Here is a 60,980-nt window from a genome sequence, read left to right as displayed (position 1 = left end):
TGCATGGAGAATTCTCACCTGCCCTAGACTTTAGTATGAGCTAGGACATTGAAGTGTTTCAGATGCAATATTAAGCAGTGTACATTTAATAAAGTTATTAAGTGCTGGTTGGATTAAAAGCCTGAACTATTGGATGTCACCAAGGAGCAAAAAAGAGAGTCCCTGTAATAAGCAATGACCTGACACACTCCTGGAAATTCTTACTTTTTGAGGCTGTAAATCTCACTATTAAGGACAACTGACCCTTGGTATCTCTGTGGGCACCTGTAGTGGGGTGGCTACCCCATTCCCTGAGATTATGGGCTGCGGAAGGCCAGTGGGCCTGCGCAGACACACAGCCAATGAGAGAAGGGCTTACTGGGAGCCAATCAGGGCCCAGGTTGGAGACAGCCAATCAGGGCCAGGCTCAGCCCTATAAAAAGCTTCCCTGGGAGACAGCAGGCAGTCTGTTCCAGGCCTTTGAGTGGGGAAGGTCTATCTCCAAATTGGGAGACTAGCACTGTGGACAGCGCAGTGCTGGCCAGGCTCAGGGAGCAGAGGAGAGCTCTAGCCTGAGGCCTGCCAGGCTGCAGGCCCTGAGTGGAAGGGCCTAGCGGTGCAAGGGGCCGTAGGGGAAGCGGCTCAGGGAAGCGGACAGATGAGGGGAGAGTAGGAGGACAGCGAGGCTGCTGCCAGAGGGTCCCTGGGTCCCCCCCCCACCCCTTCGCAGTACATCTAGCCATTGGCCGTAGGGAGAGGCCAGTACAGACCATGCCAGATCCCTGATGGGAGGGATTAGACTTTGGGGGGTGTGGTTGACTACGGTGGCTGGATGAGGAGACTGCTGATTGACCTCCCCCTGGAAGGGGGTGTGGAAAGACAAAGGGGCACTGCCAGGGGGCAGTGGTCCCAAAGAGGAGGCTGCGAGTTGGTGAGTGACGTGAGCTCAGACATGCCAACCAAGAGCGAGATGACGGTCGGGACACTACTAGGAGGGGGTGCTCCACTGGACTGAGCTAATTCACAGAACAACCAGTAGGAGGCGCCATGGTGGTGAGTCCCAACCCCGTTACAGCACCACTGCCTAGATTAAGGCAAACACCAGATAGGGTTGCCAAATTTCTAATTCCAGAAAACTGAGCACCCTTGCGCTGCCCTGCCTCTTCCCTGAGGCGAGGCCCGGCCCTGCCCCATTCACTCCATCCCCCCTCCCTCTGTCACTTGCTCTCCCCCACCCTCTCTCACGTGGTCATTTTCACTGCAAGGCTCAAACAGGCATATTTATTGTTTTGACAGATGTGTTATGCTATGTTCAGGTTTTTTGTTACAGGATGCTAAAGCTGGCAGCAAAATAATCAAAAAAGGTAATTTAAAAAAAATGAAATTTCACAAAGGTTTTCATGATTCTTTCCCTCCCCTCTTCCCATTTTTCATAACCAGCTCCATGTTTTTTGTTCCCTAGAGTTATTGTAATTTTATCTGTGGAATTAGGACCACACATTATCACAGCTGCAATGGGTCCATTAAAGGCCCACTCCTGAAGCCCAAATACAAATCCATAGAGCACAACCACAGAAATGCACATCTGTCCAGACACCTAGATAAATAAATCTATAGAAACTGATGCCCACCCCTATCTGCAGATAAACCCGTGTATTCATGTGTACACATCTAGCATGCACTAACACATATGCTTCCACATTATTGAATGTTACAATTGTTGTTTAGTGCCTAGAGACCCCAACTAAGATCAGGGTTCTGGGGTGGTAGGTGCTGGACATACACTTAAAAAGAGAGAGTCTGCAACAAAGAGTTTATAATGTAGCTAGACAAAAGTGGGGAGAAATGTGATACATTGGCCCTTCTGCAATTCCTAGTCAACAACCTTCACTTTTTAAGAAATAATACATTTTTTCTAGAGCTCCTCTCTCTTTTAAAAACTTATGAAATGAATACACACATTTTGTCATCAATTTTGTTGTGTGCAAGCCAGCAAAAGGAATAAAAATCAAAGAGGCTGCAAATTTTATACACACATGCGGCAATACACACACCTCCCTACACAAAGACACATAGTCTCTTACACACATCTTGCATGCATACACACACTTGCCTACACAGACACACTTTTTTGTACACTTTTCCAGGGGTTGCCTAAATCACCCAGCTGGGAAGGGAGGAGGGTGGGCTGGAGGGGAAAAAGTGGGGGTAGAGGAGAGAGGATGGGGAGGGAAAGAGGCCAAGGATGAAAGCAGGATGGGAGTGAGAGGGGGCAGTGAAGGAGAGAGGACGGGGGTGTGTGGGGGGTATGTGGGATGGATGGGGATGCAGGGGGAAGCAGAAGGCTACCAGTGTATGAGGATGTGGGGGGACACAGGGATGTATAGGGACATAATAGGAGTGCAGCACTGGTGAGGAACATGGGGGTGGCAGCTCTGGGAGGTGGAGAGGATGGATGGGAGAGCACTGAAAGGGGTACAGGCCTGGGATAGGTAGGTTTGGGGGATAGGATGGGACGGGGGAGGGATGCAGTGAGGGGGGAGGGGATGGGGAAGGATGCAGTGAGGGGGATGGGAGTGCAAGGGGGTTGGGTCACGGAGGGATGCAGTGATGGGGGTGTGGGGATGGGACCAGGAGGGATGCAGTGAGCGGGATGGGGGTGTAGCCCCATTCCCAGCACTTGGAGATGGTGATACACATACCTCGAACTCCTGGATGCCGGCGATGGGGTGACAGACAGACCGTGGTTCGCCACAGGGCACGCAGCGCAACTTGAGCCTAGCCACACAAAGAGGAGAAGAGGGCTGGGCAACAGTGAGAGAGGCATGTGCCACATGACCCCTCAACAGCCACCTGCTGAGCGCTTGCGAGTTGTGCTAGTTCCTCCATTGCCCTGACCCAGCCAATGGGAGCTGCGCCTGCGGGGGGGGGGGGGGGGGCAGCATGTGGACCCCCCTGGCTGCCCCTAAGACTAGGAGCTGGATATGCTGGCTGCTTCCTGACTCAGGAGCCGCACAGCGTGGCAGCTAGCAGGGAGCATGTCAGCCCTGCTATGCGGCACGGTGGCGCTGCCAACTGAACAGCCAACGGCTCGGTCAGTGGTGCTGACCGGAGCCGCCAGGATCCCTTTTTGACTGGGTGTTCCAGTCCAAATCCAGACATCTGGTCACCCTAACCCCACATGAGGCCCATTGCCCTTCCCCCATGCTGGACCTCTGGCCTCATGCCATAGGATGGGCACCCCCAAAAGAGCTGTTTGTTGGGCCCACTGCCAGCCCTCTGCCCGGAGCACTGCTCCTGCTGTGTGCTCAGGCTGGGGCCTGTCCCAGAAGAGGGATGACTTAATCCCCACCCAGTGCTCTGCGGGTGTGGGTAGGGGTGGGTGGAGCCTTAGGGCAGCACTCCAGCAGAACGAAGCCATGACAAGCAGCAGGTTGGGGATCCTATTGGGCAGGTGTTGGCCTTGTTTCCATAGAATTTAACCCCTTCTCTACAATGGGGTTAAGGCTGGGGGTGAGTGGGTCCTTTGATTGATAGGTTTGTATCAATTTCAGTGTCAGAGCCAGCCTCCACCTGACCGTCCAATCAGGACCCTCTGCCAGTGCAACCCCGCACATCCATGCTACAGAAATGCCCTGATTCTCTTCCCACGGCCCAGCTTCCCCCCACCCCAGCCTCCCCATCCCATGGAAAAGCAGAGAGTGACAGCTGAGGAGCGGCTGCTGCCTCACACCAGTGCTGAGAACCTGAGGCTGGAGTCTGTCCCCATAGGGCTGTTTCAGGAAACAAGGAATGGGGGGGGGTGTGTGTGTCAGCCACAGTCGTCGGAGGGGGGGGCATGGGTGACCCCAGGGGATGATTTGGCAACTGAGAAAAACCTTCCCCACCCACAGCCTAAATCCCCTGTGCTGGGCTCCTAGTGGATGCTACTCACCCCACACCCCAGGGGCTGCCCTTGGGGATCCCCTCCCCTCTCATTAGATTTGACAATGATCACCCCAAAGGGAAATCTCCCTCCCAAGGGCTTTCCCCCCCAATCCCCATCCTTGCTGGTCAGTGCCAGCCTTCAGAAGGGGTCCCCGCAGCACAGCGAGAGAGGAGCTCCTGGAGAGATGCCATCCTGCTGCTGCCTTTGGGAAGGTCGAAGGGAGGCCTCCCCATGGCAGATGGAGCTGTTCTGCAGCTGATGAAGCAAACCTCCTTAGGAAGAAAACCTTCCTCCTCCCCTGCTCTGCAGCCAGTACTGTTCTTGGTGCCCACATGACGTAGAAAACCAGGAAGTGCTACTGCACCAGCATCTCTGCCTGGAAGGAGACAGACCAGATCCACTGGCAAGGGCTACAAAGGGATCAGCTGGCATTGCAGAGGAGACACAAAGCAGATGGAGACACCCCCTGCTCCAGCCTGGGAAGGATTCTCTCCAGGGGAGGGGATTGGATCAGGGTGGTGGGGAGCGAGCCCTTAATGTTGTTCTGTGATGGCTCACCTCGGATTAGCAATGATTTCTGATCTAAGGCTTAAGAATTGCCCTTGGCCTGGTATCGAAAAGCTATGGTGTTGCTATTTGGCATTTGACTGTCAAGTGTTTTGTCTTTATTTATGGTGTTGATTAGGGTTACCATTCGTCCGGATTTACCCGGACATGTCCTCCTTTTTGTGCTAAAAATAGCGTCCGGGGGGAATTTGTAAAGCACTCACAATGTCCGGGATTAGCAGAGCGAGCAGCTGGGAGGGCTGCAGGGAAGTCCCAGGCTGGACTTAGGAGCAGCTGTAGAGGAGCCGGATCCGCCCTGCATTCTGAGCCGGCAGCTCCCTTGCAGCCCAGTCCGGCAGCACTGTGCAGGGCCAGACCGGGTTTTGTTGTGCTGGGGAGCTCAGCCACGTGTCCGGCTTGGCTGCACAGAGCTCAACACTCTGTTCTGAGCAGCAGGGTAAGGAGGTCAGGGGGCAGGAAGGTTCTGGAGGTGGCAGTCAAGAAACGGGGGGGGCTTTTTGGGGGGGTGGAGAAGGTTTTGGGCACTCAGGGTGCAGGTAGGGGGTAGGGTCCTGGGGGGCAGTTGGGGGGGGTCTTAGGAGGGGGCAGTTAGGGGACAAGGAACAGGGAGTCTTAGGTAGGGGGTGGGGTTCTGGAGGGCAGTTAGGAGCAGGGGTCCCAGGAGGGGGCAGTCAGGGGACAAGGAGCAGGGGGGGAGTGTTTGGGAGTTCTGGGGGGGCTGTCAGGTGGCAGGGGTGGGGAGATGGATTGGAGCAGTCAGGGGACAGGGAGCAGAGGGGTTTAGATGGGTTGGGAGTTCTGGGGGGGGGGCTGTCAGGGGGTGGGGAGTGGTTGGATGGGGCGTGGGAGTCCCAGGGGTCTGTCTGGGGGTGGGGGTGTGGATAAGGGTTGGGGCAGTCAGGGGACAAGAGGCAGGGAGGCTTAGATAGGGAGTGGAGTCCTGGGGGGCAGTTAGGGGCAGGGGTCCCAGGAGGGGGCAGTCAGGGGACAAGGAACGGGGGGAGGGTTGGGGGTTCTGGGGGGGCGGGAAGTGGGAGGGGCAGGGGCGGGGCTAGGGCGGGGCTCCTCCCGTCCTCTTTTTTTCTTGCTGAAATATGGTAACCCTAGTGTTGATGGGGCTTTGAAATCACCCAGAAGCCCTGTTGGCTAGCTACAAAAGCTGTGTTTGAGTGTAGAAAGCAAGCAAGCAAGGACTATATTCTGTTACCCCTCTGGCCTGCAAAGGCCCCCTGAAGGAGCCATCGCGTGACTGGATTTCTCAGATTCAGAGTCGCTTGTAAAAACTTGATTCTTTTTTATGCAGCATCTTGAAGCATTCTTGGTATCTTTTTTTCCCCTGCTCCTAAACAGCTTGGGTGTGCAGGAATTTTTACATTAACCTGCAGGTAAGAATGGCACCCACTTGCAAGATTCAAAGAATCAAGCAGGACTGTATGGCCGTGCTTTGAGCTAATTGGATATTGATGTTCATGGGGAGTGAGCTAATCATTTGTTCAGACTGAGGCACTAGGAACAGAATGCTGCCCTGGGGACTCCCACCAGCCAGCTTACCAGCAGAGTGTGCAGGGGGAAGGGGTGGAGAGATTATTGAAAGGCTTAGGAGGTAAACTGGACCATGTTCAGCCAGTCTGGATATCAAGCTCTTCCACTGGGGGACTTTGACCGTTTCCAGCAGTCCAGCATTGGAGTCTATGGATCTCAGAAGAGCTTATTTTCCTTTGGGCATGTGCAAGACCCATGGGACCATGTCCCGCAAATGAAAGGTGAGTACAGGACAGGGGAGCAAGGTTTCCTTCTCTGCTGGCCCAAGCATCATTAGTCACCTTGTTGGTTATAACCCCTGCAAACACTGGCCTCTTCCTTATGCAGGGTGCAGCTCCATGACTGCGCTAGCGTTACTCCTGACTTGCACTGGGCTGAGCAGAATAAGGCCCTATGGGTGTTTCATTTGGGGATTCAAGGGTTGGAAGAGTCCAAGATGGAGGCAGGCTGGAGGATTCCAGTCTGGGGATTGTTTCCTGTGGCCCTCAGTGAATGCTATTAGGCGTATGGATGTTCACTGATCATGAGCAAGAGACCCCAGGCCAGATGCTGCTCTGTGTTGTGCTGGTGTCAATCTGGAGTCGCTGCACTGACTTCAGTGGATTGAGGCTGATGTAACAGAGCAGACTGAAGCTGAGGCAGCCCCTTCTGTCTCTGGGGCGGTTTCCAGCTTATGGCATTCCCCTCAAGGACAATGCTGCTGAAGGACACCGGGGCAGAGCTCTGTGACCATGGTCATTGGGTGGATCCATGAGTTGCCTACGAGATCCCAGCATTGGTTTCTGTGGTTTGCTGCAGGTGTGTCTTGAAACAAGGGAAAGGCCAGGGGCCTGAGAACAAGCTGTGGGCGATGCTGAGGGACTGGGGAGCTGCTGCTCTCTCCAAATTCATTCCCTGCCCCTCTCTTTCTCTCCTACAGGTTCCTCCCAGGGCTGGCTGTCATGGATTTGCCATGGGATTGTCACTTCTTTGGCCTTCCTGCTGATGGTCATCACCTTCCCCATCTCTGGATGGTTTGTCTTGAAAGTAAGTGGGAAATAATGCCTGGTCCTTCCCCCTAAATCCAGGTGGTGGTGGGAGGGGGAGAGTCTGAGGAAAGGCAAAGATGCCCTTTTCACTGCTTGGAGTGTCCTTAAGCAGCTACATGCTCACTGCATTGTGTACTGCTGCAGCCTCTCCAGTGGGCACATATGGCATAAAAGCCAACTGATGGGAGCGGCAGCATTCTCTCCACCTCAGGCCAACCCCTTTGTGCTGCCGATAAGACCCAGCTCTCCAGACTAGAGCCAACCCACCAGCTAGTCCATAGCGAGTCTAACATCAGGAGTTCCTGTAGCGCAAAGGCTGCCACTGGTGCACACAGTGCTCTCTCTGCATTTCTAGGGCACCTTTCCCCTGAGGAACAGAAAGGGCTTTGTAATCATCATGAATGAAGCCTGGCAATGCTCCAGGTGTGAATGCAAGAGGCTCTCCTGGGGGACTGGAAGGGTGGAGAGTCTTTATTTTCTACTATTAAAATTTGTGTAAATGTATATTCAAGGTAAATGCAGCTGCAGACTACTGGCAAGTTGTCAGTGCATCCTGTGGCATCTCAAAGTTGGGGATCCCCTGGTCTTGAGAGGTGCTGCATACCCTTGACTCCTGTTGACTCCAGTGGGAGTTGGAGGAGCTCAGCTTGCCTGTAGTGTGTATCATCTGGCCATGGGATTCTGCTCAGCTTACCGAGTACTGAGTTTACATCTGGGATCAAGCAAACATCTGGGGTCACCTGTCAGAGAAGGGTATACCTCGCAGGTGGGGCCAAATGACTTTTAGAGATCTCAGTAGTTTTTCATTTTCTCCCAGTTGATTCGAATGTAATGAATCATGGCCAGATGCAGCAGAGCCCATGGTTGTCCTTGGGGATTGAACCCACGAGCTCCACACCAGAAGCACAAACCCTTACTGTTGGTGCAAAAGGATGAGCTCCATTAGCTATGTCGTGGGGCTCTTATGTTTGCCAGAGCCAACCACTAGAGGGAGCACCGTGCATTAAACCCGGGCATTGTAGGGACAGAGAAATGACTTCTTAAACTGCCCAATGTGTATTTTTCCTCCTGCCTATTTGGTTTAAATGTTTCTTTTCCAGATAGTCCCTGCCTACGAGTCCCTGCCTATTCCGCTTGGGCCGGATCCGAGCCCCCCAGGAGCCAGGCATGGTCCTGCTGTTGCCGTTCATAGATCACTGGCAACTAGTAGACTTGAGGACAAGAGCCTTTAATGTGCCACCGCGTAAGGTGAGCTACATCCATTTCTAAGGTGGAGGATTTGCTATGTGATGGGGCAGCTTCTCCAATGAGCCTGGTCATCCATTGCAACCCTCTTGAAGAGATCAGGGTATAGACCTTTGCAAACTTTCCTAGTGAAAGCCACATGTTGAATCTTGCCTGCTTTGGGCTTTCATTCCAGTTGTAAAATTGTAGTACAGATTCACAAACCTTTTAGATGAACTGAGGCCAAATATCATGAGATCGCAGGCCAGGTTTTCCTTCCGCACAGCCTTCCAGGGGGCATGCTGAGCCAAGATTTTCAAAAGCAACCAGTGGTTCTGGGTGCCTGAATTTGTGGGTGTCCAAGGTAAGTGACACCTGCTTTTCCAAAAGTGCTGACCATCCACCTGTGAAAATCAGGTCCTTTTCAGGTATCTCCAGGTAGGCACCCACAATCACTACTCTTGTAGAACTTGGCTGTGATTTAGACCAGCCCAACCTTGGTGGTTTGGGCCAGGTTGGTGTTTATTCCAACCCAAAATGAAATGGGGGCAGGGGGGCTGAGCCATGGACAAAAGACAAATGTAGACGAATGTCTCATCGACAAAAAAATATTAGTTGCAAATCCGTGTGATCTGAAACTGAGATGATGTTGTTAATGTGCCCTTCTGCCACGTGGAGCCAGCAGCAACCAGGGCTGGGTTCAATATCTAGGAGTTCCTTTCCATCGATGCAACACAGAACTGACTTGAGCCCCCACCCCATAACCTGGGAAAATTACGCACCTGAGAGGCAATAGTTCCGCACTCGCAAGCACAGAGTTTGAGTGTTAATGAAAGGAGGGAAGTCACCCAATATTAATTAATTAATGTCACAGGGCTCTGGCATTCGAGCCCCTGGCTTAACAAGGTCCTTTCAGCTGTGGGTGACCCCCCTCATTTGGGACAGGTTAAGCAAAGTTCTGTTCCCTTTTATTCATACAATAATGACAACATTGGTAACAGCATTTCACTGCCCCTGCATTCAGTACTAAAATGATTTGTAACCCAACACCAGCCAAAGTTGATTACTTTGAGCAACACACCACTCTATGTGCTTGATATCTAAGCAGAGCAGGCGAAAACTTTATTTACATGAACACACCTAAAGTCTCTCCCCCTCCCAGCTAGCTGTCAGGGAAGAATTCATTGAGACCCTGCTTACATCGATGATAATAATAATCATGTTCTTTATGACAGTGTCTAAGAGCCAGCCAAGAATGGGGCCCCATTGTGCAAGAAGTGGACAACCACAGAGTACCAGATGGCCCCTGCATCTGTGATCTTACAATCTAGATAGACAAGACAGAGACAGGGTGAGGGAGGAGGTAGAACTTGTCCCTGCCCCCCCCCCCCATTGGGGCTGGGTGACCCTGTGAGGGCATAGCGTTTGGGTCTGGACAAGTACCTTAAAGTTGATTCAGATACTGACCCAAGGCAGCAAAATTCAGCCAGAAGGCTCACGCTGACAGGTTGCCTGGTGAAATCTTGAGTACTTCTGGTGTCTGCTTGGGGTGGAAACTACACAAGAGGAGCCCTTAGCACAGTCTCTTGGTTACATTGGCATCTGGTTCCAGAAGGACCAAGAAGTGCCATCAGTAAGGCCCTACCAAATTCACAGTCTATTCTGGTCAATTTCATGGCCATAGGATTTAAAAAATCATAAATTTCATGATTTCAGCTATTTAAATCTGAAATTTCTCGGTGTTGTAATTGTAGGGGTCCTGACCCAAAAAAGGAGTTTGTGGGGGTGGGGTGGTGGTGTCACAAGGTTATTGTAGGGGGGGTTGCAGTACTACTACCCTTATTTCTATGCTACTTCTGGCAGTGGTGCTGCCTTCAGAGCTGGGCAGCTGTAGAGCGGTGGCTTCTGGCCAGAAGCCCAGCTCTGAAGGCAGAGCCATCACAGCAGCAGCACAGAAGTAAGAATGGCACAGTATGGTATTGCCACCTTTACTTCTGCGCTGCTGCCTTCAGAGCTGGGTACTTGGCCAACAGCTGCAGCTCTCCAGCCACCCAGCTCTGAAGGCAGCACAGAAGTAAGAGTGGTAATACTGTGACCCCCGTAAAATAACCTTGTAACCTCCCTGCAACTCCCTTTTGTGTCAGGACTCCTCAATTTGAGAAACACAGGTCTCCCCCATGAAATCTGTATAGAATAGGATAAAAGCACACAAAAGACCAGATTTCACGGGGGGAGACCAGATTTTATGGTCTGTGACGCATTTTTCATGGCCGTGAACTTGGTAGGGCCCTAGCCATGATGCATGAAATGAAGAAGGAGTTAACTCATTTGGGTTTTTGTAACTCTATAAATAAGGTTTGGTTTGACATTTGTGGAGGTTTGTTTGTGAGGTTTTCCTACATTTTGTTTTGCCTGTTTAAATGAATTGAGGAAGCCCCACTGGTCAGGAATCAGAGTTTGGGGGATAGCAGTCCAGATCTTCCAAGGTATGTGGGCACCTAACTTCTATTGAATCAGGCCCTCTTTGTTAATGCTGCTGTTCACAGCTGACCTCCAAGGATGGAGCCGTGATCAGCCGTGGGGGCTGATATCCAGTTTCGGGTGTGGGATCCAGTGCTGTCTGTCATGATGGTGAAGGATCTGAATGCAGCCACCTGAATGATGGCCCAAAACGCCATGACCAAGACCCTGCTGAAGAAGAACCTGAGGGAGATCCAGATGGAAAAGCTGCGGATTGGGGACCAGCTCCTGGTGAGGGGTTTGCTTATGACCTTGGGCTCTGCTCCTGTGCTGTGACATGGGAAGTGAAGCACCCCATTGCAGTCTGTGTCTCACCAGCTGCAGGACCTGAATCCCTAATTCTCTAGGTATGTAACACATGGAAATAATGACCAAGGAGGGAAACTATAGCTGCTGCACTCTGAGTCTACCCCCAAGGGACTATGTGGATTCTCAAGGTTTCACTGTGTCTCAGAGCCAGAGGTGTGCTGGGGTGTGCAGGATGCAGGATAGGGTGGAGATGCAGTCTGGGGTCATTACACGTGCACAGGAGAGAGGCAGGCAGAATGCCTCAGGGGGAATCAAGCGAAGGGCTACCAGGTGTAAAGGGGATAAGGCAGATACACAGAGGACACCTCAGGACTACAAGGAGGGAATGGAGCATGCTCTGGGGGCCTCTCTTGTTCCATGCAGCCTGCTCAGCCAGAGCTCAGAGTGGAAGGGATTCTTTCCATGCTCCATTATAGTCTGTTGCTTTGCGCTTACCCAGATCTGACTGGGATGTTTTTGCTTCTTGCTTTGCTGCTTGTCTTTTAGCTTGAAATCAATGACATGACCAAGTCTTGGGGCCTGGAAGTGGATCGGGTTGAGCTGATTTTGGAGGCAGTGCTGCAACCCTCCCAAGAGAGTCTGTCCGGACATCTGACCATGACACCCCTGATCCCTGGGTTTGAAGGACTAGATAGCACCATTCATCAGCTGGCTGCTCACTTCTTTAGCAACAGCATGGCGGTGGCAGCAGCAGCTAGTCATGAGACAGGTAACCAGCCTGGCTGCACCTCCCTCTCCCACGCCTGCTATGTGCTCTGCTTTCTTCCTCAGGAAGACAAAACAAGAAGTCCTTGCTTGGCTTTTAAACAGCCAGGATGTCTATAGGCATCAATGGATGAATCTGGCTCTCAGACCCCAGTGGGACAGACCATGTCTGTTGTGGCAAAGTTTTGCCAAAAGTGACCGTAGAGCAGCAGCTGAGAGTCATGGCAAACTCCCATTGTGAGAGGAGGAATTTAACTGGTATCTCTGATGCTGCTATGCAGTGAGTGTTGCCAAATGTCTCTTCCATGGTCAACAGGACAGGAAGAAGAGATTAAATGAAGACTGTCTATTTCAGTACTTCTCAAACCCTTGCCATAGTATATGGGCACCTCACAATCTATTGTATTTAGCTGCACAGCCCCCATCAGAGGTTGGGCAGTGCTATTATCCCCAGTATACAGAGGCACAGACAGGTTAAGAGACTTGCCCAAGCTCAAACAGGAAACTTGTGGCAGAGCAGGGGATTGAAGCTGGGTCTCCTAAGTCCCAGACTAGTACCCTAACCACTGGATCATCCTAAGTCTTAGAACAGGACTCACAATACCACTCTTCTCTGTTTTTATATTGTAGCAGGTTAATATAATACCCCGATACGATGGGGGTTCGCGTGCTATACATGTGGCTGATAGAGGATGAATGGACAGGAAGGACTAGGGGACTCCTTTCTGACCACTCATCAGAGCTTTACTGGACAGTGGCTTGTGGATCCCTGCCACTCTTGGGCTGACAGTTAACTTCATCCCAATCAGTCTGGTGCCCCCGATCCCATCTTTACACCTTTGTCCCCAGCAGACAGCGTGGTGACAGTGAATGAGGCAGAACCACCAGCTCCTACCATCACCACCACCACCACCAGTAGCAGCAGCAGGAGGAAACCTAGCCCTGAGGAGTTGCTGTCAGCTGTGGAGCTGTTCCTGTCTGTGTCCTTGGTTGGTGCAGTTGGAGCTTCCTACCAGTTCAACATCATACTTCTGAGTGGTGCCTGGAGCACCTACTTCATAGATCTCACTGCAGGTCACTGCCATTTATTCTCCCTGTGTTTGGGAGGCACTTTGGTGGGTGAGGACTTTGAGCTGTGTTGTGTGTGGGTGCAAGCGTGTGCATGCTCTTTATTTTCCACACACAGAGCTGAAGTCATTAGTAGAGGTGGTTGGAAAATGCGGACTTGGGGGAATTCCTTGGAAAAATTCAACTTTTCAGTGAATAATTTAAATATTTTTGGTTCTGAAATGGTGCCACTTGGGAGCTGTAGTTTGGCGGCGAGGGGGAGAGGCACCCCAGTTTCTTCTCTAACACAAGCTCTTGGTAGTATTCGTTCTCTGCGAAGGTGTGTAGCACCCCATTGGTCAGCCAGAACTCGCAACCAGGACAGCCTGGGTATAATCAAGGAGGCTCCCTGCTCTGCTGTGTAAACAGAAACAGGACTCTGAGCAGGAGATGGGACTAGAAACAATCCAGGTTGCAAGGGGTGGTGATATCTCTCTCTCCTAGGCTCCAGAAGCTGAACCTGACCAGGCTCAGAGACTTTGTGTCAGGGGTTTGGGCGCTGGCAGCCCAGTTCAGTGGTTAGAACTGGGCTGAGGGGGCAAAGGGTCAGAGCCCGAGTCAGGAACCAGGAAGAGGACATGGGCTGGAGCACAATCCATCACAGCTGGGGGCCCAGCATTGAGCAGCCAGCGACCTGCTGCTGAGCTTAAAAACAGGCCTACTGACTCTTTTCAGGCAGCCCTAGCAGAACCCATCAATCAGCCTGGAGAGTACTCAGGCCCAGTGGGAGGTACCTGGTTCTGACACCTTGCTGGGAGATCTTTGAGCTGAGGAGTTGTGAGCCAGGGTCTGAGGTGAGATCTTATTAAAGGAGACAAATTTACTCTGCTTAGCTTGTTTTTTGGCTTGCACTTGTCCAGATCCTTTATGAGGAATGTTTTGATACCAACTGGGGAATATAAGATAGAGCTAACCTGCAGTGTCACATCCAGCCACAAAAGGGTGCACAGGGATGGCACATAGCTTTACATTTCCCATGATCCCACACTGTTCCATGACCATGCCTTGCATGGCAATGATGCATCATGGGAGATGAAATCCAGCCTGGCTGGCACAGGAAGAATAGGAGCATGAAGCACCTGAACTACATACAACTCCTATCAGGCACCGCAGCAGCATTTCCAAATAAAAGTATTTTGGTTTTGCAGCTGAAAATATTCCAGTTTTTGGGCACTTGGTGGTTCAACAAAAAATCAGTTCTCTGTGGAGAGCAAAAACCCAATATTCCTTCAAAAAAAAATTTAGATGGAAAATTTTACATACAGAAATATGTCTCCTGCCCATCTCCATAACGAGCAGTGACGGTGGTGTGGGATTGCTAGTTGTTGTCCACCTCTAGTCCAAGGTGGCAGGAAGACGCTCCCCTCCAATGGCTGCTTAGCCTAAAGCACATTGTCTGGGTGATCTCCACTTCCTAGCTGATGGGCAGCCATGTTGCTCAGTAACCCACCAGCATCCTAGACATTAACTGGCACCTTTGTTGGTGCCCTCAGCAGAGAGGGTGTGGAGGAGGACATCCCTTCCCATCTGGGATGCTACTGGAGCAGTGTAGGGAGAAGCTTGCCCTACTGCTGGAGGGAGGGGACTGTCCCCTTTCACCAGCGTTAAATTCACTTCATTAAACAAACCAAACACAAAGGGCTCTTGGAACATTACTGGAACATTACTGCAAGGCATGCCGAGGTGTGACTCTACAGCACACTAGCTTGCCACAGTGCAGCATCCCTATGTGGACATTGCTACGGCGCATTAAAAATCCCAGAATGTGCGTAGATTCACACCCTGGCTTGCCATGCAGTAACTTCCACATAGACAAGCCCTGTTCTCTAACTGCTGATTTTTGCACCCGTGATTTGCAAGTGAAAAATGGTGCCTTTGAAAACAAAAGCATTTCTAAAACTTTGGGCCACAGAATCTATACAGGAGGGGCAGAGAAGGAGATTTTGGGAATGTCCTAGACTAAGGATCCCTAGAAGTTCTTGAACTTCCCTGTACATGTTGTTAGAATTCAGTGGTTGGTCTAATTTGTGCTTCAAAGTGATTTGCATGCTTTTGATTAGCTATATATGTGGGTGTGTATATGTGTATATGTACATATATTTATTTTGTAAGTTCCTCTAAATTAATTCTTGATCTACAATAAACATGTTACATATACCTAGCTATCTGAGTGTGGTGGTCCGATCTTTTGTATACATTAAGAGGATAAAGCACTGGGCTGGGACTCAGGAGATCTGGGTTTTACTTCTGGCTCTGCCACTGATTTGCAGGTGTCCTTGGGCAAGTCACTTTGCCTCTCTGCCTCAGTTTCCCCATCTGTAGAATAGGGATAGTGATACTGCCCTCCTTTGTGAAGTGCTTTGAGATCTACGTGTAAAAAGCCCTACATGAGAGCTTGGGATTACTAATGAACACTTTTTGTGGTATCTGTAGCTATGTAACTTTGGTGTACTGTGGCTTTAAATTTCTCTAGCTCTGCTGTCTGCCAAGATGTGTTGCAGAGCTCATGCAGCATGCTGGAAGCGGGAGATCCCCACTCTCTCTCTGCACACTTTCTCAGGAGAACAATCATTTGTTTTTTGTTGTTTCCTGTGATCTAAAATAAATGTTCAGCCTGAAAATATGGAGATTACAAAGAGCTCTGGAGGCCAGGGGCCAGATCCTCGGGTGCTGTGAATCAGCATAACTTCAGGGAAGTAAACAGAGGGGACCTTCAAGCTCCATCTTGTGAGGTGCTGATCCCTGTCTCTGCATGTGCTTTGAGATTGTAGGGTCTAGGACAGGGGTCTCAAACTCAAATGACCACGAGGGCCACATGAGGACTAGTACATTGTCACAAGGGCCGCATTACTGACACCTCCCCCCGCTGCCCTCAGCCCTGCCCCCACTCCACCCCTTCCATGAGGCTCTGCCTCTTCCCATCCCTTCCCTGCCCCCATTCCAACCCCTTCCCTGAAATCCCCACCCCAACTCTGCCCCCTCCCTGCCCCCAGGGGGAGCAGGAGGGATGTGGCAGGGGCTCAGGGCAGGGGGTTGGGGTTCAGGGTGTGCAGGGGGCTCAGGGCAGGGGGTTGGGGTGCAGGAGGGTTGGGGGTGCAACAGGGGCTCAGGGCAGGGGGCAGAGTGCAGGGGGTGCAGGGGGTTCAGGGCAGGGGGTCGTTGTGCGGGGTGCGGCGGGGGCTCTGGGCAGTGGGTTGGGATGCAAGAGAGGTGTGGCAGGGGGTTCAGGGCAGGGGATCAGGGTGAAGGAGGGGTGTGGGGTATGGCAGGGGGTCGGGGTGCAGGAGGGGTGCAGCAGGGGGCTCAGGGCAGTGGGTTGGGATGCAGGAGGGGTGCAGGGTGCGGCAGGGGGTTCAGGGCAAGGGGTCAGGGTGTGTCGGGGGTCAGGGTGCAGAAGGATTGGGGGTGCAGCAGGGGGCTCAGGGCAAGGGATCAGGGTGCAGGAGGGGTGTGGGGTATGGCAGGGGGTTGGGGTGCAGGAGGGGTGCAGCAGGGGGCTCAGGGCAGTGGGTTTGGGTGCAGGACGGGTGCGGGGTGCGGCAGGGGGCTCAGGGCAGGGGGTTGGGGTGCAGGGTATGTCAGGGGGTTGGGGTGTGGCAGGGGGCTCAGGGCAGTGGGTTGGGGTGCAGGAGGAGTTTAGGGGGCAAGCTCTGGCCTGGCGCACACTGGGGGCAGGGCAAGCTCCCTGCCTGCCCTGCCCTGCCCCTGCGCAGCTCTGGGAAGTGAACGTGGGGAAGGGAGGGGCGCAGGGTCTGTGTATTGCTGTTGCTTCAGACACTGCCCCCAGCAGCTCCCATTGGCTGGGAACGGGGAACTGCGGCCAATGGGAGCTGCGGGGGGCAGTGCCTGAAGCAACAGCAATACACAGACCCTGTGCCCCTCCCTTCCCCACATTCCAGTCTCTTGTGAGGGCAGGGCAGGCAGGGGGCCTGCCCTTCCCCTGGTCCGCGTCGGGCTGGAGCCCCTCTATGTAAACGCTGGGGGACCGCGAGGAGCTCGCGGGCTGCAGAAAATCACCCCGCGGGCCGCATGTGGCACGCATGCCGTGTGTTTGAGACCCCTGGTCTAGGACGATGGGGCCCAGCGTGGTTGACCTCTGGGCACTTATACAGTAGAAATGTTTATTAATAATTAATGTGCTGTACACCAAGGATAGATGACTCCATTCTCCTGGCACCAAATCCTTTTAAAAGCTACAGGAAGATGAGGACTTGTCTACCATCCAACGCTGAGACAATCTCAAGGGCAAGCTAGGCCTGCTGCAGACCACTCAGCTGGCAGCTGACACAGCTATAAGCCTCTTGGTTCCATACTAGTGTCATGGCCAGGGGTGAGGCAAAAGCGACAAAGGAAACACACCCACCGTTCCTATAGAGCATGTCTTGCTCTAATCTATGATGTGAGTATATCCTGGGCAGGGCTGGCAGGTTCCCTAGCCAGGAACCTGATTGTTGCCTTAAGCACCGATCTTTGAGCAGCACAAAACCACCAGAGGCAAACTCTATAATCCTTAGTCAAGCAAAGAGCCCAGTGCCTTGATCAGGAGTTTTGCTATATAAGGAAAGTGCACTTTGGCCCATAACAATTCATTACAAAGCTGCAATAAACAAGGAGGTGCCCTTTTACTGGTGCTTTCAGGCCTGATCTCCTACAATCCCTTCTGCTGGCCCCGCTCTCTGTAAATAACCATCCTGTCCTAAAACAAGCTTTAGATTTCTTTTAAATAGCAGGCTAAAGCCCTACTGTGGCTGAAAGCAAAACTGCAATAGAGTAAGAGATTTATTCCCCTCCCCACCCACCCCTTGGGCCAAGATAGGCTAGTGTTAATCAGGAGTACCCACAAATGTTGATGGAGCTGGTCTGATGACACTGACGTAACAGATCAGGAATCTGGCCCAGTGAGATAAAAGACCTAGCTCTGCTCCTGAGCCATGTGCTAAGGGGAGGTGAGGATTTCATTGGCACGCATAGCAGCATTAGGCACCCAGCACAGCTGTTATTGTGTGGCGAATTCCATGCATGTTACACTACGATTGAATCCCAGTCAGTGGGTGGGCCTCAGCGCCTGCCCCTTGTCATAAATCTCCAGTGACCCTGGTAGCAGCCATGAAATGATGACGTATGTTTGCATCTTAGGTCATCTCTTGTATGGTGCTTATGAATCACAAAAGATGAAGCAGAAAAGATGCCACAGAAATAAACAGTGCCATGGAAAACACATCAGCCCCTTTGTATCATTCCAACCGCACACAGGAGCTTAGGTTGTTCTATCCCACCCCCTTCAAGTCCCTCCCTCCCGCCCCGCCCGCAGAGAAGACATGTTGGGGTGTGACTGGAACACTACTGCCATCCTCATCTGGTACACTGGCCCCTTGGGGGCTGCTGCAGTGGGGTGCTGCAATCAGGTGTAGTGGAATCAGTAGGGTTACCATATTTGAACACTGAAAAAAGAGGACACTCCACAGCCCCCACCCCTTCCCCACCCCCATTCCCAGGGGCGGCTCTATGTTTTTTGCCGCCCCAAGCAATGTAGTCAGGTGACCTTTGGCAGCATGCCTGTGGGCGGTCTGCGGTCACGCGGATTAGGCGGCGTTTCTGCGGGTGATCTGCCGGTCCTGCGGCTTCGGCGTACCCGCCGCCGAATTGCTGCCGAAACCGCGGGACCGGTGGATCTCACAGCGACCGGCAGGCCGTCCCCCGTGGCTTGCCACCCCAGGCACGCACTTGCTGCGCTGGTGCCTGGAGCCACCCCTGCCCATTCCAACCTCTTCCCCAAAGTCCCCGCTCCAACTCCGCCCCTTCCCTGCTCCCATTCCAACCTCTTCCCCAAAGTCCCCACCCCAACTCCGCCACCTCCCTGCCCCCATTCCAACACCTTCCCCAAAGTCCCCGCCCCAAGTCCGCCCCCTCCCTTCCCCAAATCCCCGCCCCGGCTCTGCCTCCTCCCCTGAGCACGTCACATTCCCCCTCCTACCCCCTGCCTCCCAGCCACCCCAAACAGCCGCCTCCTCCCCAAGTTTCCCGGCTCCTGCTGCTCTCCAGCCCGTGTGCCCCCGGCTGGGTGCTTCCCCCGTGCAGCAGCAGCCAGAGCTGGGGGGCAGGAAGTTGCTTCGGGCCCTGGGCCTGGCCCCGAGCCTGAGCTGGGCATCCCAGCCCAAACGTGCTCCCACCTGCGAGGCTGCATCCCAGCCGCGGGCTCCCTCTCTGGCCGGGCTGGAGCAGAGAAGTACTGCGTGCATGGCCTGAGCCTTGCCCCCAGGCTCAGGGGGGCCTCCACCCCGCTCCCATCCAGACCAGGCGAGGCTGCGGGAGGCGCTGCAGCGCGGGCCCTTCCCGGGGGGAGGGAGCTCGGGCTCCCGAGAGCCGCTGCTGCACGTCGAGAAACTTTCCCCTGCGCTCCACGCAGAGACTGAGGCTCTGCCAGAGCCATGGGGGATGCTTGGAGGAGGGAGAAGCGGCCGCGGGTTCCGTCCCCCCCGCACTCCCAGTTGGCTGCTGAGACGCCACCGCTCTGCAGCAGCACTGGGGGGAGGAGGAGTTGCAATTCGCAGGCTGCAGTGAGCTGACACCCCAAGAGAAGAGAGGGGCAGTGGGTAGGGTTATCATATGTCCGTATTTTCCGGACGTTTTTATATATTTAAAAAATCCTCCAGGAAGACGATTAACGATTAAAAAGCCGGACATGTCCCGGAAAATACGGATATATGGTAACCCTAGAATCGGTCCACATTAGCAGCTGTCCGCCCACTCGCAACCATGCATGGAGTGAGTGCTGCAGGCAGCTTGCCCAGCGGCACCTCCCCTCTCTGCCAATGGGGACCTGGAGCAGAAATGGGGCAGTGAATTAGGCCTCTTAACTGTAAATTAAAGTCTTTTCTGAGAGGCTCAACCCCCAAATGCTGACCTATGCAGCCTGGAGCTTTGGAAAGCTCAGGCCTGGATCCAGACCCAACATGCGTGGCCTCAGGCTCATTATCTCTCTGAGAAGCTCTGTCTCTGGGAGGGCTGGGTGTTCTCAGAATGATCACCAGAGGGCAGGGCAGGAGGCGCCTGCACAGGGAAAGGGACTCACTACAGGCCAGAAACAGGAAGAGGGGTTATTTTCCCTTCTCAGAAATCGAAACTTACCAGCCAGAACCTGCTGAAGCAATTACTCAGCAAAGGAGTGCCCAGATCTCGCAGGTACAGTTCTGATAGAGGCAGGGCCTCGTGGACTATGGCTCTCTTGTCCCAGGGGAGACCAGGCAGCCTGCAGACCCAGGTGAGCTTATTGCGATGGTTGGATCTTCCTGAGGGACTGGCTGGGATGTTTAGTGACATCTGCTACATGCAAAAGGAAAACGAGGAGCAGCAAGATGTGTAGGAGGCGGGGAGATGCCTGAGGACCCCACCTCCCCACTACAGGTAGTACTGTGTCCAGGACACATGGGAGGTTAGCATGACAATAGTGACCATGCAGCAGGGGAAGTGGCTGCGCAAAGGGGGAATAGGGCATCAAAGGGGGCAGGGGAAGTGAGAGACAACCTGGAAGTGGGGAGGGTCTCATAGCTCTGTGGAGTCTCTTGCTTGCAGCTGGGGGTGCCTGCCAGATACCCAGCTCCGACCGGGACTTTTGTGGGCTGCTTCTTCAGCATGCCCTTGTGGAGCAGAAGGGTGGCCCAGTGGTTTGAGTGCTAGCCTATGTATCAGGAGACTTGGGTTCTATTCCTGGTGCCCACCACAGGTTCCCCATGGGACCTTGGCAAGTTGCTTGACTAAGCCCTGGCTGGGATGATTTAGTTGGGGATTGGTTAGGGTGACCAGATGACAAAGATGAAATATCGGGACGTGGGGGCGGAGCAAAAGGAAAAAAAAACCAAAAAACCTGCCGGAGTGCCCCGCCCCCGCCGCCGCCAATGGCACAGCCCCATCTCGCTCCCCCATCCCCTTGCTCCTGGGCTCCGAGCTGCCCGGCAGGGCGCTGCTCTGCACTGGGGGATGCGGGAGCAGGGTCAGACGTGCCCCCAGTCACCTGGGCCTGCGCTCCGTGGTTCAGCCCCTCTTCCTCCATCCTGGGCTCGGGCTCTGCACGCCACGCCCCGGGCAGGCTGGAGCCGGCTCCTAGGGCGGGCCCGGCAGAGACAAGGAGCTGGTCGCTCGCGGCAGCTCCTCTCCCGCAGCGCTGCAGCCCGCCCCTGTGGGAGTCAAGGCCTTTGCTGGGGCCGTGTGCGCCCTGCGGTGCCAGCTGTGTCCCAGCCCGACCCTGTGTGCCTTGGCCGGGCTCCTGCCCCTGCCCTTTGGGAGCCCAACTTGAGTGCAAAGCAGCCAGCGCCTCCACACAGGTCCTGAGCTGAGCCCCCCCAACTTCCTCCTGGGGGAGCAACCCCCTTGCACCCCTTGCCCGCCTGGGGCCAGAGCTCACACTCACCATCTCCACGAAGGCCACTCCCTCCCTCCAGGCTTGTGCTGCCATACAGCTGATCAGCAAGCCTGGGAGGGAGGAGGAATGCCGCATGCTTGGGGATGAGGCGGGGCCAGGGCGGGGATTTGGGGAGGGATCCAATGGGCAAAGGAGGGGGCAGGGGGCAGAGTCGGGGCGGGGTGGGGCGGGGTCGGAGGGGGGCGAGAGCCCCTCCGGGCTCCGCCTGTGCGCTGGAGCGGAGGGCAAAATTGCTTGTTTGTCCAGTGTCCCGACCGATGTTTGCGGGACAAACAAGCAAATAGCTGGACAGTCCCGATAAAATCGGGACGTCTGGTCACCCTAGGATTGGTCCTGCTTTGAGCAGGGGTTTGGACTAGATGACCTCCTGAGGTCCCTTCCAACCCTGATATTCTATGACTCAGGCCCAGATCCTCAAAGGCAGGGAGGTGCCTAACTCCCATTGACTCTAGGGGGAGTTCAGAGCCTATTTGAGCATCTGTGCCACAGTTTCCCATCTGTACAATGGACATAACTGATCCCCCACCTCACCATTGTAAGTATGAGTGCCTCAATGGTTGTGAGGAATTGTGATAACAGGGGTGCAATAAGTACCTTAGAGAGATGGAACAAGGCTGGGCAGATGCATCTACAGTGGGGGAGGGAGCGTCAGCCCAGAGTCATCAAGCAGCACTCCCTCTTAGCCCTGCCAGAAGAGAGACAGCTTGATGGGGAGGGGGTAATGTACACTCTGGGGGGTGAAAAGTGAGGTGAGAGAGAGAAGGGAGGGAAGAGACAGATGTAGGAGAGGGAGGGGTTTCTTGGGATGATACCCAGCTGAGAAAGTAAAAGGTACTTTTCCTCTGTCTCCTCCATGCCATGCCCTCTATGCTGAGGCTGGGATGGGGGTGACATAGGGTCACCTCACACCCCCAAGAGTATGCGACTTGCTCTGTGCCACCAGAGCAGCAGTGGGAAAGCACCCTCAATGGGGTCCAGGACCTGGCCCATCAAGTTGCCTGCATATAGCATGTGTCGCCTCCCTCACTGGGCTGCAAAACAGAGCCATACAGCACTGGTAACCCCAGGCCTCAATCTCTCTCCTTTCCAAAGGTGATGGAGGAAGAATTCCAGTTCCTGCTCTGCCAGGGATGCCGGAAAGAACCCAGAAATCCTAAGCTCCTGTCCTGCCTTCACACCTTGTGCGCCAACTGCCTGGAAGAGAACAAGCCTGTTGGCCAGTGCCCCATCTGCCGCGCTCCCATCCCACAAGCCAGTGGGATCCCAGACCAGGACAACCTGCTCTTTGCCAATCTGCAGGCCAAGCTGAGCACCTACCAGAAGATCGTCAAAGGCAATGACCTGGTCTGTGACAACTGTGGGCAAGAGGGAGAGTTCTGGTGCTCTGACTGCGAGGAGTTCCTTTGTGTCAAGTGCTTTGAGACCCACCAGAGGTATCTAAAGCGAGAGAGCCATGAGGCCAAGGCGGTGAGGGATCTCAAGGTGGGATCTGCCAGGGAGTTTCTTGTTGGTTCCAGGAAGCTCAGTAACTTGTCCTGTCCCAGTCCAACCCATGCAAACCAGATGCTGAGGTAATGTTCACAACCTGATCTGTTTTTCATGCAGTTGCACCCAAAGTCTCTTTCCAGGACCAGCTTTCTTTTTCATATGTAGGCAAGACAGTTCCTCAGCCCAGCCTGGGCTCCAGCTCCCAGCCCCGTGCCTTGGTCAGTCCTTCCTGCTTCAGGGCCTGTTGCAGGATTCTTCTGTCAGCTCTTAGCTGAGCACCACCTCTCACCGCTCTCGTCCCAGAGGCTCCCATTCCCCAGCAGGTTTCCACTGCCACCCCTCCAGGGGACTCGCTCTGCTCCTGCTCCTGCTCCCCCTTCCCTCTTGACAGCCTGGCTCTTCACAGCCCCAGCTGCTGCCCTGCCCTGCCCTCTTAACTGGCAAAGCTGGGAGCACCTGTTCTAGCACAGGGCACTGGATCTACATCATTTAAAGGGGCCCACCACCCTGTGACAGTCACTGTTGGGTGACAAATCATATTGGGCCAGCTGGTATCAATGGGCCTCGCCTCTTTAACTGCAGTGATTTACCCCAGCTGGGATCTGGTCCATTTTCTTTAGCAAGCAGACGCAGATTGGCAAAGAGGAAGTTGGAGAGAGGAATGAGAATGTCAACGCAGAGCTGTTCAGTCAGTTGTAGGAGGGAGAGGTGGCTGGGAATCAGGCAGGCTCTCTCCTAGTCAAGGATGTTGCTGGGGGAGTGGGTTGTGGGAAGAGAAGGGGTGCTTTGCCTGGGGAATGTTCTGAGCTCCCCAGCAGGGAGCAATATAAGGAGTGAAGAAATGATCTGAACTTTATCTGAACAGTCAGTTGAAACCCAGCACAGCCAGACATCCCAAGTCACTCACTGCCGGGCGTAATGGCTGTGCTATTTGATATCCTTGGCCACTTTCCCATACTTCCCTTAGACGAAGGAGGACTGGCTCTGGGAAGGGTTTGATAAGGCCACCAGCAGAATGGGGTAAGAGTCGTTTAAATAACTGCTCTAAATTGTACTTTCATCAACAGCATCTATTGCAGAGAGTGCCAAAAACCGATCTGCTGCATCTGTGCCCTGCTGGACAGCCGGCACACAGGCAAGCACTGTGATATCAAGGTGGAAATCCAGCAGAGGCAGCAGGAGCTGGGAAGCATGAGGGAAGAGCTGAAGAAGAAGGAGGAACTCTTCCAAGACGCCTATTGTAATCTGAAGAGCAAAGCTGACCACCTGGACCAGGTGAGGAATGAAACCCAGGAGCTGATCCGAAAGAGAGTTGAGCAGATGGTGCAGCTGATCCGAGAGAAGGAGCAGGAGCTGCTGGAGATGGTGGAGAGGCAGCACCACCTGGGGAACGAGGAGCTGGAGGGGAAGCTGCAGCAGACAGAAGCCGTGCTCAAGAGGATGGGGGCCAGCAAGCAGCTGGTGGAGAAGATGCATCTCTATGCGTTGGACCAGGAGGTGATGGACCTGCACTCCTTCATCATGGGGTCACTGGAGGAGCTCAGGAAGCTGCAGCCCTTGGCCGTGGGAGCCAGTGTCCAGGCTGGAGGCTTCGCCAAGTGTAAAGCCAGACTCCAGGCTCTGTTTGAAAGAGTGACTGGGGAGAGAGGTAAGACACTTTCACAGTCCTGACACATGTCTGTGAGGTGGTGGTTGTGGACATGGTACCATCGTTACCTCTGGCTACCGCCAGCATGGGATGGAGTGGGGCTGGTGACCCTGTCACGTGTGACTGCATGATGGAGCTTTTAATTGCTCTTTTAGTGTTGTAAGTTGGGTCAGTTTGAAGAGTGAGGATGGAGCATACTGCCTCAGAGGGAGGGAGGTAGGCGGGCGGGCGGGCAGATGTCAAAATAGAAGATGAGCATCAATTCTACAGCCTGTCTGGGAAATGCTCTGGCCTGTGTTATGCAGGTGACCAGACTAGATGATCATCATGGTCTCTTCTGGCCTATGAATTAGTGATCACTAAGGCTGGCAATTAATTGCAGTTAACTCACGCGATTAACTCAAAAAAATTAATCACGACTAATTACACTGTTAAACAATAGAATACCAATTGAAATTTATTAAATATTTTTGGATGTTTTTCTACATTTTCAAATATATTGTTTTCTATTACAACACAGAATACAGTATACAGTGCTCACTTTATATTATTTTTATTACAAATATTTTCACTGTAAAAATGATAAAAGAAATAGTATTTTTCAACTCACCTCATACAAGTACTGTAATGCAATATCTTTATTGTGGAAGTGCAAATTACAAATGTAGATTTTTCATTTGTTACATAACTGCACTCAAAAGCAAAACAATGTAAAACTTTAGAGTCTACAAGTCCACTCAGTCCTACTTCTTGTTCAGTGAATTGCTAAGACAAACAAGTTTGTATACATGTATGAGAGATACTGCTGCATGCTTCTGATTTACAATGTCAAAGTGAAAACAGGCATTTGCATGGCACTTTTGTAACCGACATTGCAAGGTATTTACGTTCCAAATATGCTAAGCATTCATATGCCCCTTCATGCTTCGGTCACCATTCCAGAGGTCATGCTTTCATGCTGATGATGCTCGTTAAAAAAATGTATTAATTACATTTGTGACTGAACTTCTTGGGGGAGAATTGTATGTCTCCTATTCTGTTTTACCCCCATTCTGCCATATATTTCATGTTATAGCAATCTCAGATGATGACCCAGCACATGTTCATTTTAAGAACACTTCCACAGCAGATTTGACAAAACGCAAAGAAGGTAACAATGTGAGATTTCTAAAAATAGCTACAGCACTCGACCCAAGGTTTAAGAATCTGAAGTGCCATCCAAAATTTGAGAGGGACAAGGTGTGGAGCATGCTTTCAGAAGTTTTAAAAGAGCAATACTCAGATGTGGAAACTACAGAACCTGAAACACCAAAAAAAAAAAAAAATCCTTCTGCTGGTGGCATCTGTCTCAGAGGATGAAAATGAAGATGCGTTGGTCCACTCTGCTTTGGATCGTTATTGATTGAGCAGAACCCATTATCAGCATGGACACGTGTCCTCTGGAAGCATGGTGTTGAAGCATGAAGGGACATATGAATCTTTAGAGCATCTGGCACGTAAATATCTTGCGACACCAACTACAATAGTGCCATGTGAACGCCTGTTCTCACTTTCAGGTGACGTTATAAACAAGAAGCGGACAGCATTATCTCCTGCAAATTGTAACCTAACTTGTTTGTCTGAGTGATTGACTGAAGTAGGACTGAGTGGACTTGTAGGCTGTAAAGCTTTGTTTTTGAATGCAGTTATTTTTGTACATAATTCTACATTTGTAAGTTCAACTTTCATGATAAAGAGATTGCACTACAGTACTTGTAATGGGGGAATTGAAAAATACTATTTCTTTTGTTTTTTTACAGTGCAAATATTTGCAATAAAAATATAAAGTGAGCACTATATACTTTATATTCTGTGTTGTAATTGAAATCAATATATTTGAAAATGTAGAAAACATCCAAAAATATTTAAATAAATGGTATTCTGTTATTGTTTATCAGCGTGATTAATCGCGATTAATTTTTTAAATCATGCTATTAATCATGATTAATTTTTTTAAATCGCTTGACAGCCCTAGTGGTCACCCAGTTTCCCCACACCATCAACATTATCTGCTTACCATGGTCATTCACTAGAGTAGGCTGAATGGTAAAAGAAAGGATTTGCCAATATTTCCTCTAACCCAAACGTTAAGCTGCGTTCACTGGCTGGTGAGGGCGCATTATCTGTGAGCATCTGAAAAATAGCTGGGTGTTTGACAGCCCTGAACTTCCACTCTAATGAATTGTTGTCTGAAAAACAGTGCTGGAAAGAGGGAAGTTCCTTACTTGTTATACTCAGTTATTCAATCAGGGAGTGAAAAGGGTTAGGTGAATAATCATACAGCAAGAATCATGAACAGTGACTAGTCAAAGTGAAACATTGGTGAACAATCCGTGATCTGAAATGTGTTTGTCCAGACTCTTCAGTGAGTACTGATGAATAGCAAAGATACTGCTGGTTCTGGAATGACTTGCTAAGCAAAAATAAGGGCTAAGGCCAGAGTCTCCAGGCATGAGTGCTCTCCTTTGGCTGCACTGAATGTGATGCCAGTTTTCAAGATGTCAGTTTGGCTGTATAAGGGCTTCAGAAAATACACACTGAGCACTGCCCACTAGGGATGGGTCTTGGCCCCTCTCCAGGGGAGTATGTTTAACCCACTGGTAGGTGGGTGTGACAAAGCCTCTATCTATGCACAGTGCACAGGAGATATGTCTGTTACAGCTCCAGTTAGTGAACTCATGCTTTTAGTTCTGGCGGTTCCTGGTTCAATCCCAATGTGTTGGTCAAGATAACAGCAATCACAAGTGCTCAAAAAGGGGCAGTCTGGCCAGGAAGTAGTAGCCACCTGGGGTATGGGCAGCAGCAGGGATGCTACTGGACATAGCCACTTCACCATATGATGAAAGAAGAGTGTACTGGGGGGGGAGAGACCGACCCGCTTGGTTGGGCAGGAAGGGAGGCACATAGGGATGAGACATATGTAGGCAGACAGCACAGTGGGGGACCCTGGTGCAAAGGAACAACTGGGCTTGATTACATGCATTGTTATGTCTCACACTCTGCATGGGAGCCACGCATTGCTGCCTCGACCTCCATGAGCAGCAGCACTGATGATTAGACACTGGCCTTGGAGTCTAAACGAAGCAGCATAGCTGTGCAGCAGATGGCACGAGCTCTAAGGCAGACATGCAGCATCACTGCAATAAATGTGGCATGTGTCGTGATCCGTCATGGGCTAGCTGGTTGGGGGCACAGGGGCTCAATGTCCCCACCCAGAATGCGGCTTTGCTGGAGGGCATGCTTTGAGACACCACAATGGGCATTGGGAGATTGGGCATCGCTGGCATAGCCTGCAACTCTGTTCATCCTTCCTCTTGGGGTCCGGGGCACAGAGCTGGGGGCAGGCATTTCAAGGAGGTCCTCAGAAGACCCCTGCTGTGACGTTGCCAACTGGAAAGAGACTGCCCCACATGGCTGGGGTTTCCAGGAAGGAATCTCCACCCCATCTACTCTCCTCCCCAGTCCACAGTGCTACTACCTGTGCGAGCAGATGCCCGTGAACCCTACGATCTGCTCTGTTGAATTGGTCCCTGGTCCCATGGAGCAGGCAGCCCTTCAGCTCCTGATTCTCCCTCCTATGTCCCCCTCCCACAGGTATCTCTGCTCCCCAACGGGCCCCCCCGTCAGAGGACAAGAGCACTGTGACACTCAGCCTTGAGCCTCTGCATCCTCCAGAGGCTTCCCACCAGCAGAGACACCTCCCTACCAATGACAGTGAAGGGCTGTTCTCCCATGAGGACCCCATGTGTCCCCCCAGCTCCCAGGCTGAGCCCTGCCCACACGAGGATGGAGAAGGAGATGTCTGTCCAGCTAACCGGGGTGATGGCTCTGTAGTGCTACCAATCACTCCACCAGCCCAGGCACGAAGGAATGGGGAGGAGGAGAACGCTCCAGGCAGCTCGCAAATGCTGAGGTGGAAATCCCGAGTGTCCATGGGGGGATACGGGGCCCGCTGGCCTCCAAGCATGGGGATTTAGCGGCCCGGCCCAGGGCCAGTGTGAGCCAGGCAGACCGCCTCCTGGTGTTAGGCAGCAGCATCCTGAAAGGACAGCAAAGCACAAACAGGCACCTGCTGTCAATGTTGCGTGAGGTCATGTCCATCTCCCGCTCCCTCCACACCCTCACCTCGGCCTTGATCCCCTTTCTGCAGGAGACCACTAGCTGGTGGCAAGCCATGCAGCAGCCTCCTCCAGCCCCTCCCGGCCCAGGGAGCCTATCCCTCCCTGAGACCATGGGCTTGTCAGTACCATCACTGCCCTCGGACCTGCTGGACCTGTTCCTTCCTGACACCCCAGAGGGCAGTGTCTCCCTGCTCCCAGCAGCACCCATTGCCCATCTCTCCAGCAGCCACTCCATCTCCCCTCCTCCCCGGGCATCTACCTCCTCCACCAAACCACCTGTCCAACCCTAGCCTGTTCACTCCTGCAAACAGGCAGGAGAGGAGGCTGGGACAGGAACCGGCACATCGATGGATCATGGCAGAGGCAAGTGACACAAGCGCAGAAGCCAGGGCCTGACTACAGCTGCTTCCAAAAAGAAGAAGCATTAATGTTCCCCTTACTGGTCCTCTCGATTTCCTGGTGCTTTGATAATTGCCAGTTGGACGCTGCATGTTTTCTTTCCCCTTATGTCCCTGAAAAGCTAATGTCACTAAGGAGAAAGGATGGCCTTGTGTATAAGGAAGACTAAGGTGACCTGGGCTCAGTTCTCTCTGGGCAAGCCTGGGCATTGCACCTAATCTCTCTGTGCCTTAGTTCCTCCTCAGTACAGAGGGGATAACAGCACTGCCTTTGTCAGTCTTTTGGGGCAGAGACGGTCGTTCACCATGTGTTTGTACAGCACCTAGCATCAAGGGGCCTCTGCATAACACTAGTACTACAATGACTTCATCTCAGTGTTCTGTTGGAGTCAGCTTCTGTGCCAGTATCTGAGTTACAATGGAGCGTGAGCAAGACCTCTCCTTAGATTACTGCAAGAATCAGAATAGTCATCTCATCAAAAAGCCATGAGGGAAATAAACGTTCCTGACCCTAGGAGAGAGGTGGCAGCCAAGGCCTAGCACATGCAGCCACCAGCCCCTGGGGCAGGAGTGACAGATGGACACAGCAGGTCAACCCCCAAATCCAATGGGCTGCCTCATCCTGGTGGATTGTCTAGTCAGGTTGGAAGCTGTTCAGACCGGGACTGTTTCTCATTATGTGTCTGCATAGCATGCAGCAACTACCCCTGACAGGTTCCTGAGGCTCTGTCTGTCTGTCACCCTTGTATAGCCTGGCAGGCCAGTGAAGTCTTGCTGGATTGAATTGTAGGTGTGTCTCTGTATCCATCAATAGGTTTTAAAGCCAGGGGGACCATTATGGTCATCTAGTCCGACCTGCCTGTATAACACAGGCCAGAGAGCCCACCCGGGGTTCTGCAGCCAGCCCAAAGCTTATGGTTGAGCTGGAGTGTATATTTTAGACAGACATCCATCCAGTCTCAGTGTAAAGACTTCATGGGGTGAGAATCCACTGTCTCCTTTGGTAAGTTCTTTCAATGGTCAGTTACCCTCCCTGTTAAAATCTGCCCCTTATCTCTAGGCTGGCTTTATGCACCATCAGCTTCTGGCCACTAGACTTTTGGATTCCCCTTTACCCTCCGCACCTCCTCCTCTCCTCCTTTGTGTGCCTCAGCAGCCTCTTGTGGCCTTGAGAGAGGGGCCATATGGCTTCTTCCCCTCAGGGCCCTCACTGCCTGATGGGGAAGTTCCCCCTTCCCTTACACCTAGCCCCACCTATTCCTTTCTCATGAGTTCCCTAGTACATGCTCACCTGCTGTCTCCCTCCGTGTGTGAGTGCGTGAGGATGTGTGTTCTCTCTGCCTGCCCCTCCCAGGTCCCGCGTGCAGCCCCGATCCTGCAATGTGTTAGTTGGGCCTTGTGAGCAGTGAGTAGGCTGCTCTGCCGGTGTGCCACGGCTGCTTAATCCAGGGAGCGGCTGTGTGAGGCAAGTGGATTAAGTGGTGCCGGCTGACTCAGTCAGAGCAGCAGCACATGTTCAGGCATGTAGGACAGTTGCTAGAGCTTTTGAATAATGGCAGCTGATATGCCATGGCCATTCACCCCATGTAGCTCCAGTGTACCGTGAATGTGAGTCCTGCCCTTGGCAGCTTTCCGTGAATGGGTTGTGCATATTAGTTGCTCTCTGCCTGCATTCTGCAGGGGCTCCTACCAGCAATTTTGGGAGGCAGCTTTGCCTAGTAGATAGAGCACTGGACTAGGATTCAAGAGACCTGGGCTCTATTACTGGCCTTACTCCGAGCCTGCTGGGTGATCTTGAACAAATCACATCGCCACTCTGTGCTTCAGTTTCCCCATCTTTAAAACAGGGAGAATGACACTTCTTTTGCAAAGCTCTTTGAGATGTACTACTGAAAACTGTTATATTAGAGCTAGGTTTTGTTATTAGCCAGAACTACTGTTCCCATGCATGCCAATGGTGGTTCAGCCTGTTACTTAACTCATTCTTTTTTGTTCTTTCTAGAAGCTGCCCCAGATAATTCCAGCAAGGTAAGACAGTTTTGTGCTTGTTCTGACAGAGGTGGGGATCAGCCCATGCAGCATTCCCTGCACCTGTGGCAGGAATTCAAGCTCAGTTCCCAGGATCATTGGCTGGAATGGAGGGTTGGTTGATATACATGCTCCTCTTGCCACATCTTGTTTTTAATACAGCAATTTTAATCTAAGGTCCTTTGTTCCCTCAATTCCATCCCTTTGCTCTGCCTCAAGGTTCGATCGCACATACATACTGGTGGACACGTAAGCCAATAAAATATTTAGCTCTTATTCTCAGGTTGGTTGGGTGAACCGGGCTGACAGCACCATCCAATGGTGATGCTCCAGGATATAGCACCCAATAGTGGGGGTTCTAGGTGCTGCTTCGTCTTGTGGCATTATTGCCCCATGGTGAGATCCCAAGGGGCCGCTTCGCCTTGCGGAGATATTGCCTTGATAGGAATCCAAGGGGCTGCTTCGCCTTGTGGCGTTATCGCCCCATGGCTGGGAGTACAATGGGACACTTCGCCTTGTAGTGTTATCACCCTGTAGTGAGAGTCCAAAGGGCCGCTTTGCCTCACGTCATTATCGTCCTGTGGTGAAAGTCCAAGGGGCTGCTTCACCTCGTGGCGTTACTGCCGTGTTGTGAAAGTTCAAGAGGCCTCTTTTCCTCATGATGTTATCGCCCTGTGGTGAGAGTCTGGAGGGTAAGGGAACCAGGGCCCACTCTACTCCACCACGTTCTGACCCAGGGCCCTTTAAAACCAGGTAGCCTAGCACAGAGCTCAGGCCCAATATCTCTAAGCTCATACCCTGGGTTGCTTCCTGCCCTCATCTCATTTCCTCCAGCATCATCTCTGGGGTATCTCTCGTGATCGCACTAGTCCATCTGGGGCACTTCCTCCACTGGTAATAGCAAGTCATCCACTTTAGTTCCCACGGCCAACTGACTAGGCGGCTCTGCCCCAGCAGCTGGGAGTCCTGGCGGCTTCCTGGGAGGAGACTGCAGCACACAGCTGCTCTCCTCCTCACTGAGCCCAGACTGCGTTGTGCTGCTCTCTTTTGAATCATAGAATATCAGGATTGGAAGGGACCTCAGGAGGTCATCTAGTCCAACCCCCTGCTCAAAGCAGGACCAATCCCCAGACAGATTTTTGCCCCAGATCCCTAAATGGCCCCCTCAAGGATTGAACTCACAACCTTGGGTTAAGCAGGCCAATACTCAAACCACTGAGCTATCCCTCTCTCCTCCTCCCCCCCTAGGGGGATACTATCTCTACTGAGAGCATGCCCAGAAAGGATGAGGGGGCGTGGCCTCTTGGGCCCAAAGCAGATTGTTAACCCTCACCTTGCCAGTGTGGGGTTGATACACCCTGTCAGACTTATCTAGCACTTTTCATCAGTAGATCTCAAAAGAACTTTACTAAGGAGATCAGTAGCATTATCACCAATGGGACTGCTGATGTGAGTAAGAACTCACCAACATGAGAAAGGGCTGCAGGAAGGGCCTCACTGTCCTCCTTGCCCTTCCCATGCCACCCCTAACCCCGCCACCTTATATGATAGGGTGTAGGAAAGACATTGAGCCTTGAGGCATCAAAATACAGGCCATGTAAATATTCCAGATTCTAATGTTAGCAATTGCTTGGGATGTACAGGTGCATATGAACGGTTCCCTAACTGATACTTGGCAAGGGGATTTTGTTGTGTCTTTGGCTCTTTACTCAACATATGTAATATAAAGGAAGCACATGGGTACGGTGGCTCCAAATGAGCATGTTTACTAGACATCTCTTACATGCATGGCCTCCCTATGTATATAGACCGCTGTTCTGAAGCCATCAGGACCCTGTCAGAAGCACAGAAGAAAGTGAGGGTCACTAATGGGCTCACAAACTATTTAAGGGGATGGGGGAATTGGAAATGTATTTGGGATGCCGGGAGGATGAAGTGACTTGCTGAGAACAGAGACAGAGCGAGTAAGCAGATGTAAGTTCTCCTTATGTCAGAATTTCCTGATGCGAGGGTTTAAATTGCCAACTTCAGTTTCAATTAACAAAGTTATTTGTACTGAATTACCTTGGGATTTTTTTCCCCAAAGAGAAAAATAATAATGATACTGGCACTGACTATGACTTGGGTGCTGCTCCCTTCTCCATCCACTGGCGGATGGAGGCAGAAGGAGCCACCCATTTTCCACATTTCTGGGGTCATCTCCAAGAACTGAGAACATCCACTGCTGTCTATCCATCCATCCATCACCCATTGTTATGGTATGTCAGGGCCTTTCCTATTATGTATCCCACATTGTGTAAAATACATATATCTAGCCTCCACATTAAGTAACCTAGAGCCATGCCATCTCCAAAGACCCTTTCAAACATATTCCCAAGCAGAAAATGATGAGCTGTCAAGGATCTGTTTCCATTGTTTAGGCCCCATCGTTGTCTTTACCAGCGAAGAGGAAAGGAGTCCAAACTGAGGTCCCTGCGAAGGTGATCAAGACTGAAGCTGATGCAGGCAAATGGGAGCAATCAGCAAGGAAGCACCAGCAGAATTTGCTGGAACAACCGGGGACCAGCTCCTCAACAGCAAGCAGCTCTTCATGTGTGACTGATAGGTTCAGTGCAGCCAAAGTAGCTGACTTGCTGGAAAATAACATCTACGAACCATGTGAGCCAGGTAGGCAGAGATGATCACTTTGTGGATTCACTGATGTAGATGGTCAAAGAGATTCCTGAAATAAATGTGGGCCCTGTGGAACCTCATCTGGAGTACTGTGTGCAATTCTGGTCTCCCAGGTTTAAGAAAGATTACTTCAGACTGGAACAAGTGCAGAGAAGAGTTACTAGGATGATCCTAGGAATGGAAAACCCACCTTATGAGAGGAGACTCAAAGAGCTTGTCTTGTTTAATCTAACCAAAAGAAGGTGCAGGGGAGATATGATTGCTCTTGATAAATACATTAATAGGGATAAATACCTGGGAAGGAGAGGAGTTATTTAAGTTAAGGGCCAATGTGGGCACAAGAACAAATGGATATAAACTGGCCAACAATAAATTTAAGCTTGAAATTAGATGAAGGTTTCTAACCAACAGAGGAGTGAAGTTTTGGAATAGCCTTCCAAGGGGATCAGTAGGGGCAAAAAACCTAACCGGCTTCAAGACTGAGCTTGATAAGTTTATGAAGGGGATGGTATGATGGGACTGCCTACAATGGCATGTAACTGATATGCGACTGCTAGCAGCAAATATCTCCAATGGCTGGTGATGGGACACTAGATGGGGAGGGCTCTAAGTTACTACCGAGAATTCTTTCCCAGGTATCTGCCTCATGGGTCTTGCTGACATGGTCAGGGTCTAACTGATTGCCATATTTGGGGTCAGGAAGGAATTTTCCCCAGATCAGATTGGCTGAGACCCTGTGGGTTTTTCGTCTTCCTCTGCAGCATGGGGAACGGTCACTTGCAGGTTTAAACTTGTGTAAATGGTGGATTCTCTGTAACTTGAAGTCTTTAAATCATGATTTGAGGGCTTCAGTAACTCAGCGAACGGTTAGGGGTCTATTACAGGAGTGGGTGGGTGAGATTCTGTTGCTTGCAATGTGCAGGAGGTCAGACTAGATGACCAAGATGGTCCCTTCTGACCTTAAAGTCTGAGTCTATTAGAGGTACATCTGGTGGACAGTTAGAAAAGTAATCTCTGATTCCCTACAGATTTCCTAAAGGGATGGTCACTTTATGATCTCGTTCAAGATCTTATTCACAGAACCAAATGAGTTGTATATATTTGCTGATCCTATTCCCTTTTAACTGCACTGGATTTAATTCCATTCATGTTTCTACACTGTGTTGTATTAGCCCCAGCAAAGCCCCATAAACAAACACATGCAGCCCCGGACACACACAGACACAAGCCTAGGGTTATGTGCTGAATGCCCGACATGGCACAGTGACACAGGGCATTATCATACAGCTAATTCCACATGTATCTTCATATATTCCACAGCTGACTGGTTCTGCTCTGATGCCCCAGCATGCACCAGACTGTGAAGTTGCAGCTACCAGTCGCAGGCCATGGAGACCTAAAACAAACAAATGAAAAAGCAAACTTGCAGTGGGCAAATGCCTCCCTTGACCTCAGGATACTCCATACCAAACCTGAGCTGGGTCCTACAGTGGAAGAAAGTTTCTCCCAGTTATCTTATCTGGCCTGGTCAGACTAGTTAATCTAATGGTTCCTTCTGTCCTTAAACTATGAATTCAAGTTGCTAGCTAGGAGTGGAAATTTCCAGGGCACCTGGTCCTGCTAGTGAAGGCAGGGGGCTGGACTCAATGACCTTTCAAGGTCCCTTCCAGTTCTAGGAGATAGGATATCTCTATTTATTTATAGGTTTTTGTATATTGCCATTCCTAATATCTGACTTGTGTCCATTTATCCTTTTACGTAAGGATTGTCCAGGTAGTTGAAAGCAGCTATCAAATCCCTCCTCATTCTTCTCTTCTGCAGACTAAACAATCCCAGTTCCCTCAGCCTCTCCTCATAAGTCATGTGCTCCAGCCCCCTAATCATTTTTGTTGCCCTCCGCTGGACTCTTTCCAGTTTTTCCACATCCTTCTTGTAGTGTGGAGCCCAAAACTGGACACAGTACTCCAGATGAGGCCTCAACAATGTTGAATAGAGGGGAATGATCACTTCTCTTGATCTGCTGGCAATGCCCCTACCTATACAGCCCAAAATGCCGGCTGCCAACTAGACATGGAGCCATTGATCACTACCCATTGAGCCCGACAATCCAGCCAGCTTTCTATCCACCTTATAGTCCATTCATCTAGCCCATACTTCTTTAACTTGCTGGCAAGAATACTGTGGGAGACCGTATCAAAAGCTTTGCTAAAGTCAAGGAATAACACGTCCACTGCTTTCCCCTCATCCACAGAGCCAGTTATCTCATCATAGAAGGCAATTAGGTTAGTCAGGCATGACTTGCCCTTGGTGAATCCATGCTGACTGTTCCTCATCACTTTCCTCTCTTCTAAGTGCTTCAAAATTGATTCCTTGAGAACCTGCTCCATGATTTTTCCAGGGACTGAGGTGAGGCTGACTGGCCTGTAGTTCCCCGGATCCTTCTCCTTCCCTTTTCTAAAGATGGGCGCTTCATTAGCCTTTTTCCAGTCATCCGGGACCTCCCCCGATCGCCATGAGTTTTCAAAAATAATGGCCAATGGCTCTGCAATCACATCCGCTAACTCCTTTAGCACCTTCGGATGCAGCGCATCCAGCCCCATGGACTTGTGCTCATCCAGCTTTTCTAAATAGTCCTGAACCACTTCTTTCTCCACAGAGGGCTGGTCACCTCCTCCCCATGGTGTGCTGCCCATTGCTATAGTCTGGGAGCTGACCTTATTCGTGAAGATAGGGGCAAAAAAAGCCTGGAGTACATGAGCTTTTTCCACATTCTCTGTCACTAGGTTGCCTCCCTCATTCACTAAGGGGCCCACACTTTCCTTGACTTTCTTCTTGTTGCTAACATACCTGAAGAAACCCTTCCTGTTACTCTTAACATCTCTTGCTAGCTGCAACTCCAAGTGTGATTTAGCCTTCCTGATTTCACTCCTGCATGCCTGAGCAATATTTTTATACTCCTCCCTGGTCATTTGTCCAATCTTCCACTTCTTGTAAGCTTCTTTTTTGTGTTTAAGATCAGCAAGGATTTCACTGTTAAGCCAAGCTGGTCACCTGCCATATTTACTATTCTTTCTACACATCGGGATGGTTTGTTCCTGCAAGCTCAATAAGGATTCTTTAAAATACAGCCAGCTCTCCTGGACTCCTTTCCCCCTCATGTTATTCTCCCAGGCGATCCTGCCCATCAGTTCTCTGAGGGAGTCAAAGTCTGCTTTTTTGAAGTCCAGGGTCCGTATTCTGCTGCTCTCCTTTCTTCCTTGTGTCAGGATCCTGAACTCAACCATCTCATGGTCACTGCCTCCCAGGTTCCCATCGACTTTTGCTTCCCCTACTAATTCTTTCCGGTTTGTGAGCAGCAGGTCAAGAAGAGCTCTGCCCCTAGTTGGTTCCTTCAGCACTTGCACCAGGAAATTGTCCTCTACACTTTCCAAAAACTTCCTGAATTGTCTGTGCACCATTGTATTGCTCTCCCAGCGGATGTCAGGGTGATTGACGTCTCCCATGAGAACCAGAGCCTGTGATCTAGTAACTTTTGTTAGTTTTGCACCCCCTTCCCTTGCTATGTGTAGGGAAAATCTTCCATAGAAAGAGAGATTAAAAAGATCGGGACTCTTCACCTTAGAGAGGAGATTAATGAGAGGGGATGTGACACAGACATACATAATCATGAATGGGATGGAGAAAGTAGATGGGGGCTGCTATTCGCCCATTCTCATAATACAAGAACAAGGGGACAGTCAGGGAAGTTAGAAGCAGCAAAATTAAAATCCATATAAATATTCAGTCTTTCTTTTGAATCCTTCTAAGATCTTGGTTTCAATGATCGCCTCTGGCAGTGAGTTCCACAGGCTAATTGTACACCATGTGAAAAAGGAAGGTCACCTATCACACACACCACTCCCTAGTCTCGCACACACACACCCCTGCGGTCCCTGGCACACTCAGACACCTTCAGGGGTCTGATGTGCCTTTTCGTCTCTTGCAGATGATCCCTGTTTGGACAGCTCTGAAGGGGATGACAGTGATGAAGAGTCAACAGTGAGTGCGGCATAATGCCCAAGAGCACCTATGGCATCACAACATCCAGGGCAGATGCTGGGAGACTGAGAGCAACCTCCAGTATGATCTGTCTCAGCTGGAACATAACAGACACTGTCTGTACATGTGGTGTAGGGCGCTCAGCATTTAGACTGATTTTTCAAAGGAGATTTGTTGCCCCTGGCCAGATTGGCAGAGGTATTTAAGCACTTAACGATGCAGAGAGGCACCTAATGGGATTTACCAAAGCACTTAAGGGTTTGTCTTCCCTGCAGAGTTAACCTGGGCTCTTCCCTTGGTGTTGCCCCAACCCCCATCCTGTCCACACGCAAAACCCCCTTACTGAGTTTAGCGGTGCTTTACACCCAGGCTAGCTTGCCCAGCTTGGGGGTGTGGGTGGGGGTACAGCCCAGGTGTTGCTTTCACTGAGGTGGGTAACCCATCTGCTTTGCAGTGAGGATGCAGCTAAACCACTCCAGTGCTGATAGTCCTCCACTGCCTTCCCACAATCCCCTTGTGCCCAGAAGGATAAAGGAGGTCTCCCCCAATTCTCTGGGAAGAATCCTAGAGCAGCTAAGCTCACTGCTGTGTTAAGAACCATCGGTGCTACAGCCCTAGGGACACACACGGGGGAGCACAGCATCCATGAGGACACAGTAACCCAGGCAGGGCTTTGCTGCTCTCATCCGGGCTAGGCTAACCCAGGAGCTCAGCCCCGGGTGCCGATCATCTGAATGAACTCTGCAGCGAAGACAGAATCTTAGTAAGTTTGCAGTGCCTCAGCCCATTCTGGGGGAACTAGAGGTCATGAATTTCCAGAGCTGTTGCTCTGGCATCTTTAGGAGCTTTTGACAACAAGTCATGATTTCCTTCCCCAGGACTCTAGTCGGCCAGACGACATCAACAGCGTCAATTGTGAGAGCAGCGAGGGAGATCTCCTGGCCTTTCCTGCCGGCAGCCCAAAGGAACTCAACACGAGACAAGCATCACTGCTCTTCTTTGACCTCAAGTTCTTGAGTAAGATCCTGAGAATTTCTGTTTCAAAGGCAAATGTGAATCCTGCCTGCAAATCGTTGGGGAGAGATCACTGCACTTAGCAACAGCCCTATCAGGGGGAGAGGGGGGCAGGCCAGATATCATGGGGCTTCCTGGTCATGCTGGGGAAAGTATAATCTGCCATGTCCCTATTAGGGTGCAATATGCTCCCCAGCATGGCAAGGCAGCTCTGCCATTGGGAGGAGGACCAAGTCCATGAAGACATGAATATTTTTATGTAAGGATGGTCAGGTGCAAGTGGCCAGTGCACCTTCCACATGGTCATGCAGGGCTCTAGGTTAATGGCCACAGGACTTCCTGGAGCAGCCATTCCCTTTCAGAAGTGACAGATTCGAGGGAGGAAGCACCTGCTTTTCAAGCACCTCAGATGCCCCATCATAGCAGCGTCAGAGAGACACCTTTCCCCTCTCCCAGGAACACGATGCTACAGAGATAGCAGTTGATACTCTAAATGGGAAGAGTTAGTTGAAGCATCCCTGATGCAGCAAGCTATACTTGGATGTCAGACATTGGAGACCTGCTTGGAGAAGGCTATGAGGAGAATTGGAACGGACCAGATCCCCAGTTGCTGTTAATAGTTGTAGCTCCATTGACGTCCATATTTACACCAGGTGAGGAGCTCACTCAATGTTCTAGTTTCCCTCGACTAATTCTGTTTTTCACTCCCAGCAGCAAATAAGGTCCTTCAGCTGGCTGTGGTGGATGGAGAAAAGAGCTTTACCATCTTGATTCAGCCGCTGAAATCTTTGCCTGGCTTGATCTCAAAAGGTGGCGTCTGTGAGATTGGTGTGAAGACCTTATTCCGCTACCTCTGCTCTGTCCACAAACCCATCTTAGCAGGGTATGACCTCTGGTCACCAGCCCTTCCTGTCCTGTTTCAATCCCTGGATCTTCTTAGCAAGAAAGAGGAGTTTAGTGCAGCTGTCTTTGGTTTCCTGGACATCTTGCCCCTGATTAAAGAGAAGATCCCCAAGGCTGGGAGTTACAAACTGAAGAACCTGGCCAACACTTACATTTGGCGGCAGCTCAGTGATGATAGCCCCCTGGATAATGCAAAGGCCCTAAGGGATCTGTGCACAGTTCTGGAGGTTGATCCAGTGGAGGACCCAAGGCCTGTGCTCACCTGCTTTAATCTGGAATGTTATGCGTCCCTTCAGCCATTGCTGAATGAGAAACTTCTCACTAAGCCTTCGGTGCAGATGCTGTCCATGCACAACATGAGCCTTTCCAAGCTCCACACCTTATACATGAGGGACCCTGAGAAAGGGCTGCAGAAGTTCTGCAGATTCTTCAATTCTCGGCTGCCGAGCTCTGAGAAGAAAATCCGAAAGCTAAGTAAGATCAAAGCCCATTTCCAAAGCCCACAGCCATCAGCTGGGCACCAAGCAGCAGCAGCAAATGAACTGCCACAAGCAATAAAGAGTGAGCCAGACTACTGAAATACATCTACAGCTCAGACAAATATATCTGTGTATGGCACCTCAGGTATGAGGCTGAGCAGCAACATTCAGCTTTCAGGTCCAGACCACCAGAATTCAAGAAGTTTAGATTCACCATTTTCAGTTTGGCACATTATCTAGAGCAGGGCCTGTTAAAAGCTCATGTAAAGATCTGAACTACGAATTTCAGGGATGCTTGGATCAGCTGTTCTGATGGGGGGGGGAGGGGCTCTCTCTCTCTCATATACAAAACTTTGTTAAGATGAAGTGCTTAGGGTACTTGCCTAGGGAGACATGGGTTCAAGACCCTGCTCCACCACAGATCTCCTGTGTGACCTGGGGCAAGTCATGTAGCCACTCTGCCTTAGTTTCTCATCTGCACAATAGGGAAAATAGCCCTGCCCTGCCTTGCTAGAGTGTTAGGAGGCAGTGGTTATATCCTATGGGACCAAATAAGTACCCAAGATAGACCGCAATCAGGGTTGCAGGGCCATATCAGTGGCTTGAGGACATACTGCCTGTCAGGAATGTTAGAGTTAAAGTCCCTCAAGCATTAAACCCCCCAAAGGTGCAGAATTAAGGGTGCTGCTCTGAGCAGGACTCCTGGTAGTAATAACACTGCAATCTGACCATACATGGTTTCCCCCAGTGCTGCCATCAATGGAGTTGCACCAGTAGTTATGGGACCTAATTTTCTTAGTGCAGACAAGGCCTGTGTTACCTGATGTATCCATTTTCTCCCTTCTGTTTGGTGTACGGCCCAGATCCTCGAAAGTGTGTAGGCACATAACTCCCATTGAGAGTCAGGCACCTAAATACCTTTGAGGATCTGGACCTACATGACCGGAGGGAGGACTCTGTCTATCCAGCCAGCACTTCCTTGTATTTATTATCACCATCAGCCTGGAGAGTAAGCAACTTTTATACAATTATATGGACAAGAATTGCCTATGTGATTGATTCAGGGGGCTGGACTTGATGACTTTTCACAGTCCCTTCCAGCCTTACATGTCTATGATCGTGTCAGCAGCACGCAGGGCAAAGGGAATTTTAATTATAATAAAATGAAATGTCTTTGCTCCCCTCTAGAAGTGTGGCCTAGATCCTCAAAGATATGGCACCTAACTCATGTTGATTTCATGCAAGTTAGGAGCTTAAATACCCTGGAGGATCTGGACCACTGTCCTCTTTGCTTTTTTCTACTGACCCTGCACATTTCCTGCTACTTTTCAATGTAGATTGCAAATTCCTTGGGGCAGAGAATCCATTGTCATTGATGTTTGTAAAGGGCTATGCACCTGTATGTAATCATGTAAGTAAGAAATAAAATTCATAATTTGATATGAATCCAAAGTTGTTCTCTCTTTACCCATGCTGACCACACTTCCTTAATATCCTCTTGCAAAGGACCCTACCTTGGGTTTTGGGGTAAATCATGCGCACCTACCCTCTGCTTGCCACATGCACACAAAACCATCAGGATACTGGTGCACGTGGACAGGGGCTATGAGAGCAGGACATATAGTGAAAAACTGTATATCAAATTTGCACATAAAAGTGGAGGAAAACCAAGCTGATTTGTAAGCTGATCTCAGCTTTGTGTCTCCACCTTGCCCTTAATGAATGAATACAATGAACGGGCACTATCCCGTATGTTGCTGGAAATACCTTCAAAAAGGCGACAAGCCAAATCCCAGATCTGGATGTAGGAGAAAGTTGGCTCCAGATGCAGATCTAAATGGAGCCCTTGGGCCCATTCCTAGTGACACCAGTAGTTATTTGGCAGCACCACCATGGCAACCCCAACTTGTGATGTTTTGAATATGCAAACAACCTGAGATTTTTTGCAAAAGGTACAGTGAGTCTCACACACCAAGACAGACTGTCCAGGAAGCAACTGGACCTTCTGTTTGTTCATGGTGTGGAAGAGAACTCTTGACTTTCAGCTGCGCACAGTAACATTACATCCTTCTTAATCAGCCTAGTGACAGTTACCCTCTTCCACACAACACCCACAACAAAGTAATTACCAATGGCTGAGTATCACCAACCAAGCTGCTTCAAACCAGCTTTGCCAGGAACACCCTGGGCTGTCACTCTAAGTAAAGTTCAGGGCAAAGACGGAAACCAAATGCAAAACAACTGTAGTGGGTTCCCCAAATGAAGTCTCATCCAGTCCTCACAGGCAAGGATAGTGGCTAAGTCTGCACAGCAGCTGGGCGGGCACTTCCCAGCAAGGATAGACAGACACATGCTGATGCTTGAGTTAGCATGCTAAAAATAGCAATTTGCCACCAGGTAGAATCCTGCCCGCCCCCCCTGCCTACATACGCAGGCATCTAGCCTGAGCCATGGCCACACTGCAATTCAGTGGATGTATAGCAGAGCGTGGCATGTTTAGGGAAAGGGCAGGGCTTAAAACCAAGAAAAATAGGGGACTGCTCAAAGAAGTGAAAACCCCAGAGAGGGGGGAATTCAGTGCATGAATGCAGTCTTGGGATCAGCAGGCAGGTAAAGGCAGCTCTGCTTACAGGTAGTCATAGAAATGTGAGGCTGGAAGGGACCTGAGAGGGCATCTAGTCCAGCCCCCTGTGCTGAGGCAGGACCAAATAAACCTAGAGTGTCTCTGACAGGGGTTTATCCAACCTGTACTTAAAAGCCTCCAACGATGGGGATTCCACAACCACCTTTGGGAGCTTGTTCCAGAGTTTAACTAACCTTTATAGGTAGAAAGGTTTTCTTAATATCTAATCTAAATTTCCCTTGCTGCACATTAAGCCCATTACTTCTTGATTAAGCCAATTACTTCTAAACCACCTGTCATCATCTCTATCTGCAAAAAGAACAGGAGTACTTGTGGCACCTTAGAGACTAACAAATTTATTAGAGCATAAGCTTTCGAGGGCTACTGCCCACTTCTTCAGATGCATATAGAGTGAAACATATATTAAGGAGATATATATACACACATACAGAGAGCATGAACAGGTGGGAGTTGTCTTACCAACTCTGAGAGGCCAATTAAGTAAGAGAAAAATTTTTTTTTGAAGTGATAATCAAGCTAGCCCAGTACAGACAGTTATCAAAGTTTGAAAGCTTATGCTCTAATAAATTTGTTAGTCTCTAAGGTGCCAAAAGTACTCCTGTTCTTTTTGCGGATACAGACTAACACGGCTGCTACTCTGAAACCTATCATCTCTATCTGTTACTCATTCCCAAACAGAGGATTGGGTGGGCAGGAAAGTATAATAGATTTGTGACTTAGGTCATGATCCACCAAACTCTTGAGGGTAGAGGAACTGTGCATGGGAATAAAGTTAAGCACACGTATAATTGTTTACAGGAATGCGGGAGGAGTGAAGAATGAGCTCCTATGTCAGCGTTTCGCAAATGCAGCCACTGGCATGCAGCCACCAGGGACTTTTCTTGTGGCCACAGCCTCCTTGGTGTGACGGGGGAGGGGGAGAGAGGGGGGAGTACTGGCCCCTCTCTCTCCCTGATGCTCCTGGATGCACCACCTTGGTGTTGGTTGCCGGGGCCACCAGCAGGAGTTGGCCCTGTCTCCCCCAAAGACACCTGGGGCACAACGCTTGAGGAGCAGGCAGCCAGTCAATTCCCCCCTTCCCAGGGGCAGTGGGACTCAGGCTTCAGGCTCCAACTGTGCAGCAGCAGGCTCCAAGCTCAGACCATGGGGCTTCGGGCCTCCCCTGGCCCCCCATCCAGGGCTTAATTTGTCCCCAGGCTTGCCCAGGCTGAGTAAATCTGCTGTGAAAAGTAATACTTGTATGTTTGTTAATATCACTTTTCACAACAGACTTACTAGCTAGCAATATATAAATTACAATGATTTGGTCATGTATATGTGCATATTTATTTTTCCTAAGCTAATTAAGTATTTTAGGAAAAATTGTCAGTGCGGCCACCAGCAAGAGTTGGTGGCCATACTCTGAGGCCACCAAAAAGTTTGTCCTGAGAACCCCTATGTAATGTCCCTGAAATCCAGCATGAGTGTAGTTTAATGCCATAATAATCCAGGTATAAGGAGCTGTTTTGTTGGCTGTGTGCAATTTAGCTGGGCTCTGTGTAGGTGGCCATGGATTACCAGAGCACTCAGATATAACACCTGGAAATCCATATTTACTGAGTCCTTCAGCTAGCCCCCAATCACAGCCCCATGGTGCAAAGGGTTACCCTTGTGTACCATTGTTTCTTCAGCAGCACATCAGAACCCAGCATTCTGGCACATCTGTCTTCTGCTAAGGAGGTTCTGCCACTTGTAGTTCAGGGGGGCTTTCCTAGGGGAGAAATCCCAATGAAACCAATTCCAGTTCAGGTGATCTCTCTTAAAAATACTTCATACATCTCTATCTCTAGTTCCTTCTCATTAACTGTGCCAGAAGATAGAAGGATGATCCCATAAATGTCCAGATAGGTGTCTAGATCGCTATCTAAATGAATCTTTGGGCCTCTAGATCTCTCTCTAGATTACTCTCCAGCCAGACAGCTGTAGACAATACTAAGGACTCTCACTCTAAAAACATTTTATTGAATTTTAGTTGGCAGCCGGTATCAAGCGGAGTGTCCCAAAGGTCAGTCCTGGGACCGGTTTTGTTCAATATCTTCATTAATGATCTGGAGGATGGCGTGGATTGCACCCTCAGCAAGTTTGCAGATGACACTAAACTGGGAGGAGTGGTAGATATGCTGGAGGGTAGGGATAGGATACAGAGGGACCTAGACAAATTAGAGGATTCAGCCAAAAGAAATCTGATGAGGTTCAACAAGGACAAGTGCAGAGTCCTGCACTTAGGATGGAAGAATCCCATGCACTGCTACAGTCTAGGGACCAAGTGTCTAGGCAGCAGTTCTGCAGAAAAGGTCCTAGGGGTTACAGTGGATGAGAAACTGGATATGAGTCAACAGTGTGCCCTTGTTGCCAAGAAGGTTAACGGCATTTTGGGCTGTATAAGTAGGAGCATTGCCACCAGATGGAGGGACATGATCATTCCCCTCTATTCGGCATTAGTGAGGCCTCATCTGGAGTATTGTGTCCAGTTTTGGGCCCCACACTACTAGAAGGATGTGGAAAAATTGAAAAGAGTCCAGCAGAGGGCAAAAAAAATGATTAGGGGGCTGGAGCACATGACTTATGAGGAGAGGCTGAGGGAACTGGGATTGTTTAGTTTGCAGAAGAGAAGAATGAGGTAGCTGCTTTCAACTACCTGAAAGGGGGTTCCAAAGAGGATGGATCTAGACTGTTCTCAGTGGTAGCAGATGACAGAACAAGGAGTAATGGTCTCAAGTTGCAGTGGGGGAGGTTTAGGCTGCATACTAGGAAAAACGTTTTCAGTAGGAGGGTGGTGAAGCACTGGAATGGGTTACCTAGGGAGGTGGTGGAATCTCCTTTCTTAGAGGTTTTTAAGGTCAGGGTTGATAAAGCCCTGGCTGGGATGATTTAGTTGGGGATTGGTCCTGCTTTGAGCAGGGGGTTGGACTAGATGACTTCCTGAGGTCCCTTCCAACCCTGAGATTCTATGATTCTATGACTGTCAGCTCATTTGGGCAACATACTGTGGTATTTGCCCTGTGGATGTCAGCTCAGTTCACCTTGGCTTTACAGGTTGTTTTTGTTTTTTATTAATTTCTCCTACTGTACAAGAGAATGCTCATGCGCTGAGAAGAGTCTGTGACTATGTAACCCACTGGTGAATCTGTGTTACAGGCCCCTGCTGTGCCTGATCTGCACATATGATAATCTCTGTCAAATGCCAGCTGAAGACTGGCTGACAATGCCACTGCATGGCAAAGCTCAAGGAACGCCCTGCTCAGCAATAACTCTGCCCATGTTATTATTGTTATGTGCTATTTGTATTACAGTAGCACCTCGAAGCATCACCTGAGATCAAGTGTAGCCAAGTCACTTCACCTCTTTGTGCTTCTATTTCAGCCTCTAGCCACTGGCAGTTAGGAGAAAACTTTCCCGGGGGGGCACATTATCCCATAGGTCACTGTTGGTGATGGGCTATTGGACTGGGTAGATCAGTGGCCTGATCAGGGTTGGCAAATGCCATGTCTCTAAAACTGTAGAAGTCAAACAAAGCCTCTTCTCTCATTCATACCAACATCCCAAGCATGCAGAATATGCTGACGCTCATATTTAATTTACTGTGTTTTGTTCTTCACCATTAAAACAATGAAGCCAATGACCTCTGTGACGGGTTCGGTCACAGAGATCCCCTTGGGACTGTTGACTGATGTGCTGAAATTACCTCTGAGCCCGTTTTCCCTGCCAGCTTGGGACTCCAGAACCCTGCCTTGTTGAGCCAGACACACTAGCCTGCTGCAACACAGACCCAGGGTCTGGGCCATGTCCCCAAAGCTGCAGACTTTAACTAAAAACAGCTCAGCAGGTTACCTGTCCCCAGACACCCAGCTCCCAATGGGATCCAAACCCCAAATAAATCCGTTTTACTCTGTATAAAGCTTATACAGGGTACATTTGTAAATTGTTCACTCTCTTTATCACTGATAGAGAGATATGCACAGCTGTTTGCTCCCCTAGGTATTAATCACTTACTCTGGGTTTATTAATAAACAAAAGTGATTTTATTAAGTATAAAAAGTAGGATTTAAGTGGTTTCAGGTAATAACAGACAGAACAAAGTAAGTTACCAAGCAAAATAAAACAAAACACACCAGTCTAAGCCTAATACATTAAGAAACTGATTACAGGTAATATCTCACCCTCAAAAGTGTTCCAATAAGCTTCTTTCACAGACTAGACTCCTTCCTAGTCAGGGCCCAATCCTTTCCACTGGTACAGTCCTTGTTAGTTCCAGCAGACATCTCAAGTGATAAGCAGGGGTTTTCTCATGACTGGCAGCCCCATTTGTCCTGCTCCACCCCCTTTTATAGCTTTGGCACAAGGCGGGAATCTTTTGTCTGTGCTTGTCTCCATCCCTGCCTCATCAATGGAAAAGTACAAGGATGAAGATGGATTCCAGTATCATGTGACATGGTCACATGTCACTGTAAGATCCCTAGTCTCCATTCTTCCTGGGTTGGCCTGCATATATACAGGAAGTTTTTCAGGTAAATATTCAGTAGGTTATATCCTTTGTTATGATACCTTACAAGAGACTTTTTGCATAAAGCATATTCCAGTTACATCATATTCACACTCATAAGCATATTTCCATAAAACATATGGAGTGCAATATCATAATCTCCATATATAATACTCCTATTCAAATGACTTCTAGGATAAAGGGGAAACTCAGAGTAACTCAGTTTGTAGAAAAATACAAATGATAGAGTATCAGTGGAATATTAAGTGAAGTGTTATTAATTCATGATATGATTCTGTTTCCTTTTTGGAAGAGGTTGGGATTCCTTCTTGGGGTGCTTTTATCCCTATGAAATCTCATGGAAACTGCGGTTTTGGGATGCATTAGGCGAGGTATATCTAGTAGGGAAAAGGAGGTGCTGCTTCCGTTGTATAAGGTGCTGGTGAGACCTCATTTGGAGTACTGTGTGCAGTTCTGGTCTCCCATGTTTAAAAAAGATGAACTCAAATTGGAACGGGTGCAGAGAAGGGCCACTAAGATGATCAGAGGAATGGAAAACCTGTCGTATGAAAGGAGACTGGAGGAGCTCGGGTTGTTTAGTCTGACAAAACGAAGGCTGAGGGGGGATATGATTGCTCTCTTTAAATAGATCAGAGGGATAAATACAAGGGAGGGAGAAGAATTATTCCAGCTTAGTACTAATGTGGACACGAGAACGAATGGATATAAACTGGCCGTGGGGAAGTTTAGGCTTGAAATTAGACGAAGGTTTCTGACCGTCAGAGGGGTGAAATATTGGAACAGCCTTCCGAGGGAAACGGTGGGGGCAAGGGACCTGTCTGGTTTTAAGATTAAGTTAGACAAGTTTATGGAGGGAATGGTTTAATGGTACAACATATTAGCTGAGGAATACCGAGCAATGGTAGGTAAATAGTATTATGGCTAACAAGGGTCAGGCTGGAGACTCTTGTCTACATGCTCGGGGTCTTACTGATCGCCATATTTGGGGTTGGGAAGGAATTTTCCTCCAGGGTAGATTGGCTGAGGCCCTGGAGGTTTTTTGCCTTCCTCCGCAGCATGGGGCAGGGATCTCTAGCAGAAGGGTTCTCTGTCAATTGAAGTCACTAAAACACAGGATTTGGGGACTTCATTAGCAAAGTCAAGGAAAGGGTGGGGACGGTTTTGTGGCCTGCAGCATGCAGGAGGTCAGACCAGATCACATAATGGTCCCTTCTGACCTTAAAGTCTATGAGTCTATGAGTCTATGAGTCATTAGACTGCTAGAAATATCTGTCTAAATATTCTGAACTCTTCATCTCCCCGGCAGGTGTGCCGATGGGTGAAATCCTGCATCCACTGATGGCACAACTCTCATTGACTTTGGTGGGGCCAGGATTTTACCCTAGGGAATGTCTACACTACCCACCAGATCGGCGGGTAGTGATCTATCTATCTGTTGGGGTTCGATGTATCGTGTCTCATCTAGAATGATACATCGATCCCCAAACGCGCTCCCCGTCAACTCCGGAACTCCACCAGGGCGAGATGTGGAAGCGGAGTAGACGGGGGAGTGGCGGCCGTCGATCCTGCGTTGCAAGGACGCGAAATAAGTCAATCTAAGTCGATCTAAGATACGTCAACTTCAGCTACGCTATTCTCATAGCTGAAGTTGCGTATCTTAGGGTACATCTACACTACAGGGGGGAGTCGATTTAAGATACGCAAATTCAGCTACGTGAATAGCGTAGCTGAATTCGACGTATCGCAGCCGACTTACCCCGCTGTGAGGACGGCGGCAAAATCGACTTCTGCGGCTTTCTGTCGACGGCGCTTACTCCCACCTCCGCTGGTGGAGTAAGAGCGTCGATTCGGGGATCATTGTCGCGTCCCGATGGGACACGATAAATCGATCCCCGAGAGGTCGATTTCTACCCGCCGATTCAGGCGGGTAGTGTAGACCTAGCCTTAGATCGATTCCCCTCCCCCCCCCCAGTGTAGACCAGGCCTTAGTGGCGGTATGAGGCGTAAGACTTGTGTTAGTTAGTGTGTTTAATTTACCTACATGTCCACTCAGTGTAAGTTACCTAGTGGCTGGAACACTGCACTGGGACTCAGGAGGCTTGGATTCAATGCCATGCTTTGATGTTGGCTTGCTGGGTGACCTTGGGCAAGTCATGTCTTTCTGTGCCTCAGTTTCCCCATCTGTACAATGGGGATAATGACACTGAGCTCTGTAAAGTGCTTTGAGATCTATGGATGACAACTGCTAGACATGAGCTACATTTGAACCAATATGACTCATCACTTACTTCATTTAGCTGGCTGTAGGCCAAAGGTGTGGGAGCAAAATCATGTGAGCTCAGGACAAAGTCTGTGGTTTGGGTCGAGCTAATAAGAAAGCTGCACTGCTTTGTCTCTTGTGGTGAGTGCTCTGGCGCTATGGAGGATAGGGAAATATGTTGCATGGGGGTGCAAAATGGGAAAGGGAAGGTAAAGCTACTGTGTAGGGCCGGGACCTCAGATGGTGTAAAATTGGGGCAGCCACATTTAATTCGATGGGCTTGATCCTCTGCTGATATAAATCAGCACAGCTCAGCTGACATCAGTGGGCCTGTGGTGTAAATCAGCCTAGCTCCACCGATGTTAATGGGCTAGCTCTTCCGCTGGTGCCAATCGCTATAGCTCATGTGACACCCATGGGATCAGATCTTCATCTGGTGTCAACCAGTGTAGCTCTTTGATGCCTGTTACAGCAGCTAAAGATTGGGCCAGAGGCTGGGAGGGTTCAGTCTGGGCTCTGGCTTTGGCAAGTTGTGTGTAGGGGTGTCACACCACGCTCCTTGCCCAGGAGTGACCATAGATCTCTGCTTTTCTTTTTTCTAGCCCGCTTGGAATGTGTGGACGAAATCCCTGCATGCCCTGACCTCCCCTCTCCCCCACACACGCTGGGTGAGGAACAGCAAAATTCTAGTCACAGAAGCTCTTCAAATATGTGAAAATGACATGTTCCGTGGGGACAATTCAGGCTCTAAGATATGGGGAGTCAGGCTGGGTTTTCAAAGAGCCTTCCCAAAAGGAGTTTGGGTTTCCTTGAACTCACTGATAATCATCATTACCGCTGGTGCAGGGATAATCCAGACGTAGGGCTCCTTCCTCTTCTGTCTCAGCCACGGTCACACATCCTCTCCACAGCTCTGCAGGCGCATTCACTATTTGACAAGCTGCCCTTTGGATTGAGGGGAGAAGGTCTCTTTTCCTGGACAGGATTAGAGGCTCACTCTGTGCTGGAGGGATTAAATGTTTGCTGTAGAATCTGATCCAAATTTCTGCTGAATTGAAATGTTTTTGTACCAAATGCATCTTTAGTGTAATGTCTTTGAAATCACAGGCTAGGTCAGATTCAGCCTTCTGCATGGCAACATCTCTGTCCCCAGGATTTATCTTGAGGTCTTTTCCAATTCTTGCTGAGCCTCAGATATACTCCTTTGAACCCTATATTTCCCAGCCAGGGGGGTTCGCTATTATGATAGAAGGTGCTCTCCTGTGCTGAAGCCTGAGCATACTCACTCTAAGCTCTGTCCTCCAAGAACAAGGGAAATAAACTCTACCTTTTTTGTCACTTTCCCCACTGGAGGATGTGCAGTCTCCGGCCCTCATGTTGCTGGCTGTTCTCTTCCCCTCCTGTGCAGCGTATGCGCTGGGCCTTGGGCATGATAACATTGACAGATTTGGGGAAAAGCTGAGGAAAGGCATTAGAGACTGTGCTGTGGGCTCCTCAGCACCTGCTTCTCCCTGCTGGCTGGTCCTTGGCTTAAGGAAGGGGAAGATGTCGCCCACGGGGCCTCCATCCTGAGGAGAAGCTTTAAAACTGGGAGATAGGGGTCTGTTCATGGGAACCAGAGAGAAACCCAGTACGGCCTCCACTCCAGCATGACTGGGCCCTGTCACCCTGGCCATCCACTGACACTCCCACCATGGTGCTACTTATGAATCAGCCCTGCCACTATTCTACCATCCTAGAATGGTGCCTGGGCTGCAGAATCTCCAGCAGCAACTAGCAGCCCCAGAACACTGGGCACTTGAGGGCAGTGTCTCCTGTGAGGTCTGCTCACGGGGCAAGTTGTGCCCATTGAGTAAGGCCATGGAGGCCACTGTGAACTCACCTGCATTTTGGTTTGGGCATAGCGACTCAGCAGCTCCCAAACCTTCTCTGAGCTGCAGAGCCTGGGGAAATGCACCAAGTCGCTGTGGCTTGTGTTAAGGTCTGTTTTATTCCCCTTTCATTTGCTGCACTAATTGTTTAATGTCTAACTCAGGGGCAGGCAACCTACGGCACGCATGCCGAAGGCAGCACACGAGCTGATTTTCAGTGCCACTCACACTGCCCATGTCCTGGCCACCGGTCCAGGGGGCTCTGCATTTTAATTTAACTTTAAATGAAGCTTCTTAAACCTTTTAAAAATCTTATTTACTTTACATACAACAATAGTTTCGTTATATATTATACACTTATAGAAAGAGACCTTCTAAAAATGTTAAAATGTATTACTGGCATGCGAAACCTTAAATTAGAGTGAATAAATGAAGACTCAGCACACCCCTTCTGAAAAGTTGCCAACCCCTGGTCTAACTTAAACAGAGTTGCTGACATTTCTTTTCACTGTATCTCCCGCTCAGTTTTCTCACCAACGAATATTTGAGCAGAGGGTCCAGGACTAATTTATTACTGTTAGTCAGTGTGTGCAATGCTTACACTGAAATGATTGCTTTCTTTCCATGTGCTGCATTATAGAGCAGTCTGTTATCAGCATGGACCACTCAAAGCATCCAAGTAGAAGAGGAGGAAACAGGAGAAGCTAGCTGTATAATTTGCTTCTCTTTCCGTGAGCCTAACATCAGACAATGGCCTTCAGGCCCACAGGCACTGTGTGCAAGTGCATCTCACTTAGGTACATATAGGTCAAGGGCGGGCAAACTTTTTGGCCTGAGGGCTGCATCGGGTTTCGGAAATTGTATGGAGGGCCGGTTAGGGGAGGGGGTCGTGGCCCGGCCCCAGAGCCGGCTTTAGGAAGTGCGGGGCCCGATTCGAACAGTTTTGACGGGGCCCCGGCAGGGATGACTGAAAAAAAACAAACACGTAAAAAAACATGTGGGGCTTGTTCTCACCAGGCGGCACTCGTAGTCTTTGGCGGTTTGTCCTTCACTCGCTCCGGGTCTTTGGTGGCACTGAAGGACCTGCTGCCGAAGTGCTGCCGAAGACCCAGAGCGAGTGAAGGACCCGCCGCTGAAGTGCCGCCGAAGACCCGGAGCGCTGCCGGGTGAGTAAAAATTAAAAAGGAGCCTCTAGTCAGGGAAGGGATTCTCGGCCACTTGCCCCCACCACGGCGGCCCTGCCACTGGGCGCGGGGCCCTCTTAGGCGCGGGGCCCGATTCGGGGGAATTGGTGGAATTGGCCTAAAGCCGGCCCTGCCCGGCCCCCACCTCCTATCTGCCCCCCCGGGACTCTTGCCCCATCCAACCTCCCCCCCCATTCCCTCACGGCCCCCCTGGGACCCCTGCCCTATCCACACACCCCCCCCGCTCCCTGTCCCCTGACCACCCCGGACCCCCACCCCTGACTGCCCCTCGCCACCCCATCCAATCCCTCCTCTCATTCCTAACCCCCCCCCCGGACCTCTGCCCCATCTAACCATCCCTTCTCCCTGTCCCCTGACTGCCCCCTGCTGCCCCATCCAACCCTCCCCTCCTTCCTGACTGCCCCCTGGACCCCTGCCCCCATTCAACCCCCTATTCCCACCCCCCCAACTGGCCCCAATCCCAATCCACACCCCCGCCTCCTGGCCACCACCCCGAACTCCCCTGCCCTCTATCCAACCCCCCCCCCGCTCCGTGCCCCCATACTGCACTGCCAGGAGCACCGGTGGCTGGCAGTGCTACAGCTGCACTGCTGCCGCTGCCACCACGCAGCTTAGCGCACCGGGTCAGGCCGGGCTCTGCAGCTGCGCTGCCCCAGGAGCTCACAGCCCTGCCGCCCAGAGCATTGTGCCAGCGGCGGAGCAAGTGAGCTGAAGCTGTGGGGGAGGGGGGACAGCAGAGGAGGGGCCGGGGGCTAGCCTCCCAGGCCAGGAACTCAGGGGCCAGGCAGGATGGTCCCGCGGGCCAACAGGCTGTAGTTTGCCCACATCTGATATAGGTGGTGTCTACATTAGATTGGCTTTGGGAACATCTCCTGCTGCTACACTAGCAGGCAGCCCCATTGATGATAGCTGTGGTGAAAGTGGTAGGATAGATAGGGCCCTGGCAATATTAAGAGCCATGTTGTCTAACCCTGCTTTGAGCTGGTCTCGATGCCTTGTCTACACTAGAGCTGGTTGATTTTTTTTTCTGTCAAAATAGGGAAAATTGGGATTTTGACCCCCCAAAATGTGAAAAGGCTCTGCTTTTCAAGAAAAAAATTACTTTTTGTTGAAAAACCAAACACTTGAAAAATTTCTGTTTGGGTGAGACTGCAACAGTATCTCATGGCAGCTGTACTTTGGGAGCCTCATACCCCCTGCTTTCCACTGTGGGCCAGGTTCTCAGTCAAACAGCAGCTCCCACCATGCACTTCACCACCCTCAACTTTGGGTGGTGAAGCACTGGAATGGGTTACCTAAGGAGGTGGTGGAATCTCCTTCCTTAGAGGTTTTTAACCTTGACAAAGCCCTGGCTGGGATGATTTAGTTGGGAATTGGTCCTGCTTTGAGCAGGGGGTTGGACTAGATGACCTCCTGAAGTCCCTTCCAACCCTGATATTCTATGATTCTATGACTTCCAGGATGCACTGCAGTGGTTTGGCAAGAAGGGAGACCATGATGCATCATGTAAGATATAGTCTTGCGAGGGATCCCAGACCACGAAGGAGAATGAGTGTATGAGGCACCCAGACTATAGCTCCCACAAGCACCATAGTAGTATTTCTGACTATACATTTTTGTTTTTTAGTGGAAAGTTTTTGGTTTTCAGCTCAAAATTCTTCCATTTTTGATTTTTCACCCAAAAAATCAAGTATGTTTCCTCTGGGAAAAATTACCCTATTTTCCAACCAACTGTATTGATCTCATCCTTTGATACCAACACTGGGGCTGTACTGGGTGTGGTATAGTGGTGAGAAATTTCCCAGAAAAGTCTAGTATAAATAAGTCCATAGAGGTAGCCTCTTTTAGTAGCTAGGGCACTGGATTGAGAGTCAGGAAGCCTATTAATTGACACAACCCTGAGATACAATGTCATATAACGTACATGAGGCACTGATTCAAAAGGAACTTAAGCACATGCCTAACTTTAAACATGAGTGCTTGACTTCAATGGGACTTCACATGCTCTTAGGGTGACCAGATGTCTCGATTTTATAGGGATAGTCCCGATTTTAGGGTCTTTTTCTCACATAGGCACCTATTACCCCCTACCTCCTGTCCCGATTTTTGACACTTGTTATCTGGTCAGCCTACGTGCTCTTAAAGTTAGGTACGTGCTTAAGTAATTTGCTGGATCTTGCCTTTAAATCAGAGGGCAAAGCTTTGCTAGCTAATCCCAAGGCTATTTCTGGTTCAAAACAGTCAGCCAGGGAAACTTAAAGAGGGTTTTCCAAATGGTTTGAGTCAATCGGTGGTGTTAGAGCTGAGATTTCCTTTCCTGGGCTTGCTTTCCCTATTGTTCCTTTCTCTGGTCAAAAGAGGGTCATGTGGCCAGCACATATGGTACCAAAACACATTACTGGTAGTGTTCATTAGACAATCAAATTGGTTATTTACCCCTCTTAAGAATCTTGCATCCTTTTCTTAGATTTTTAACTATTAAAATGACATTTTTGGCCTGCTCCTGAAACACTGAATGTGCAATCATTGTGCTCCTGTGCACAGCCCCTCCCCCACCCTCGACTTCAGTACCTCTGCTCATGCTTGTAAAATTACTCCCAGAGGAGTTTCTACAGGATTATGGCTTTACAGAACAGTGATAGTTGCTGCCATTCCACACTGATCATATGATTGTTCCCTTGGCTGAATCAACTCAGAATCCCTGGGGCTTATGGTTTGATATATTAGTCATGAAACCAGATCAATCACTAATGAATATTATCAGTCTCCAACCTTCAGTCTCAAAATAAAGAATCTGTCTACACAGCAAAACCTGGGTCCGGGCTAGCCAGCTCAAGTAGCATGACCAGCACTGAAGACACCACAGCACGGGGTTCAGCACAGGTAGGAGAAGCCCAGCACAGACCCTGGTACATACTCTGCTTGCTAGAACGTGCTGCACTGTCTCCACTGCTGTTGTTACCTGGGCTAGCTGGGTTCAAGCTAGCTCAGGTAGGCTAGCCCATGAATAGCTTTTGCTTTGTCTGCCAAATAATAAGTTTGGGCTTCTTTTTATAGTGGTGTTAGATGATTAGGATTTACATTTTCATGCTCTTCTCTACAGCCATGAAGGCTAGAAACTTTTATTTTAAATAAAAGCTGCAATTCTGATGTCTTCACTTGACTCCAGGAGCTGGGGCTTTAAGAAAAATCCCAAATAATAATAAAATCACTACAGTTGGCATCACTCTTACCTTTGTTTTCTCCTTATCTTCATGGGCAACAGTTCTGAGGTGTTAATTGCATGATATGTGAGAGAGACTATAGGGGGATGTGGCCATCCCTCCCTGTCAGTCTCAAAGGGAGGCCATGCCCCCTCACTCTTGTACCCCTATCAAAGTAATGGTTGCTGGGGAATTAGCAATCTCTGAGGCTCTGGCTCTCTAGACAGGGCCAAACAGCCCATTGTCTAGAGCTCTGGCCCCAGGCAGGGCAAGGCACAAACAGTCCAGGGCTCAGGCTCTCAGGCAAGGCGGCACACCAAACAGCCTAGGAGCTTGGGCCCTCAGGCAAGGCGGAGCACCACACAATCTATCACCTGACATCCTAACTCAGACAGACAGCAGAAAAGGACCTGGGGATTACAGTGGACGAGAAGCTGGATATGAATCAGCAGGGTGCCCTTGTTGCCAAGAAGACCAAAGGCATATTGGGCTGTATTAGTAGGAGCATTGCCAGCAGATCGAGGGAAGTGATTATTCCCCTCTATTTGGCACTGGTGAGGCCACACTTGCAGTATTGCGTCCAGCTTTGGTCCCCCCACTACAGAAGCGATGTGGACAAATTGGAGAGAGTCCAGTGGAGGGCAACGAAAATGATTAGGGGGCTGCAGCACATGACTTACGAGGAGAAGATGAGGGAACTGGGGTTATTTAGTCTGCAGAAGAGAAGAGTGAGGAGGGATTTGACAGTCTTCAACTTCAAAGTCAAAACTTCAACTACCTGAAGGGGGGGGGGTTCCAAGGAGGATGGAGCTAGGCTGTTCTCAGTGGTGGCAGATGACAGAACAAGAAGCAATGGTCTCAAGTTGCAGTGGGGGACATCTAGGTTGGATATTAGGAAACACTATTTCACTAGGAGGGTGGTGAAGCACTGAAATGGGTTATCTAAAGGTTTATAAGGCCCGGCTTGACAAAGCACTGGCTGGGATGATTTAGCTGGTGTTGGTCCTGCTTTGAGCCAGGGATTGGACTAGATGACCTCCTGAGGTCTCTTCCAACCCTAATATTCTATGATTCTATGATTCTATGAAACACAGGCCTTTTGGCCTAAGAGGGGGAGGCTGCCATCCCAGGGGTGGGGTTGGCAGCAGGGGGTCGGGGGACCCGGGCCCACCTTACTCCATCAGGTCCGAGCCCAGGGCCCTAACAGAGGTAGAAAGTTCTGCCACTGGGTCAGAGGGGATCCAGCCAAAACACACTGACCAGGATTCTGGCCACACAACTGGGTGTCCCTGGACTACTTCCTACTATCCCTTTGCAGTGCATCTCAATCTCATGGAATTCCTCTGTCTCCCTGGGGTACATGGCCAGCAGGAGACCCAGTAGCTCTGCTGTGCCCTTGTCGGCTGGCAGTCCTGGCAGTCCCCTCGAGTGCTCAGCGCTGCAGAGGTCCTCTTCAGGATCCCGCTCTAGCAGCAGGTAGGAGGTATCTGTTTCCTTTGCCAGCTCTGGCACAATTGAGCATAGGTGCAGACTTCCCCTCTGCCTGGTGTGTGCTCGACCCCGCCGCCCCGCCCCTGACCCCACCCCTGCCCTGCTTCTTCCTGCCCCTGCACAGCCCTCATCCCACCTGCATTCCACCCCTTCCCCAAAGTCTAGGGTTACCATATTTTGTGCCTCCTAATGGAGGACACTCCCGGGGGCCCCGGCCCCGCCCCCAACCCCGCCCACGCCCACGCCCCAACTCCGCCCCCTCCCAAAGTCTCCGCCCCCTCCCCTGCTTGAAGCCTGAAGCAGGTAAGGGGGAGTGTGGGGGGGAGGAGGCGCGGCCCAGGCTGGCCCCCAGCGGCTCCAGCCTGGGTCGGCTCGGGCCCTGGCCGACCACCCCCGGCTCCCAGCCCCCCGGGCCGGCTCCTGGCTCCCAGCCCCCCGACCCCGGCCTGGCTCCCAGCGCCGCGGGCCGGCTCCCAGCTCCCCGATCCCGGCCCGGCTCCCAGCCCCGCGGGCCGGCTCCCGGCTCTCGGCTCCCCGACCCCGGGCCGGCTCCCGGCTCCCCGACCCCGGGCCGGCTCCCGGCTCCCCGACCCCGGGCTGGCTCCCAGCCCCGCGGGCCGGCTCCCCAACCGCGGGCCGGCTCCCGGCTTCCAGCGCCGCGGGCCGGCTCCCGGCTCCCCGACCCCGGCCCGGCTCCCCGCCCCGCGGGCCGGCGGCTCCCGGCTCCCAGCCCCGCGGCCCGGCTCCCAGCCCCCCGGGCCGGCTCCTGGCTCCCAGCCCCCCGACCCCGGCCCGGCTCCCCGACCCCGGGCCGGCTCCCGGCTCCCCGACCCCGGCCCGGCTCCCAGCCCCGCGGGCCGGCTCCCGGCTCTCGGCTCCCCGACCCCGGCCCGGCTCCCGGCTCCCCGACCCCGGCCCGGCTCCCGGCTCCCCGACCCCGGCCCGGCTCCCCGCCCCGCGGGCCGGCGGCTCCCAGCCCCGCGGGCCTGGCCCGGCTCCCAGCCCCGCGGGCCAGCTCCCGGCTCCCGGCTCCCCGACCCCGGCCCGGCTCCCAGCTCCCCGGCCCGGCTCCCAGCCCTGCGGGCCGGCTCCCCGACCGCGGGCCGGCTCCCGGCTTCCAGCGCCGCGGGCCGGCTCCCGGCTCCCCGACCCCGGCCCGGCTCCCCGCCCTGCGGGCCGGCGGCTCCCGGCTCCCAGCCCCGCGGGCCCGGCTCCCCGACCCCGGCCCGGCTCCCAGCCCCGCGGGCTGGCTCCCAGCCCCACGGGCCGGCTCCCGGCCCCGCGGGCCCGGCCCGGCACCATGCCCCCAGCCCCACACAAAGAGGCCCCGGCCAAGCCTCCCGATTTTCCCGGACATGCCCGGCTTTTGGGGATTTCCCCCCGGAAGGGGATTTGAGCCCCCAAAAGCCGGACATGTCCGGGAAAATCCGGACGTATGGTAACCCTACCAAAGTCCCCACCCCACATGAAAGACTACACCAGTAATAGGGGACCAGCTAGGTACCACAGATAGAATAACAAGCTGGTATTCAAACTTTACATGTAGCTACATTTCCTTGCAGGCTCGTGTGTTGGCTGTAGCTGAAGATAAACACTGCTTATAATTAATGAATTAAGCAATGTTCTAAATGATTTTTGTTCCACACGGTTTGGGGGCCAGATCTTGATTTCAGGGGGAGTTATCATCCCAAACTTGCTCTTCATTATGAAAATGGGAAGATGGTTCTTTGCCATAGATTTCAGAGACAGCAGGATCAGGCCCCTTACTGGCTAATTACATCTGATAAAGAACATGAGATTGTTGCTGGCATAAGGTTATTCCATGGCTGTGTTTCAGAGCTAAAGGACCAGGGTTTCCATCACTACTCTGTTTCTGGGTGTTAGGGCCTGATCCATAGCCCATTGATGACAATGGGAGTCTTTTAGGCCCAGTGCCTCAAAGGTATTTTAGGAGCCTAACACCCATTGAAATCAGTGGGAGACATCTGTCTAAAGAACTTTGAGGGCCTTACTTGCTTTTGGTGAGCATTGTGGAGAGGTGAAAGCTTCTCCCGAGCTATTAGTGTTGGGCTCAGCATTAAGGTTGATTTCTTTTTCTTTAGCTCCGCTTGTTACTGCAAAAAGAAGGGGGAGAGAGAGCCTCATGCATTCACATTTTTACAGATAAGCTCCAGGGACAACTCGTGCTTTTTTTGAAAATATTAATGAATTTGAACAAGGGCTTTGTGAGATTAAACAACATGGAAACAAGGTAGAATATTGAATTCTAAGAGATGTCTCTTTTTCCCTTAAATTTGGTATGGTTCTTCACTTCTGCTTTCACTTGACTATTCCTTTCTCTAATGGCTCAAGGAGGAAATATCATTTCTGATACCTAATCTACTTGTGTCATTTATTAATTCCAGTTTCTAGCTCAATTTTATGCCTCTCTCTGGAGTCTGAAAATGTCCTTCTTTAGATTTCTTTCCTTCTGTAGATTTTTACTTGCTTTTAGGCCCTGATCTAGCAACATACTTAAGCATGTACTTAACTTTAAGCATATTTGTAGTCCCAATTCAAAGGAACTACTCATATGCTTAAAATTAAGCTTGTGCATAAGTGCTTGGTCCGATTAGGGCCTAAATCCCTTCTATATCATAATTAGAGCACTGATTTATTTTCCTTTATTCTATTTGGTCTTGCAATTGACGTGCTTCTTCTCTGAACTGGGTCTCCTGGTTACACACCACAATGGTGGCACTCTCCTATTTCTAAGAATGTAGACACAAAGACGGGGCTTGCTCTGAAACTGCTGACTCTGCTTCTTCATGGATCATCAATATAGTGAGGGATGAAAAGCAGTTGCCAAACTCTCTCCAAATCTTTAGTGTGCCTCAGCTCTTGAGCAGTTTGGAAAGCTAGAGTGCTATGGTCACCTGCTTCTCCAGCAGGTGGCAGACTATTGTCTAGCAAGCACTAGCCCAAAATATCTCTGAATTCTAGTGGAATAAGTTACATTGGACAGATGGTGCTTTATGTGTAACAGATAGGTGACACTCCTCACCATAGGTGCCGACTTCCACTGTTCCTGGTGGGTGCTCAACCCCACCTACGCCCCAGGCCCCTGCACCACCCTCACCCCGCCCCCATTCCACCCCTTCCCCAAAGTCCCCACCCCCTTCCCGCCCCCATTCCACCTCCTTCTCCCAAGTCCCCGCCCCTGCCCTGCCTCTTCTCAGCCTCTTCCCCTGAGTGCGCTGCGTCCCCACTCTTCCCCCTCCCTCCTGGAAAGTCCTAAGCGCCGCCAAACAGGTGTTTGGTGGCGGGAAGCGCTGGGAGGTAGGCGGAGGAGCGGATACATGGTGCACTCAGGGGGTGGGACGGGGGGTGAGGGGAGCTTGGCTACCAATGGGTGCAGAGCACCCACTAATTTTTCCCTGTGGGTGCTCCAGCCCTGGAGGAGCTGGAGTCCAGTCCAGGGCTGGAGCACCCATGGAGTCGGTGCCTATGCTCCTCATGCCCAATTTAATCAGTTACACAGAGAACTGATGGGATTCTCCAATCCGCTCTGTGATAGTAATTACTTTTTACAGTATTTGTATTTCAGTATCACCTTGGCACCCCATG

The 60,980-nt window shown here is 50.9% G+C and overlaps 2 protein-coding genes across 5 annotated transcripts; both read left to right on the top strand.

The window, feature by feature from the left end:
* The first annotated feature begins 5,537 nt into the window (after positions 1–5,537).
* STOML1 (stomatin like 1) lies at positions 5,538–15,070 on the top strand. Its single transcript, XM_054042027.1, is given in 9 exon segments — positions 5,538–6,237; positions 6,936–7,042; positions 8,145–8,167; positions 8,169–8,292; positions 10,815–10,844; positions 10,846–11,019; positions 11,584–11,806; positions 12,652–12,876; positions 13,585–15,070. Coding segments are annotated over 9 exon segments (1,188 nt in total). The 5' UTR covers positions 5,538–6,089; the 3' UTR covers positions 13,719–15,070.
* A 4,976-nt stretch (positions 15,071–20,046) lies between these two features.
* On the top strand, positions 20,047–41,597 carry LOC128844943 (protein PML-like). Of its 4 annotated transcripts, none has more exons than XM_054043118.1 (8): positions 20,047–20,170; positions 22,421–22,761; positions 23,884–24,464; positions 31,025–31,050; positions 33,471–33,717; positions 37,709–37,761; positions 38,640–38,778; positions 39,487–41,597. In XM_054043118.1, exons 1-8 carry the CDS (start codon positions 20,126–20,128, stop codon positions 40,254–40,256), a joined length of 2,202 nt encoding a protein of 733 aa, XP_053899093.1. In that variant the 5' UTR covers positions 20,047–20,125; the 3' UTR covers positions 40,257–41,597. The 4 variants fall into 4 exon arrangements, with proteins under 4 accessions (XP_053899093.1, XP_053899090.1, XP_053899089.1 ...); XM_054043115.1 differs by having other exon boundaries at positions 22,421–22,899; positions 39,490–41,597; XM_054043114.1 differs by having other exon boundaries at positions 22,421–22,899.
* The last annotated feature ends 19,383 nt before the right edge of the window (positions 41,598–60,980 follow it).

The sequence above is a fragment of the Malaclemys terrapin genome, chromosome 10, assembly GCF_027887155.1.
Source record: "Malaclemys terrapin pileata isolate rMalTer1 chromosome 10, rMalTer1.hap1, whole genome shotgun sequence".
NCBI classification, from domain to species: domain Eukaryota; kingdom Metazoa; phylum Chordata; order Testudines; family Emydidae; genus Malaclemys; species Malaclemys terrapin.
Note: the sequence above shows the minus strand (reverse complement) of the source record. Positions and strands in the feature narration are given on the sequence as shown.

Excerpts from the sequence above, each read along its gene's own strand:
- LOC128844943 (XM_054043114.1), top strand. The coding sequence starts at position 20,126 with ATGGCTCTCTTGTCCCAGGGGAGACCAGGCAGCCTGCAGACCCAG. Across the intron at positions 31,051-33,470 it reads CCCCAGATAATTCCAGCAAG|GCCCCATCGTTGTCTTTACC; the intron begins GTAAGACAGTTT and ends TCCATTGTTTAG. Across the intron at positions 38,779-39,486 it reads CTTTGACCTCAAGTTCTTGA|CAGCAAATAAGGTCCTTCAG; the intron begins GTAAGATCCTGA and ends TTTCACTCCCAG.